Below are 70,467 nucleotides of genomic sequence, written 5' to 3'. Positions count from 1 at the left end.
AAGGGAGCAGTGAAAAATAGAGGATGACGCATCAGAAGGGTGGTGGGAGTAGAGGGAGGAATAGATTGTGTAGAGTCTTGGAGGTAGTAGAGGGAGTAGAGAATCTGGAGGTCTTCCAGTTTCTATTCTGTGAGAAAAGAAAGGCAGCTACTGGACTGGAGGGTTTTGAGGGAAAAGTGATGGGTCTGACATGTTGTAATAGGATCGCTCTGGCTGTCACATTGAAAATAAACTATAGGTGGGCACATCAGTTTCCTAATTTGTGTTAATTCATTAATTTACTTTAACTTATTAATTAAATAATTTATTAATACATATCACTTTATTAATTAATTACCACAAACTTACTAGCTTAAATCAACACAAATTTATTATTCTACAGCTCTGCCGGTCAGAAATCTCACTGGGATAAAATCAAAGGGTCAGGAGGACTATATTCCTTTTGGAGGCTCCAGGAGGTAATCTATTTCTTGCCTTTTCTGGCTTCCAGAAGCCACTTATATTGGTTGGGTCCTAAACCCATTTCCAAATCTCTTTTTTACTCCTTCTCTCTCATCGTTCTTAAACTTGTAAGGATCCTCATAATTACAGCATGTCCATCTAGAAAATCCATGATAATCTCCCTATTTGAAGGTCTTTAATTTAATCACATCTTGCAAGGTCTCTTTTGCCCTGTAATGTAACATGCTCACAGATTTGGGGGTTTAAGACATGGACATTTTTGGGGGTCATTATTTTGTCTATGACAGTCTACTGTCTGGCCCCTCTCCTATATAGAAAATTAATTCATTTACCCAAACATCTCCAGAAATCTCAACTCATTATAGCAGCAACTCAATGTCCAAATGACCTCATCTAAATCTCTAGCTTTAAAGTCCCAGATCTCATAATCTAACCAGTTACGGTGAGGCTCTGGGTTTGATCCATCCTGAGGTATAATTCTTTTCCATCTTAGTACCTATGAAACTCATGAAACAAGTTAACTATTCCCAAAATACAGTTGTGGGACAGGCATAGGATAACAATTATAGACATTCCATTCAAAAAAGGAGAAAATGGAAGGAAAAAGGAATCACCAGTCCCAACCAATTCTGACCCTAGTGGACAAACAACATTATTTCTCAAGTTCTGGAATTAATACTCTGGGATTTGGTTCCACTCTGTGGATTTACAGCTCCACCTTCAAAGTCATCCTTACTTTTCCATGAATGGTGTTGTTTTCAGAGCTCAGTTTTATCAGTCTGTGTTCTGCTTGTAGAATTTTGGGAGTCTGGAAGCCTTCTTTCATTCATTCCCTGTCTCTTTCAGTCAAAACTGGTTCAGCTTGTATAAAATTCTTAAGAATTTTGTGGGCCACACATACATGTTTTGGGATTTATTCCATTAGACACGAGGCCCTTCCATAGGTCTTTCCTAGATAATCCCACCCCTATTCATTGGCTTTTATTGGGCTAGTGGGGAGATTCTATGAATCACATGCTTAATCTTTCCAAAGAATCCCTTTTGTGATAGAATATTCCAACACTTTGACCATTATATCTTGAATCTACACAACATCAAATAGAGGTTTTTGAAAAGTCTTGTAATTTCACATGAATGAATAGGCCATGTGTTTAGACATCCTTCAACTTTTAAAGAGAGTAGGTAGAGAGTTTCTTTTTAAATAATCACCTTAAAAAGTAGGCTTTAGCTGGAAAAAACTCAAAAATGCACTTGGATAAGCCAGGGCTAGGCTAATTTCCACCCACCTATCCACTGACAATCATTGAGTTTTTCCCAAGCAGTGATTGTCAGCTCTGCTCATATCATTGCTGGCTTTGGTTTCCTAATAAGAATAATTGACTCTGGAACTAGGAAGCTACCAAGAAATTTCTTTTTGATGAGACTGTAAGCAAATTGAACCTTAGATTCTTATATTACTTATGATTAAGTATGATTATATTACTTATGGACTTTCTGATGCTAATGATGAGAAACCACGTGTGCTGGGTCTGATAGTATAAAACTGCAAGTAAGAAATTATACATCATGTCATACTCTCCACCTTAAACATTTCACAGATTTCCCAGAGTTGTTTAACACAATGGTGCTATGTGACCCTCATGCCTTCAGAGAGGAAATCATATAGAAAATGACTCTCAGCAGATTGACCGATGATGTGTTAATAATGACAGTGTAACCCATCCTAATGGAAGACTTGTCAGCAGCTTGTCAGAAGGCTGACCACGTGGTGCTGTGGTCTTAGTTACAGTTCTTGGTTTGGTTGGTTGGCAAATACTTGCCAGTTTAAACCGTTTTTGGAAGTATGCAAAAGAAGTATTAAATTCCCTAGAAGAGCTTTCCCTCCTGTTTTTAAATATGATGGGAAACCATCTTTTATTTATTGGGGAGAGTGAAGTTGTGCCAAATAAACAAAGATCTGAGCAGCAAGCTAATCATAATAAAATTTAATTATGATTAACCAAGAGGTGTCTTTTTTATTTTGTATACCTTTTCATTAGTTTTCAGCATGTGTGTGTTTGTCTGTGTATGTGGTATGTGTATGTGTTTCCTGAAGAGCAGCTCTGGAGTTGTGCAAGTTGCTTTCTTTTATGGAAATATTGAATATCAAATAAGGAAGTAGTAGGATATATTTTTCTACTTCAAAGATGTGGGAACTCAAAATGTATTAAGAAAAACATAGTGAATGCTGATTAGTATAGTTGGTATTATATCGTAGGTCTTGAACTTTTACAAAGTTTAAATGCCTGGCTCAGAGTAGGTGATCACTAAATGTTTATTGAATTTAATTGTGGAATAAAGTTGGCTGGTCTACAAATCTATCATCATTAATCAGTTTCTTTTACCAATTCATTTATGAATTAATTCATATCTTCATTACTTTATAGGTGGTACCTGCCATCTATAATGAAGTGTGCTATGTCCCTTGAGGAAATATAGAGTGTGATGTGGGCCTGATTTCAAAGGGTTTATAATTTCAAGTGGGAGATGATAAGAATGCAAGGAACCAGAAAATAAAGTAGAAAATTAGGCAACAGGAAAATGTATTCTGAGTTCCAAGTTTATATGTGCCAACATCACTACTTGGCATCCAGAATGGTGGTAAGACATGTGAATATTTGTTTGCTTATCTTTGTTTATGTGTTACAAACTCTTTAAAATGCTGTAATATAAATTTTTATTTAATAAGACAGCTTAGTTTTCAATTCTACTATTATACAAAGGTTATAGTTCCTAGTGAAATTGACATGAAATCCACAAGTGATTGACTAATGCTGCCTATTGTCTTGTGGTAACTGAGGTCTTCTGAATTAGCTCCAGCTACTTTCTCCAACAGGTAATTTTTATCTTAAAATATTTTGGTATTGGACATTTCAAACATGGTAGTATGTTTTTAATCTTTTTTCTATTCCACAATTTCTCTAAAATTTCATGCTGAAAATTCAACACTTTTCAATATTAAGATGTACAATTAAACAGGTGGTTGTTACTATAATCCAGTAACTTTGTAGCATGTTTCCAAGACTTTGATATAACAGCAACTATAAAAGCAACAATAGCTTCATATTTTGTTGTAAACATTCGATTTCACTATAAAATCTAAAAAGGATCTTATAATAAATATGGCATCTATATGTTTCTATTAATGTTTAGCTTTTGCTATATTGTACTTTAAAACACTACTTGGTTGATTTAATTCTATCAATAGGAAGGCACTGTTGACATTCTCTTCCTTCTGGATTCTCTTACATTTTTACTTAGGAGAAGTTTATACATTGAAACTATAGTACATTGCTTTCCTCTTATTTAGTCCTTTATGTTTAATAGAACTTGCTGTCATGAAGACCTGGGTTTGAATCTTAGGTTGACATTTATAATAAACAAAGATGATACTCAAAATATCTAAAAATCTGGAACTCATGGTCCCCAACCAGTCTTTCTCTCAGCCCTTCTGCTAGTCAGGTATTAGCCTTTTAGTTGTATCATGGGGAGGTCATGGGTCTCAGGGGAGAAGCTGGAGAATGGGGGGTTAGTGGAACTTGGGGTCCTTAGGCAGTGATTCATGTGGAAGAATTTTAATATCTTAACACCTGATAAGAATATACCATTGTATACCCACTGAATATTAGCCCTGACTATGAAATTAATTTTACTTTCCTTATCTGTAAAATAAGTTTAAAAAAATACTCATATACGCTTTGCCTGCTTCATAGAGTTTTTGTGAGATTCAAATAAAATATTTGTGAAATAGTAACAATAACTTTATGTCAAACATCATTATAAATGCTGTAATCACTAGACTATACAATTCTCACAGAAATATTATGAGGTGAGCATTATCGGTCCCATTATAATGACCCTATGAGCTGACATGTATATAATCCATATTTTACAGAAGGAGAAAGTGAATTAAATGAGATTAAGTAAAACACATAGCTAGTTATTTCCTGGATACAGAGAGTATTCAAACACTGATCTTCCCTGAAAACATAAATGTAAAAACTTAATATATGATAGTAAAAACCAGTAAAATCCATTAGTTATATACCTCATATACAGTGGCACAGAAAGTGTGCATCTATAGTTCAAGCCATGAATTATTTTAGTTCTTTTTCAGATGAGTGCTAATAACACTGTATCATCTTGGTCAAAATTTGGCAAATGTAAATGAGAAAATCCAGGGGGTAAAAAGCACAATTGAAACTATTTTAAGTTGGGAAAATGTGTTCAAAGTTTTAGTTTAGTTTGGAACTTAGTGTTACATTGGCAAGAATTCCATCTCTCAAGATGAGGTTTTCAATTTCTTTATTAATAAACACACCATTAGATATTGTCTTGCCTGAGTGGCAAATCCGGTAAAAATGTTCACATATCGTACTTAATGGAGAAACCTTAGAAGCCTTCCCTTTAAGGTCAGTAACAAACAAGGATGCCTGCTCTGACCCTTCCTGCCAGCAAAGGACTGGATGTGCTGGTCAAGGAAATATGAGGAGTAAGAGAAATAAGGCATAAGACTATAAGGGAAGAGACAAAACTGCCAGTATGTGTAGATGATTTAATGATTTACATAGAAAACCCAAGAGAATCAGCAAACTATTAAAGCTAGAAGAAGAATTCAGCATGATTGCTTCAGCACAAATCCCCAAGTAAAGTTCAATAGAATTCTCTTACATCAGCACCCATTATAAAATCTAACAGCCGTAATAGGATGTTCACAAGGGCCAAATGGCAATCTATAAAGTATCGAGGAATTGACTTAAAAATGCAAAAGTTACTATGGCGAATATTTTAAAACATTATTGATGGACATAAAAATAGACATGATTAGTAAAAAAGAATTCTGTCCTTGTGGAGGGAAGATTCAGCTTTGAGAAGATACTAAGTTCTTCCCAAATTAAAGCATACATTTAATGTAGCTAAAAAAAAAAAACGAACAGCAAAAGTGAATTTGGCACACAAAAATCCATACATAACTAAAATAATTCTTAAAAAGAAGAGCAATGTGGGGAAATATCTTACCAGATATTGAGATATGTTAGCAAGCTATAGCAATTGTGCGGTACTGATACTAAAAATGTCAAAAATAAGCGTAGAATAGAATAGAATCTAAACTTAATCCATGTGCATATTGGAACTTGGTGAATTATTGGTAGATCTTTGAGGAAATGGTAGATTATTTAAAAAACAGTATTGTGAAAATTGGCAAAATATTTGGAGAAAAAATAGGCCTAAAACTTACACCACAAATAATACAGAGACAATCTCCCAATGGACTAGAGAATTAAAAGTAAAAGACAAAACTATGAAGCAATTCTAAAAAAATAAGTTGGAGAATATCTTTGCAACAATAGAATGGGAAAGTATTTCTTCAATGAGATGAAAAGCAGCACATAATGAGGAGCATGAGAAGGCAGAAGAGGGCTGTGGTAGACTGTTCCTTCTCCCTCAATATCCATCCTTCCTCTCTCTGCCTCCCTTGATTTTTAGCTGGCTTCATAATTGTCCCTATCAAGAATACATTTTCTAGCTTCCTTTGTGGCTAGGTGGGCCTTCTGATTAGGTTCTGGCCAATGGGAGGAAAGTTAATGCCTTGTGTGTTAACTGGAATGCATAAACATTGGCTGGAGCTTCCGTAGTTATCTTGGACCGTGAGGTGGAAGCCGTATGTTGAGAATAATGTAGACACACGTCAAAGGGAGCCAGATCCTTGATGATTTGTGGAGGCATTATATTAGCTCTGATTTGCTTATGTAGGGTCTTAGTTTTTGCAAAAGACAATTTCTGTTCTGTTTAAGGCACTGTCATTTTGTGTTTGCCTTCACTTGCAGTTGAACTTAACTGTGACTGAACATACATAGATTAGGGTGTGGTGTGGAGGTTAGGGTCAGTTCAGGCAGAAGAAAACCTAATTTACTGAGGCAGGAGAGCAGGGTGGAATAATGGTTGTGAATAAAGATGCTCTGGTGGGTAGATGGTGGGAAGTTTAGAGAGTTGGTGTCTTAAGACATTAATTTTCTCTGTAAAATAAAAGCAGAACGAGTTTGTGGAGAATAACAAAAAGAGAGTTTAGTAGAGCAAGTTTGAAGTGGATCTTGAAGATTTAACAAGGGGGTAGAGTGAGACAAGAGAGAGAGCCGGCAAGTAAGTGGTTGGGAGTAACATCAAGGTTACATAATTATAATAGTCAAGAATTATACGAATTCCTCTTATAGCATTCTGTGGGGTGGAAGAAGGTTCAGAATAGAGGAATCCATGATTAGGCTTTCGCTTTATGGGAATAAAAAACAGACAAGTGGGCTTTGCAGTAACCCTTAGCCACCTTCCGTTGAACTTGCCCTATCTGTTAGATGGGCTGTATGAACATGACGGTGTGAGCAATACAGACTTCGCACCAGCTGTCAAAGGAGCCAGTTTGGGAGGTTCGACCCTTGAAGAAAGCTCCCGACCACAGTGGCAGCGTATGTGGGAGGTGGGTGCCATTTCTGAACAAGTTGAGACGTGAAGAAATGCCACGTCACAGGTTATTCTGTAATCACCATTTTTAAGACAAAGGAAAATAAATCTAAAGCTCACTTGCTGTGCTGCTTCCACTTGGTTATTAGGATTGTTGGGCGACGCAGAGAGAGAGTGCAACAAACATTACTGCAAAGCATTTTTTTTAACTGAAAGAAGTGTTTATTAGACCAAGGTTTTGGTTCGGATTTATCACTGTCCAGATGCTTCCATTTTTTGTCTAAATAACGTTATTTAGACAAAAAATGGAAGCATCTGGACAAAAGTGATATGATCATAATGAAATTTGTGCTACTAGTTTTATGCTCAACAGTTTTCAAGATACATTCTTAATATATGTTCTCATTTAATCTTTAAACAACAACGTAAGGTGGGTATTATTCCGACTACTTCACTTACAAATGGACACTGAAGCTCAGAGAAGTCACAGATTTTTCTAAGACACATAACTAGCAAACATAAGAACTGAGTTTTAACTCTAGGGTCCAGTGGGTGCATTTTGCTGTGTTCATCCTTAATATGATGGTTATTCACAGTAAGGAGTTAAGCTGGACAACTTTACTATGAAGTAGGCAAGGTTTTCATTTCCCATAAAGGTTCTCCAAGAGTCTGATGCTTTTTCAGATTATTATTTAAAACTTTAATTTGTGGTTTGTGGTTGTCAACCTAAAATGGAGCCTCTCTTCTCTTGAATTTGCTCTATTTTCTAAAGTCTATAAATCTTAAACTCCTAAAGATTGTACTTCAAGGCACTGTTGAATAAATAAAATATATCACGTTCATGTTGGCCTCTAGAGGTCACAAATGCAACAGAATCTTGCTCCCTTCCCTTGTCTTCAGGAGTGTTTCTGACAGCCCACAAACCACATTGGTTGATGCTCATGTGTGGTCATAACCCTAATGATTCTAATGATGGCATTACAAGAGTATGTTTGCTTGCAAGTATGTCCAGAACTTTACTTTTTAAACCAGTATCTTCTGGTCTTCATAGCATTGGAGAACAGGATAAAGCAATAGAAAGATATTTTTGGAATCTCTGCAACTTGTTTTTTGAAACTGCAGGAAGTGATCCCATAGTATTCTGAGAATACCATCTGGAATTATGTGCTATCACTTTTGTTTGCGTAAATAATTGTACCACTGATAAATTAAAACACTTATTTTATAGATGTAGGCACTAAGAACCTTAGAAAAATACTTAACTTGTACACAAAAAAATAACTGGAAAAGTATTGTTAGTTTGCTTTATTTACAGGAGTCAAAACATAATTTAAATGGGTTAAAATACTATGAAAACATTTCAGGAAGCAGTACTTTTAATATTTGAATTTTATGGTGTATCCTAATGAAAATCTCTACCACTAACTGGTCATTTATAACCTCTCATTATACTAAGCACTCTTTAAATATATTAACCCATTTATTTTCTCAAAAATCCTTCTGCAGACATTTTGTTAAATTTAAAAATCGATGCTTTTTACTTGCTTGTTTTTCCTTAGGAAATGTTTCCAATTCTATCCTATTATACATTAATCTGGACAAAATAAGGATAACTATTTAAACTTTAAGTGGCTATATTAAACAAAAATATCTGTAAATCAAGCACATATGTTCACATTGAGAGATAATTTAAAAAAAAAAGAATTCCAGGTCAGTATAGGCAGTTAATAAAATATATGGCTATTATCGCTACATCACTACCCTAATTATTGCTTATTTTCCATTCCCTCAAGATTACTTTTAAAGCCACTTCTTCATATATTGCACACTATGAATTACAGTAATGGACAGTAAGTATTTACTGTTAATACTAACTAGGAAACAGTGTTGAAAATTACTCATTATGTCATTATTACAGAAGGAGAGTTAAGACTCAGTGAGAGGTGCAGATATCCTCAGAACTGTCCTCTCCCTTCTGCAGCTGCTGCTTAGTGTGTAAAGAGCACGCCTGGACTTTAAGCAGAGCTGGGTTAAAATTCCGACTTAGTATCTTGGGCAAGTTATTTATCCTGTCTGAGCCACATTTCTGTCTGTGGAAGGGCGTAATTACGTATTCTTAGTGTGAAACTGCCACCATGGTCCACCTCCTTACCTTTCTCTGACAGGCAGTCATTGACTCCTAAGCACTGCAGGAAGAAAGGAAGGAAGCAGCTGTGTGGTGGGGGCTCCTCCCTGCTCTCCGTTATCTTTGCCACTTCCTCCCCAACAGATGAGTTCTATTAACTCTCACCAGTCACTGTTTTTTAATTAGATGATTGGAAAAGGAAGGGGATCATGGTGACTAGGGTCCAGCATCTGGTTTATGTGGCAAGGGTAGTTTGGATTACATACCTTGTGAATAGAGGGTTTTGTACAGTATGCCCTTGCAGCAGGTCAGAGCAAATCTTCAAATATACAAAAGACAGAAAAAGAAGAATACTATTGTAAAGCGGAAAAGCAATAGAGCATAAGGGTTGTGAGAATAGGTTCCAAAGTTGGACCACTAGGGGTTAAACTGAGATTATCTCCTCCCACCAGTCTGAAGGGCCACTATCCAAAAGACAAGAAATAACCTCTGCCACTTGTTAGCTGTGGAACCCTTTGCAAATAACTTAGTTTTCCTGTGTCTCAGTTTCTTTTTATTTATTCATATATTTATTTTTTATTGAAGTATAGTTGATACACAATATTATATTGGTTTCAAGTATACAACACATTGGTTCAACAGTTACACACATTATTAAATCCTCATCCCAATTAGTGCAGTTACTATCTGTCAACATAGAAAGATGTTACAGAATCACTGACTGTATTTTCCATGCTGCACTTCCATCCCTGTGACCAACTTATGTTATCATTGAGATTTTTGTGCCCTTTTATTACCCTCACCCTCCCACTCACCCACCCCCAAACCCTCCCCCATGGTAACCACCAGACGCTTCTCAGTATCTCTGAGTCTACTGCTCAGAGTAAACTTTTCATTTAGTTTTGTTTTTAAATTCCATAAATAAGTGAAATCATATGGTATTTGTCTTTCTTTACCTTGCTAATTTGACTTAACATAATACCCTTTAAATCCATCCATGTTGTCACAAATGGCAGGCTTTCTTTCCTTTTATGGCTGAATAATATTCCATTGTGTATATGTAACACCTCTTTACCCATTCATCTATTGATGGACACTTTGGTCGCTTCCATATTTTGGCTACTGTATATAAGGTGGTGATAAACATAGGGGTGCATATATCTTCTCGAATCTGGGATTTTGTTTTCTTTAGGTAAATTCCTAAGAGTAGAGTCACTAGGATGTATGGTATTTCTATTTTTAGCTTTCCATTGTGGCTGCACCAATTTACTTTCCCACCCACAGTGTAAGAGAGTTCCCTTTTGCCTCCATCCTTGCCAACACTTATTTTTTCTCATCTTTTGGATAGTGGTGGAAGGTGATATCTCATTGCAGTTTTAATTTGCATTTCCCTGATGATTAGTGATGTGGAGCTTCTTTTCATGTGTCTGTTGGCCATCTGTATTCCTTCTTTGGAAAAATGTTTGTTCAGATTGCCTGTCCATTTTTTAATCAGGTTATTTGTTTTTTGGTGTTGAGGCCTATGTATTCTTTATATATTTTGGGTGTTAATACCTTATCAGATAGATTATTTATGAATATATTCTCCCATATTGTAGGTTGCCTTTTTGTTCTGTTGATGGTGTCCTTTTTTGTACAGAAGTTTTTTAGTTTGATGTAGTCCCACTTGTTTATTTGTGCTTTTGTTTCCCTTGCCCAGGGAGATGTGTCCAAAAAAAAATTTCTCATGGTTATATTCAAGATATTTTTCCATGTTCTCTTCTAAGAGTTTTATGATTTCATATCTTATATTTAGGTCTTTGATTCCTTTTGAGTTTACTTTTTTGTATGGGATTAGATAGTATGGGGTTAGACAGATAGTTTTATTTTCTTGCATGTAGTGTCTACTTCCCCCAAACCATTTATTAAAGAATCTGTTTTTTTCCCATTGTATATTCATGGCTCTTTTATCATATTTTAATTGACAAAATATGTGTGGGTTTATATCTAGACTCTATTCTATTCCATTGATCTATGGGTCTGTTCTTGTGCCAGTACCATACTGTTTGGATTACTGTAGCTTTGTAGTGTAGCTTGAAGTCAGGGAGCATAATACTCGTGGGTTTGTACTTTCTCAGGCTTGTTTTGGCTATTCAGGTTTTTCCTGTTTCCATATGAATTTTAGGATTATTTTCTCTAGTTCATTGAAAAATATCATTGGTATTTTGATAGTGATTGCACTGAATCTGTAATTTGCTTTGGGCAGGATGGCCATCTTGACAATATTAATTCTTCCTATCTAAGAGCACCAGATAGATTTCCATTTATTTGTGTCTTCTTTAATTTCTTTCATCATCAGTGTCTTACAGTTTTCAGAGTACAGGTCTTTTACCTCCTTGGTTAGGTTTATTCCTAGATATTTTATTCTTTTTGAAGGAATTATAAATGTAATTGTTTTCCTAATTTCTCTTTCTGCTGGTTTGTTGTTAGTTATAGGAATGCAACAGATTTCTGTATATTGATTTTGTATCCTGAAACTTTGCTGAATCCAGTTATTAGTTCTGATAGTTTTTTAGTGGAATCTTTAGGGTTTTGTACTTATAGTATCATGTCATCTGCAAATAAGAACAGTTTTACTTCTTTCTTACCAATTTGGATACCTTTTATCTCTTTGTGTTGTCTGATTGCTGTGGCTAGGACTTCCAGTACTATGTTGAATAAAAGTAGTGAGAGTGGACATCTTGTTTTGTTCCTGATCTTAGAGGAAAAGTTTTTAGCTTTTTGCCATTGAGTATGATGTTAGCTGTGGGTTTGCCATATATGGCCTTTATTATGTTAAGGTATATTCCCTTTATACCTATTTGGTTGAGACTTCTTATAATGAATGGATGTTGAATTTTGTCAAATGCTTTTTCAACATCTATTGAAATGATCATATGCTTTTTATCCTTCCTTTTTTAAATGTCATGTATCACATTGATTGATTTATGTATATTCTACCAGTCTTGCGTCCTTGGAATAAATCCTACTTGGTTGTGATTGATGATCCTTTTGATGTATTTTTGAATGCAATTTGCTAATATATTGTTGAGGTCTTTGCATCTATGTTTATCATGGATGTTGGTTTGTAATGTTCTTTTTTTTTTGGTAGTGTCTTTGTCTGGTTTCGGTATTAGAGTGATATTGGCCTCAGAATAAGTTTGGAAGTATTCCCCCCTCTTCTACTTTTTGGAATACTTTAAGAAGGCTGAGTATTAATTCTTCTTTAAATGTTTAGTAGAATTCAGCTGTAAAGCCCTCTGGTAGCTAGAGTTTTTTGATTACCAGTTCAATTTTTTTACCAGTAATTGGTCTGTTCAGGCTTTCAGTTTCTTCCTGGTTAATCTTAGAAGGTTGTATTTCTCTAGGAATTTGTCCATTTCTTCTAGGTTGTCCAGTTTATTGGCATATAATTTTTGAAAGAATTCTCTAATAATTCTTTGTATTTCTGTTGCGTAGTTTTTTCATCTTTAACACTACAATTATTTGAGTTTTTATGTCATGGGCTATTGTAAAGGTTGCATGAATTAATTTGTGTAAAGCATTAGAATAGTGCGTAACATGCGAGCACTACACAGATGTTTACTGCTGTTATTAATGTTTACAAATAAAATAGTGCAAACTTGGCTGCCTAAGTTTAGAAAAGCTTAAGTTAGGCTTATTTAAAAATGTTATTAATATAGGCCATTTCCCTCCTCACCTTGAATTTTGATCCTGGTATGTGGGTTTGAATAACCAAAAACTATGTGCAGTTGAAATCAAACTATAAGTTCCAGGAGATGAAATATGGCAGAACCACCACATTTATGGGTTACACACCAAACCTAAAATGAATCCAGATTTGCTTGAAACTGGTACCTTTGTTTTGTTTTGTTTTGTTTTAAAGTGTAGGTGGTCTCTGAAAGGCAGCATGGCTTTTGGTGTTTCAAAATGTATGATGAATATTCAATATTCAAACTGAGATGAAGTCAGTTGATTTTGTTATAAGAAATTAGCTTGATATGCAAAATGCAATTAGAACTTCTGAAAAAGAGGATTTAATTTTGCCAAATCTAGTATCATAAAGACACAATGATATCTACTTTCTTTTGTTTTTTTTTTCTTTCCTTTTTTCCCTCCTGCACACTAATTTAAGAAAACAAGCCTGAAGAGTAAGACCTGAATTCAAAACTGTACTTGCTTGTGGGTAGCTAACTACCCTTATGTGCTAATTTTTATATAGATAGCGGCAGTTATCTCAAACTCAACATACTCTGATGAAAGTTGCATTCACTCTCAAACCCTATCATTTGTGGGGCTTCTCTAATTCCATCAATAGCACCATCACTCACCCAGTTTACCATCTTAGATACCTTTGAGTCATTGTTTTTATCACAGAATCTTATTAAATCTACATCTGAAACATCTGTTAAGTCTGTCTCTTTTATTTCCAGGTCCAACCTCACCTTCAGTCACTCTGTCCAACAGTTTTATGCTTGGCCATGCTGGATACTAAGCACTTCTATTGTTTGGGTCTCAAATGTAAAATTCTGCAACAGATTGTTTTAATATATTCTTTTAGTTATTCTTAGCGTCTCAATTTAGATTAATTATAGAATTCAGCTTCTTCCTCTAGGGACTTGGCAGATCTTCTCTTATCACTGTTTCCTGAATAGTATGTACCCTAGGGCATGGTAGATGCTCTAAGAATGTTTGTTGAATCAATTAACAAGCCTTAAAAGGGTGTTAGTTTATATATGTGTGAAAATGGTTTCACACAAGTTGGTTTCAACTATGATGTAGTTCTAAGAAACAAAATGTCAGCATAATTTATTTGAATTAAGGCTAGGAGGCATTCTAGTTTCAAAAGCACACACGTCTCAGAGAACCTAGGATTTAAAGAGAAGTATTAGTGAAGACCAAGTTTTTCTAATACCCAGAGAGAATCATCAGTTAGATTTGCAATCAGGTACTCTTTTGATGTGTTAGGAAAAAGAGCCAATTTCCCACCAATGCCCCCATAAAATTGCAGGAATGGCCAGCTATCTACCAGAGATTTTTGTTCCACCCTCCACAGTGTCAAGTTCTTTCTGAGAAGCAGCTGCCTGCCAGATGTTGGTGGGGCTATGTCATTAGTTCTCACCAGTGGGTAATAAGGGACATGAGTTACTTCACTTCTGGACTAAGGAGGTGAAGAAGTGCCATGTCTTCTCTATTTTATCTTTTCCCCTTCTCTAGCTGGCATTAGAGAATTGCAAGACTTCCAGCAAGTGGCAGAGAAACAAGGTGGAAAGAGCCTATATCCCTGCAACGTTGTTGAGATTTTGTTAAATTAACATTTGTTAGGTATAATTTGTTAAATAAACATTTTTGTTAGGAATTTGTAGGCAGTAGTAAAGACCACAAAGGAATTGAAATAGAGAAGTTTCGTAGAATTTAATATAATATAGATAAATTAAATAAAAATAAAATCAAGATACTATGATAAGATAAAGAATATAATATAGATAAATAAAATAATACAGAAAAATCTTTATTTTTGCCTTGGCTTTGTAACTATTTAGCTATTTGGTTATGAGTCATAAACTTTTTGGGCTTCAGGTTCCATATGGGTAAGTAAAAGGATTGGAGAGCATAACCACTCAGTTCCTTTTCAGCTCTTAAGTTTTAAGTTTTCTCTTTTTTCTAAGGTGAAGAAAAAGGAATAGGTTGTATCAATGAATTATGATCTCTCATACAGTAATTACAGAAATGGCCCCAATTCTCTACCCTTCCCTGCATCATACCCACTGCAGTGTGACTTTGAATTTCTCCCTGTCGTGAGAGTCTATTTCCCTACTCTGTGCATCTGAGTTGGCCTTATAACTTGCAGAAGTGACACAACACAGCTCTGAGCCAGGCCTCAATAGGCCTTGTAAACCTCACTAAAACTAGCCACTTCTTTGAGAATGATCCTGTTGGAGAAGAGATCTTGTAGAGCAGTGTTGAGTCAATCCAGTTGTTGAAGCCAAAGCTTTAAACACAGCCAAGACAGCTGACACCTGCCTGTAAAAGTGTGAGTGAGTCTACCTGAGGCCAGAAGAACCATCCAGTCACCAGTAGAATATTGACACAAATAATTGCTTATTATTTAGAGCCATGAATTATGTAGCTGTTTGTTATGCAGCATCATTGTGGCAAATTGATAACTGGTACATAATCTTTTAGAACATTTTTGCATATCTTGCATTTGACCTTGCTCTTGAGAATTCAACTAGGTATATTAATTTCTCCTGCCAATTCAATACCTCACCTGAAGGCATTTGGTCCTGTAGGCATTACACGTGCAATGTGGTTATGACTGAAGTCATCATTTCTACCCGTCTCTATCACACCAGAGCTGCCCTTTTTGTATGTTTTACTTTGATAGATACAGTATCACAACTCTCCCTGGTTTTTGCCAGGTTTCTGTCAACCAGAATCAATCCTGAAGACTTACTAAATAGTTCCTTTCTCCACTGCCTCTCTGCACCCTCATCACTGCTGTTGTCTAAGTTTCAGCCTTTGGTGTCTTGCTTCTGAAAAGCATTAAATAGCTTTCTAATTATTCTTAGTGTATAAGCTCTCTCATAAGCTAAGCCAGAGAACCTGAAGGAAACAAGAGCATATGCTAAACTTTTCATAGACAAAAGAAACCTGTTATGGTTGGAAACTTGGTTGAATTACCAAAGGTGCATTAATGAGCTATGTACAATATAAAACATAAATCAACAGTTTTGTTGAATCTGCAATAACAACAATATCTTTAAAATCTCAGCAATAAGAAAAGAAAAACCAACCATGTCCACATCTAAATAATTTACTTTGCTCAAATATTACTACTTTGAGGGAATTGAAATACTTGCTGGGAAATTTAATGAACAAATTCATTAATCATGGCACTGAAATCTCTTATTAAAATGTGGTTATAAAAAAATCAAACATTTTTATTCATCTCTGATTGCCCAGCCCATACAGATCCTCAGGAAATATTTGTTATCATTGTTTGCTTCATTTTAATCATTAGTACTTATCTGTCTGAATTTCACAAGTTTAGTGGAATTTCACATTATTACATTGAATTCCATGCTTAGGTTCTGTAAATGTTTTAAAAAACTGATGTGTGTAATTGAGGCAGGAGATATTTAAACTGACACATAGTTTTTCTTCACTCAAAACTAGAAACAGTCACTTTATTTTGTGGCTTTTTGAAAAGTACACTTTAGTGTGTGAACATCTCCTCTGTTTTCAAAGATTGGAACAGCTACAAAATGAAAGAGGGTCTGTGGTTGGTTGTTAACACAGATGCTGGGCTTACAGTAAGAGTAAATAGGATTTTGTAACTGGCACCTAATTTTTGGTGAAGATCAAAAGGATGAAAAGAAAATCTACCCACTGCTGAGAAAAGGAATCTGGGGCATTTTGAATCATCATTAAAGCATTGACCAGATGCAGCAGCCTTGCTGGGAAGGAGCCCTCTGGGCAGGGTTCCCAAATCTGAAATGTTACCAGGTCCACCTGAACAGTACCCCAGTCAAAACCAACAGATTCCTCAGGCCAGCCCTGCAGTGGGGCCCAGTCATCTATATGCTTTGCAAGCGGACCAGATAATTTCAAATAGTCAGGCATATCTGGGCTTGAATGTAGGATAAGGGAGCTGCAGCCTACAATTTTTTTTTTAGGGCACTGCTAGTTTTCCCACTGCTCATTTTCTGAAGCCTTTAGATTAAAAATATTTGAAGAAAAGAAAAGATGTCATAGTAGTGCTTTAAAAAAAAAGTCAAATAAGAAAAAGGAATGGAAGTCAGGTACATTTTTTTCTCCCCTGAATATTGAGAGTTTTTGGTTGAAAATTAGGTAGGCCTCTTCTTGTGGAATCTAAAATGTTGAACTTGTAGAAATAAAGAGTAGAATAGTGACTGCTAAAGGCTGGGGACAGTGGAGGAAATGGGATTGTTACCAAGGCTGGGTGGTGGAGGAAAAGGGAGATGTGGGTCAAGGGTATAAATTTCCAGGTGTAAGTTGAATAAGTTCTAGAGATCTAATATACAGCATAGTGGATGTAGTTAATAATAAGGTACTGTATACTTGAATGTTGGTAAGATAATAGATCTTAAGTGTCCTCACCACACACCAAAAGCTGATGGTTATATTAATTAGCTTGATAGCGGTAATCATTTCAAAATGTCTATGTATGTCAATTATCATGTTGTACATCCTCAGTAGGTACAATTTTATTTGTACCTCAATAAAGCTGGGAAAAAAATTGAAGAAAACTAAGCAGAAAAAAAGAGAAACTATACAGGTCTTTGTTTATGGCAAACTTTGGTTATAAATATTTAAAACTAACATTTCTCTATTGAACCACAGGAAAAATAATTTATTTTGGGTGATTATAAGCTGATTTCTTTTACTTTGCCACCTGGGCATCTAATGATAGGGGATATTGTGAAAATGCCTTTAAAAATATTATGCTTATCATTTCATAAGGTTTACTTGCCATGTCATGTTGTTTATTTTTGTGCTGAAAGTTAAAAAGTCCCTTTATAGCTTCTAAGCTTCAGCTGTGACAGTCAATTGCAAAAAGGGAGAATTCCTGAAAGAGAAGGGAAGATATGAATCCTTTCTGGGAAAAGTTGGTCTGAAAACAAGTTCTAAAAGCTCAATAATTTCTCTAGGGATGGAGGGTCAAACTTTGTCAAAACATTGGCCGCCTTCATTAAAAAAAAAAATCCACTGCCAAATATCAGTTAAAACCTCTGGGAACTGTCAAGAATCAACCAGATGGCAGTCTACCTGCCTTGATGAAACTGAGAAATTAAAACAACATGTGAGTGGAACACATGGAAAAGCAACAGCTCTTCAATGTGCCTGTTTCTGCTTGGATCCCTTTTTAAAGGAGCAAATACATGCAGGGCCATAGCTTAAGTTTAATGCATCTTTTACTGATGTTTGAACCAAGAATAAGTTTCCCAAAGATAACCCAGTGGATAAATGAAGCATAAAATCCAGAGACTGATTTTTAGTATGAAATAGAAGTGAATTCCAATTATTTAGTACATGCCTCTCTACTGACCCATTACTTGGTACCACACTGACAGGTGTGAAACACTGTACCTAATCCAGAATAGTTCTGTGATCTTTAGAAATTTATTTTTATTCATTTAGTTAATTAACAGACTTAAATACCCACTGTTGCTAGGTGCTAGGGATCCAAGAGGAGGTAATTTTTGCCCTCATGAACCTTTTAGTTTTTGATCAGGATCATCAACTTTGGCTAAAACTGATCTCTCACCTGTTCTTGTAAATAAACTTTTATTGGGGAACTGTCATGTGTATTTGTTCACATACTGATTCGGGCTGCTCTCACAGTACAAGAGCAGAGTGAGTAGTGGTGTCTGAGAGACTATATGGCCATTGCCTAAAATACTTACTATCTGACCCTTTACAGAAAAAGTTTGCTGACCCAGGTCTAGGTTCTTTCTGAAGCACTAAATCTAGGATGCAAAAAGTAAAGGAAGGACACAAAAACATCAAACACTAAAACATATCCCTTTCTGATGCTGGGTTCATAGTGTCCTTTGGGGATAAACTGAGAAAGAAGTGTTGGGGGAGAGTAATGGCATATAGAGAAGAGATGGCTACCAAAATGGAAGCACCTCTAAGATAACTTTTTGCTCAGTGGGGGTGGCTGATGTGACAGCCAGATCACTATGCCCTTGAAAAATGTTTAAGATGAGAAGACTCAAGATTCTCATCTTGTGAGACAAAATTCAGGGACAGGGGTCTAGAGCCACCTGCTAGTTTAAGACCTTTGGAACTTTGAACCACATGGAGAGATCTGCTTCCGACTTTGGGCTGTGAAGTAGAAGGGCCACTGGGAAGGGTGTGGGGTGTTACCCTTATGTGATTTTCCTCTCTGCATGGGATAATAAACCCATTGCCATCTCCAGGATGCTGCCATGACTGCGTATCTGGGACCACCCCCCAATCCTCTTAGTGTGTAGAGGAAGCAACTAACTTTTCACTGAATGTCCAACTAGTAGAGGGACTCAAGTTCTCCCAGTCTGCAAAATTGGGGCTAAAGATCTTCCTACACTCCTTATGTCACAGGATAGTGACTAAGCTTACTGCATATACAAAGTACCCATCAACTAATTTTAAAGCAGTTTGGAAAAATGGCATCAGTGGCAATGCTTTGCGATTGGAGGGAAAGTGACAAAATGAACAACTCTTTGCTTCATTGAATCATCAAAGATCTCATTTTCTTCAACTCAATTAGCTTTGCTTGTCCATAATTTGATTTATGATATCAAACGTCCTGAAACAGATAAATCATCTGGTTTGCGATATAGAGGTGACCAATTCAAGCAAATTACTTCATTTGGTCCAAGAAAAATTAAATCAATACTTAGGAAAAGGCCCAGAGAGAGAGAGAAATAACACCCAGCTGAGTAAATTTACTCACAATAATGATGTTTAGTGATTATTTAGTGATTTGGCAAACTATCTGGTTTCAGGATTTGGCCTGCAGTCTGGGCACTGCGAGCTCACTGCTGTTCCTCTCTAAGCTTCCGGCCTTTTCTTTGTTGGGAGAGTATTATTATTTTTTAACCAAACCAGACATTCCAATTGAGTAAAGGTATAGCTCTTTCCATTTTCTTCTACTTAAGAAAGGAACTGGGATTGGGGAAAATTCAGTTTCTTTCCCAGGGAAAAACCTCCATAATAAAGTCAATGTTACTTACTATTTAGCTAAAAAGTGCAAATATGGACTGATATATAGAAATATGTGGGGTTTTTTTTTCCTTTTCTCTTCTTGTAAAGAAGCTTGTTCTTGTTGATGGCTCTTTCTAGCTCTTATGCCTTCAGCTCTCTGCCCAGTCTGGTTGAGTTGACAATGAGAGTGACCCCAACTTTCCATCCCACCTTGGTTTGGGGAAATGACACTTTCTTTGACTCAATTTTCCTTCTTTTATAAATTTGAGATTATTATAATACTCAGCCAGGTCTTGTGAAAATTAATACAGGGAAACCTCTCTGACAGGTGGCCTGGAGGCCCAGCAGGGGGAGCTGTCACAGCTTACGATAGTATGTTAGCTACTGCCCTACCCATCAGGAGGACAGTCACCACCTCCCACAATGGCCCAGTCAATGAGAGACTGTCACAACTCAGCAGATGAGAAGCCGTGACACTTGAAACACCCAGTTTACTACAACGGAGATTTTTTTTTTTTAAAGTAAGAGCCATTTCCAAGTCCTCCTTTTCCTCTATAGAAGATCATTCCTCTCATTTGCTTGTCCTGAATTGCAATTCTCTTCTATTCCCAAGTAAACACATTTTTGCTGGAAAAATTACTGACAGTTGTATTTTTAACAGTTTGCCATGAGGGGTTAATAATACAATGTATGTAAAACACTTAGCAGAGTGTCTAGTATACAGTAAATGTTAAATAAATATGATTATAATTCACAGTCCAAAATAAAATGTGGCAAACATTTCCCTACCTGAACAGTGATTGTGAATTGAGGGGGTGTGCCTCTTGCTGGAAATGAATTTGTGGATTGAAGTCTCAATATGGGATTTTAAATGTTTAATGCAGGGGAATCAGCCTATTTTTCTGAGCAGAAATAATTTCTGTTCCTCTAAAGCCCCAGATCCCCTGGGTATGGTGGGATTCTTTATCCTGAGTAGAGAGGAAGCCGAGAGCCCTCATCTTCCCAGGAAAGGACATTGTGGCTGCTTAGATGTCTAACCATTCAGAGGGTTTTCTATATTACATCTAGAAGCCACATAAGAGACATGATGATAAGGACCTGCAGGGGCTAGGGAGGGCTTTTGGATTGTAATGTATATAGGTCCTGTGAATCAGAATGGATAATTTGTAAAAGGGGTGTGACACAGTCTGGGAAGGCAAATAATTCACTTACTATAATTTTATTTGCTGACAATGGAGTGATTGGATAAGTGGTACCACCAGGAAGCTTTTTAAACAAGAATGAGGGCATATGGATTCCTTACAATACGTGGAATGCCCACTGCGCTAAGTGCTGTATATAGGTTATCTCAGGTGAGCCTCACTGTGGCTGTTACTACTTCAGTTCACAGATGGTTAAACTGAATCTAGGAGAGGTTCAGCAATTCTCCTGAGACCACATAGTAAGTAAATGGCAGGGCTGGGGTTAAAATTCAGTTCTTGGACTTTAAAATTCATGTCCTTGTATTTTTTAATTCTAAAACACTACCTTCCTTTCAAATAAGATTCACAGACAAAAAGAAGGAAACTATACATAGAGAAAATTTGTATGCTAAATATCTGGGATCATGGGACCCAGAAACAGCCCCAGAGAAAAACCCAAAGGCCCAGGCAAATGAGAGTGGAGGCTGAGCCACCTTAACCAAAGTTGGGATTTGTGATTGGGAATCAGCCAGAGCCACTGTGCCTTTTCCCCATCTTCCTACTGCATCTGACATGCCTCTCGCTTACAATGATGTGGTTGGGAGACAGCACGGTGTAGCGGAGAAAGCCCAGATTTCAGTGATGGATAGACTCGGGTTGAAACCTCAGTTTGGCAATTGCTGGCCCTGTTATGTTAGGCAAACACATAGCCTCTCTTAATCTACTGAATGCGGATAATCTCACATGGAATTGAGATTCCTAGTAAAATTAAAAGATTAATCATTTCTAATCTTGGAAAAACCCTGCTTTTTCACAGCTCAATTCATCCCTTGCATTCCCTGAATTACCTTTTTCCCTAGGGAAATGGACTCTGAGATGGCAGTTTGCACATGGGAGATTTATTTGGGTGTGCGTGTGCTCTGGGGAGCAACCCCTGGGAAGGAAGGAAGGACACCGGCTGGGCAGCCGGAGGAGTTGATCTGTGATGCCTTTGCAACAGAAGTCTCCGCTCATCCCACTTGGTGCTCTGCAGCTGGGATGGCGCTTCAGTGACGTCCTGAACTGGGCCTTTGTACCCTTTGCCTTGGGTCACTGAACGCGCTGCCTCCAGGGATGGGCATGACTTTGGGAGTGACACCTCTCTCTAGCTGGGGGTCACTCCCTGAAAGGGACTCAGCTGTGGGTTGTCAGCAGTCACTGTCCTTGGTGGCTGTGGGAACAGGGGCTCTGGGAAGCACTGCACAGCCTCCACCCCCACCTCTGTTATCTCAGGTAGAGCTAATCATCCACTCACACTCTGCCTATTCCTCCCCTTCGTTCCTTCCTTCTCCTACCTCAGTCCTTCAATTTAGGGGACAGAGCTTTCACATTTATTGAGTATCTTTGATGTGCCTGGCACTGTGGTAGGAAGAGCACATACATAATCTTACTTAACTCTCAAAACAGTGCTAAGAAGAAGGAGGAAACTAAAGCGTACAGAGCCATTTGTCCAAGGTGGCAAGAGCCCAAGCCAGGTTTCCATCACAAAGCACTTTATGGTCAAAGGCCATGCACTTCCCTTAACATTGCCACACCCCGTCCTTGCCCCCATCATTTCCATTCTTTTTAGTTTTCCATATTAATATTTCTAGTATCCCTTCGCAGATATTCCTAAAACATGCCTTATCACGTAGCTTTTTGGAAATGTGTTTCTTTTGTTTTAAAATACCTACATCATCCCTTTTAATATGTTGTATGTATTTGCAGGGAGTTGTACAACTTAAAGTCTGGCCATCATCAAGGTTCTGTAAATATTAAGGTGAAGACAAAATAACTTTGTTATGTTAATCAGGATCTCACTAATTTAATTTTGAATCTCTTTATTAAATACCCTTACAATATAATAAAATATATATCTTTAGATTGAGATCAGTTTTTTAGACCCGCCTAAAGAGTCATTAAATTCTGCCCTCCGTTTACTTGAGGAAGTACTTGGGGACCACCTCTTGAAAGCAATAACATAATCAAACAAGTTCATCTGACTATAGTAAACTGGGAGGTTAATTTTTTTTTAAGTGAGGATAGTAAAGTGATCTCAATATAGTAACAAATTAAAGGTAATTTTTCTCTCCTTGATATTTTTTTTTTGCTGTGAGTTTTCCACAATTGTTCCTAGCCCAAAACAGATCATAGTTTGTTTTATTTGTTTTTTTTTTTTAAAAAGAGGTCCCAAAGGGGGAAAATGTTTCTCAGTCAGATTTTTTTGTGCAGAGCTGTTGACAATTCAATGAATTTCAAACCAATTTCTGGTTCTCTCCTCTGAAATCTTCAAGCTATCTTTGAGAAACTGTTGTGTGTTAGTCCCACAAATTATCTCTAAAATATATTGCTGTGAATTGAATTTTCATACCAGTGGCTCTTCTCCCTGCTGTAAAAAATAATGTGATTCTTTAGAATTCTTTGGCCATTAAGTTTCCAAGTCCCAGAAAGTATTGGTTTTCTAGACCCATCTACTAAGCCAACAAATTCTGCCTGTTACAGAGAGGCCGCTATAGAATGTTGAACAAATCTTATTGCTTCTCTGCCTTCATTGAAGGACCTATATTCTATTTTGTGTATTTCCTTACAAAGAGTGGAGTTAAGAAACAAAACCCACCTTTCAAAGTAAGAATTACCGAGTTCAACCAAGAAACGTGGCAAAGTTCTAAGCAAAATCCATTGCTACTATGCCTCTTTTCTTCCATTCTAGGACAAACAGCAGAAGAGATATTGGTTTCTGACCTCTTATGTGATTTTCTTTGTGGCGTAGTTCACACTTAGGCTTCACACTTGGAGCTAAATTTCTGGGCAGTCTCTCCCAAAGACCTTTCTATGCAAGAGTTCTACGGGTTTAATTCATACAGACTGGCCACCCAGCGCTATTGCAATTTAACTTCTGGAAGACTTCTTTGTTTCTTGAGTGCCATCCCCTTCTCCATTCTCTTATTTCATTTAAAACCAAGAGTATTTTTCTCAGTATCTTACTAGTTAAGCATTTCCCATCAGTACCTCAAAAAACGAGAATGTGTTTTTGAGTTTTGACTACCCTGATTAGTAAAAACATTGAAGCACAAAATGATTTAAAGTTTGTATGCTCTAAAGATCAAGTAATTAGAAATACCCTTTGTTCTTAGTTTATGTGTAGGAAAATGTTGAGGTTAATTCACTGACCATGTGGGATAATTTGACTCTCAATCAGTAAATTTAAAAGATCTTTCATAACATAAAAAAGATCTAGCCCTGCCAAGGACAAATGACTGGCACTGAAATTCTTCTGTTAGCTTAAGTCATTCACATGTAAAACAAAAGAAAATTCTTTGGCAGAAAACAGAGGAATGTCCAGATGGTTTCTATCTATTTTCTCATTGATTGTATAATTAAAATCTCCTTTAATCATCAGAAAAATTGAGATAGAATGTTTGTAGTAGAAAAGTACTGTGTTTAAAAAAAATACTTCTGTGGTAGGCTCACTAGTAATGAAGTACTGGAAGCAACTATTTTGTGGATTTGTCCTGTGGAGAAAAGATACCCAGATAGTTCACTAGGGGGTGTGACTGCCTATTTGTAGGATTATGCTGTTTGTGCCAGAGGAGATTAAACACTAATCCACTAAAATGAATATTTTATGAAAATTATGAAATTTAGCAATGATCACCTGATTTTTAGGTGGTGTCTCCCTTTACCTGAAGCAGGATTCACACCTGAGGTGCACTAATTCATTTGTGAGGTTATTACTAATGAAAACACCAATAGACTAATTAGTAAACTACTTATAGTTCATGTCAACAGCAATTATAGGATGCAATTTATTTACCCAGGGCCCCCTGCCTAATGTTGCTAACCAATATCCTGTGAAATAATGTGCCTATTGATCAACATGAGTAATGTTGGGCAACAGAACTACATCACCAGATGTTCCTTCTACGTTCCATCCAATGATCACTAGATCGTATATTATTACTCTATAGATAAAGAATGTGTGCATATATGGGTCGTTTCAGTTGGTTGATGAATTTATCTTTTGAGGTTGAGTGACTACTTAGAATCTTATGGTGGCTTTGCATCATGACATTTTATCTATCTATCTATCTATCTATCTATCTATCTATCTATCTATCTATCATCTATCATGTATCATTATCTTCTAGCTCCTTGATGGATAAATGTTGTCAGTAACGGTTTTAAAATGGAAAACAAACAAAAAACCCACAAAAGTTCTAGTGATTTATGGGGTGTAGTTTTTGCTTGATGGTTATTTCAAGGTCTTTACTTTGGTCTAAGGAATGAGACAATATTGTCATGACTTGTAGGATGCTGATGAGACAAAACACAGGAACATAGGATCTCATTCCCAGCAATTCTGGGAAAAGCCTACAGGGGTAAAGTAATGGTGGACCCAGGACTGCAGAGAAAGCCGTGCTATTCTTCTAGTCGTTGGGTTCACATAGAGAAGTGGAGAAGAATGTGGAGAGCATTGCTTCAGTGGCTCTTTGCAAGCCTGTGTGATTCCCGATAGGTGGTAACTTACAACCAAGAAGACTTAAGGCACAGAAGGAGAGGACCGGAAGTGTAGGTCCAAATAACAGCTGTGCTAATTAAGTACTTACTCTAAGCAGTATGCAGTGCAAAGGACTTCACACAGATTATTGCATTTCCCATCTAGCGATGGGTACCATCACTATCCCCATTCCACGAGTGAGGATAGTGAGACCTAGGGAAGGTACGTAATTTTGAGGATCTGCAATTCAAATTCAGGTAATTTGACTTTAGAGGCAACTTCTGTAGGCTATTATATTGTTCTGCCTAGAAGTATAAACACAATCCTCATTGCATAATTGTGAAAATTAATAAAGGGAAACCTCACTAAAATGGAGTAGGCAGGCCAGAAGGGGGAGCTGTCCCACACACTACCAATTGTCCTCAATTACAGAATTCCTAGGAGGGATTATCTTTGAAAATGGATACTACTTTACCACCCCAGCAGGAGGAAGAAAGGTTTCTCTTCCCCTGGCAACAGCCCAGACAAGGAGCGATTGTCACAACTCAACGGATGAAAACCACCATACTTCGAACTCCTAGTTTACTCCATTGGACTTTTTGTTTGTAAGAGCCCTCCCAATTTACCCCTTTCCTCTATAAAAGAGCATTCCTCTCCTTCCTTCTCTGTATGGTTTTGCTGTAGCTTGCTTGTTCTTAACTGCAAGCCTCTGTTATTCCCAAGTAAATGCATTTTGCTAGTAAAATAACTGACAGTTTTACTTTTAAGGTTAACACAAGTTAAGCACTGTTCTACTTAGGACTTCAAGCCAGCCATATCAAGGTCAGAGAGCATTCCTGCAGCAAACATTACAAGAAGAGGAACTATTGTCTGCTGCAGTCTGCTGGTTCTCTTCCTCAGTCTTGGTTGTTCAACAGGGAGTGGTGGCCATAGAAAAGATTGGAAAGGGAGTGGTGGTACTCAGGGCCTGTCTGCCATGACTCGGACAGTTGGAAGAATACCTCAGTATCTGCTCCTTATTTCCAAACCAAGATTTGTTTTTATGTACGTTGGGTATGGTTTTGGTTGAGATGTGACTATTTTTTTAGTTGACTGATAACTTAATAGTCCCACGGTGATTCTGCAGCATGACCCATTATTTAGAACATTGTTTTATTAAATTTTCCGATAATCTAGCCTCCTCCCCGTAATATTTTAACATTGCTAAGTCAGGATGTCTTTTGCAATTGATGGTGTGTGTATGTCTAGTGTTTTATGTATATATATATGTATATACGTCTATGTATTTCTCAGTGGCATACAACATAATAACACAGCTTAAAAATGATCTGTTAAGAAAATCTGTTTTCCTTTTCACCCTGTGCACCACTGGTCTACCTTTTCCAAATTCCCTTGAGTTAAGTTTGGCAGGAAACACAGCTTTGGACAATGGACTATAGGTAGATAACTGGACCTATAGAAAACATTCATTTTTCTTCACTCCTTTTCCCATTTGGCAACTCTGGAAGCCACCTGTTAAATCAGCTGAACTTGTGCCTGTTTGATTCCTGAATGATTATGTGGAATAGAGCTACCTTCCTTTCCCCAGTTTCTCTAGTCTCTGGATGACTTTCCATTAAGGGGAGAGAAATTATATTCTGTCAAGCCAACTGAAAATTTGAGATTAACATGTTGCAAATAGATTCTGTTACCTTAATGAATACACTGCTAGAGCTGGGGTTCAGACCTTGTCATTCTAATTTCAAGACCTACCTTCCTAAAAAGCATTTTTTAAAGTTAACAAGTGCTATACTGTATGAAGGTTTCCATGGTGAAATAAGTTTGGAGAACACTTAGTTGAGCCAATTTCTTGATGTAAGACTTCTTGAAACCATGCCAGTATGCTCTGTGAGTCTCTAAAAAGTATCATAAGCAGTTTTGATACTTCTACATGATGTTGATACAGGATGTTGACATCCTGAGACGGACTTCTTTTAATGACATTGAATTATGTCTATGTAAGAACATGTTACTTTATATAGGCCTCTGTTCTTAATGGAGGTTGGTAAATAAATTTCAAACTATAAAGAAACCTCTCTAACCTTAATGATTTTCTGGTGCTCTGTTTTCCAGCTTACCAGGTAAATTTTGTATGCATTCAAAGGACTTAATTGCCATATAACTTATTTTGCGTAAATAATTAAATGATAATTTTTATTAAAACTCTATTGAGGACAGGGTCTGAGGTTTTTTTTGTTCACCACTGTCCTCATAGCTCTCTGACACAGTGCCTAGGGCATACGAAACCTTCAGAAAATGTATGCTAATTTAATTAAAGAGGTGGCATTGTTTAGTGGCATGAATGTTGAATTAGGTGTTAAAAAGTGTGGATCTGTGAGCCTCAATTTCCTCATTTATAAATGAAGGATGATTGTATTACTCCATTTCCTTAAAAGGATTCTGTAATGTTCAAATGAAATTATATATATATATATATATATATATATATATATATATATATATATATATATACATGAGTGCTTTATAAAACTATAATGTAAGATATTAATACTACTATTAGAATTACTTAGAATTCAGTAGACTGTATTCAAACATGTATTTTCCCACACTTGTTAGGCTTTGGTACAAACTTTATTTACATATAGGAGATAAATGGAATCATATGTCTCTTCCCCTTGGAACCCAAGGAAAGCTGAAATGCAGTGTTTACCCCATTCTGCTTTCTGGGCATAGCAGACAGTCACATGGAAATGTATTCATCAGGTATTTGAAAAAATATATATAAATAATTCCAGGAGGACCAGAAAAAGTAGAAACCACCTAAGGAATAATCTGTTAGATTATTTATTTGGGAAATACAATTCAAGTTTGGAAGGCTTTTCTCTTCCTTTCTGAATGGTGCCATGTCTGCTTGCCTTAGAATGAGCAACGCATTAATAATCAAAAACAGATTAGTGTTTGAGCCAGTGTCCTTCACATCAACCCCTGATTTCCCTTTGGTTCTATATACGAAAGGGTTCATTACTTTCATTGGCATAAGTTTCTCATTTTGAAAAGTACTTGGACACAATGTGTCTTGTGGTACTGATACTCTCCCTGTTCATGTACCTCCTATACTGGCTGTGTTGTGGAATTTATTTGAATCTTCTTTAAGTGTTAGCAGTGAAATTATCTTAGATTGCTTTCTTTCAAACATCAATCTTTTGTCACTGTTGAATCAGATGTTTTTATTGCCAAATGACAGAGCCACATGTGTGGGGTATTTTCAAGCAGCAATATATGGTGCTGCAGCAAGGGAAGGAAATAAAGCCTTCAGTTTTGGTAGTGTACTGAATGACTTACTCCTTTTTCCAAGAAACAATTCCAGAAACAAAATGTTTTCTCCTGAGTTTAAATGAAAAGCAGATACAACAAAGGCTTTAAACTGAGAAATAATAGATTCACTGGCATCAGGTACTGAAGGAATTGCACATTATTTAGACTTTTCAAAAAATTGGCTATGCTCCTTAGCTGGGGGTCCAAAAATTCTTTGGAAATTATTGTCTATGTTGACCATAAAGCTACTAAACAGTTTATTATTGTCAAATTCACTTAAAATGGATAACCTTGATCTCTTAAGTAATTCCCTTTAGGGAATCGCCTGTGGTAAGAATATATTTTAGAAGTCCATTGTTAAGCATTTCAATAAATCAATATGATTGAGGAAAATATGATATTCCTATGGAAATTTCCATACTTTCTTTGCTCTTTCCACATTATTAAGACTAGTGATTCCTATGCTAAAGAATTTAGGACTAACATTTTCTCAGTTTAAAGCATAGTTTACGAATACTGATGGAAAGAATGTTATGTGGAAATTCATTTGTTTTCCTTAGCTTGCATTATCTATCTTTTTACTTTCCAAGTCAACCTAAATTACTTCTGCTATCCGATCACAGATAATTGCCTATATATTTATCATGAGGAGGATGCAGGCCCCAAATATTTGTTTAACCTAGTTTTCTTATGAAGAGTTATAAAAGTTGTTATTGAGATCATATAGAGCTTCTAGAATTTTAGCTGTAGTCAGAAAACCATCCCCGTTTGCCCAGGCCTGAGGGTTTCCTGGGACATGGGACGGCTCTCTCTGCAAGCTGGGACAGTTAGACATCATAGTGCATTAAAAATTTACTTTAAAAAATTATATGAAAAATACTTAAACAGCAGTATAACATTAATTACGAAATAAATAACCATGGCAGGTCTTCAGTTTTTTAGGGATTGCCATTAATAGTGAATTCATTCTTTGAAATACTACTTATTTAATTACTGATCATTTTAACAAAGAGATAATTGGACACTTCTGACTCTTAAAAATATAATTCATCTATTATGTATTTGGCCTTGATAGATTTTAGTATGTTCAAAATACAGAATTTGTTACCTTCCTATATTCTTCCTTAATTTTATTTCAATAAGACGTGTGAAACTGCAGATGAAGAACTTCATTAAGAAATATTTTTTAATGGTTTATTTTCCAGTTGCTTATTTTTTGATGTTGAGAAATTTACTTTTAGAGGTCATGAAACGTATTTCTACTCCTCTGTAAATTAGAGCCGAGTAATGATAAAGTTCCTATATACTATGTACTGTTTTTGCTGAGAATCAGACACTCCAGGTTTACCTGGCTGAAAAATAGGTCTCTGACAACACTCCTTGCTCCTGTTTTCCCAAAGTTCTGGTTTGTAAAGCACACCTGAAGTGTGTTGGCTTTCTCTTATAGATGACCCCACACCTCCTCATGAAATGCAAATTCAAAACTCCACAGAGCTAAAAACTATCCCAATATTGGATGCTTTAAGATTTGTTCTAGTGAGACAGCATATGGAGCAAAGAATACCTATCAAATTTCTGGAGACTTTGAGTTTGGAGGAAGAATCTTAGTAAAATGACCCTCCTTTCTTAAATTTTAATCTGAAGTGCTTTCCTTCTTTCAAAGTTGCCAAGAATCAATTTTATCCTAGGGGAGTAAAATGGGTCATAATAGTGAACATGACATAAAAGCACACAAATTCACTCTGATTATAGCTAACAGTTGCATTGTATGGACATATCTAACTGGTTCATTTACTCCTGCTGATGGGATGTGGAATGACAAATGTGTCAAATGCCCATTTCATTCCTGAAAGAAGTGAGAGCAAATAGAAAGTCTGTCTGATCCCACTCTCTGGGAACTTACAGGAATCAATGGTCTAATGTTATGTGGCAGGCGATGCTAACAGGTGGCTATATAAAATAATAGAATTTGTTGTACCTGTTTTTCCTTTCCTTGTGTAGTTCATGGGATGTTTTGCCAAACTGCATGTTATCAGGGCCTCAGATGCCATCTGTGGGCATCTACTCCTGTTCATTCTTCAACAGTGCGCAAACCCTTGCATAAAAAAGGGCCAAGAGTTGATTTGAATGTTCTGTTTAGTATCCGGTAAAATTCTGCTTCCAGGAAGAATGAGTACCATTTCCTTTGTGGGTCCTTTATGGAATCTGTCTATCTAAATCATTTAATTATATTTTTGATATTTTAGTATTTAACTATTATTTGATTATATTAAAATATTAGTGCTTTTTTGGTTTTTAGTATATTTGGTATTTTTAGTATTCATTTTTTATTTAGGTATGTTTTCCACTGGAAAAAGACACATTTTAATTATATCACAAATACCTCTTCATGACATTAATTTCTATTTTCAGATCTGGCTATCAGTCTATTCCTTGAATCTGAAACTGATGGATAGATAGTATCTATGTGAAACAGACAGATCATCTTCTGTGAGGGCGGGAAGCTGGGTAGTGCATGCTGCCTTCCCCTGCCTAAATAATTCAGTTGTCTAACCAAGCTTCATACCTGACAGCTCCATGAGAAATGTTATTTATTTTTGACTTTTGAAGAGTGAATTTATGTTTTTCTCTTTGGATGATAGTGGGAAAACCAGGGAATGTGAATTTTAATCCCTAATGACCATCCTTAAGATTTTACTCTGGGCCATTTTGTTTTTGGATGGTTAGTAGTTTTCCCTACAGTCCTACACAATGTCGAGCAAGTTATCTACCCCTAACAAGTGTAAAGCACATATTGTTTTAGTTCAGGATTAGAACATCTTCTGGGTTTTTCTATCTCCAGCAAACCGTGCCTTAGCCACATGTGCTAAATTATTTATTCCCACCTGTTAACTGTTTAGCAAATGGAACCATGGAGGGGCCCCTGAGTGGCCAATCGTTAGCTGTTCTCCTGGACAACCATGAATATATAGTATGTGCAACGGAGTACCCATGCCCAGGTCCCAGTGCTGGGAGAAGCTGGGGGTCAGGGCTGTGCATCAGTAAGGTCTAAAAAAAACAATAAATTAGCTTGCCTCTTTCTCTGAAGGCATCTTTTTCCATGAATACCATTTCAAAGGACAGGGCCATAGTCCTTCACCAGACTTTACTACTGAAGCAAATTAATCATCTGCATTTGAGCAGCCCAGAGGCAAGGATTCTGAGTCATCTTCTTATTTTGTTAGATAAATGAATTAGATCAGAAAGGTCCCTTTTTCTGATAATTGGTATTGGGGAAGAAAATCTGAGGAATTTGACATATTAGTGAGAGGAGAGCTAACAAAGTACAAGAAGGCCAAGCTGGAGGAAGTGGTACCAACAGGGCACTATGCCACCTGATGTGTTCTGAGTCCTTTAGGTCTCCTTGTCTTCTTTTTGAGGCTGTGCAAGAACGTGCTGTCCCTCCCTTCACCCCCACCCACCACCAGCTTCAGTGAGGGAAGATTGTCAAATAAAAGCTGCATATATTTAGGTTTTTTAACAGGGTTTTTATAATCTGTACGATGTGATGATTTAATATATGTATATATGGTGAAATAAATGCCACAATCAAAATAACACATCCATTACCGCGCAGAGTTACCTTGTGTGTGTGTGTTAGAACACTTAAGATCTCTCTCTTAGCATATTTCAAGTATACCATATAATATTGTTAAATATAGTCACCTATGGAATGGGAGAAAATATTTGGAAAACATGTATCTGCTAAGGTGTTAGATTTAAAATATATAAGGAGCTCATACAACTCAGCAGCAAAAATCCCCCAACACCTAGATTAAAAAATGGTCAAAGAATATAAATAGATATTTTTCCAAAGAAGACATACATGGCCAACAGGTACATGAAAAGGTGCTCAACATCACTAGTCATCAGGGAAAGGCAAATCAAAATCACAATGAGCTGTCACCTCACAGATGTGTTGATGAGGATGTGGAGAAAAGGGAGCCCTCCTACACTGCTGGTGGGAATGTCAGTTGGTGCAGCTACTATGGAAAGCAGTATGGAGGCTCCTGACAAAAATTAAACTCAGAGCTACTGTAGGAATGCAGAATTCCACTTCTGGGGATGTATCCAATGGAAATGGACTTTCTATTCTTTGAATGTGCCAATATCCCGTGCTAAGCTTCAAGGACTTTGCATTTGCTGATCTCTCTGCCAGGAATGCTCCTTCCCCAAATTCCGGTCTGGATCATGCACTCTCTTCATTCCTGTCCCAGATCAAATGTCTTCTCAGAGAGAGAGGTCTTGTCTTGCAGGCCACACTGTCTGCTTTACTGTTTTCACTAGGGCACTAGAGCCTCTAGAGAGTAGAGTCTGAGACTGCACATCTGTATCCATCCATTCATTCCTACTTTGTCTCTGCGGCTAGAATGTGAGTTCCTTGTGGGTAGGGGCTTTGTCCTGCTTATGATCACATGCACAGCTGTATGCACATTCAAGTGCGCCATGCATGCTTGACGGAGAATGAATGGTTGAATTGAGAGTAAAGCCAACAATGTTATATAGCTTTACTATAAGAAGGAATATTTATTTTTCAATTCAGAAGCACAAAGAATCTAGTTCTGGCTTTAACATATACTAAGATCAGGTGAGAAATTGCAAATTGCTTATAATAGACACCTGATGGTGAATTGTACTAGAACAAAGGCCCAACTGGGGGAAAAAAAATGAATCTCTTCCTAAATTCCTAAGATCTAAATCAGAAGCAGATCCTGGATGTAATGCTTCCTATGCAGGCAATTGATGTCATCATCATCACCCAAACACATGTTTATTGAACAGTGAAACTCTACCTCTCTTCTGAGGATACCTACAGGCAACAGAGAGGAAGCGGGTGGTGTCTGTGAATGAAAGCAAGGGCGAGACATTGCATAAAGCTTACCGGGACATCTCGGGTCTATGTTTCTTCTCCGTCTTGAGTATACAGCACTGATCACTCACTATTTCTTGAAAATACTCCTCCCTTCTATGTAGTATTCTATTAAAATACTACAGTTTCTTGATGTCTCCTGCCCTGTTTACTTAACTAGCATCTCTTCCTTAGTCTTCCCCTTCAAAATCAGTGTTCACTAGAATCCTACCCTCTCTCTTCTTCCTCAAATTCCACCTAGGGGAGGCTGCTCTGATTCTGCTGATCCTTAATATAATGCTTCTCACATCGACCTTTCTTTCAATTCCCAGACTGTAGTTTCCAACAGTTACTAGATACCTTTGCATGGATTTTCCTTTAGGCACCTCAAAATTATTATGTCTCAAACCACATCTGTTACATTGTTTCTTCTCCTGCATTTCTCATCTTTTAGTTTCCAGGCATCTAAGGAGCTGTCTTCTTATCACCGCATCTCACTAGCTGTCTTGTTATTCTCCTCCTTATTTTTCCTCAGTCATCGCGCAGTTCAGACTGTCATCATTTCCCATGCTGGCTATCGCAACACAGGCAAGGCTTCTCTCTGTATGTCTCTGATGGCATCACTTGATTTCCCTTTCTGTAAACTCATTTTTTTCTCCAAAATTGCCAATTTCTTTATGAAGGTATAGAAATTCTCCTGGAGTCTGGCCTCAAAATATCTTTCTAGCTGCATTTGTCTCTACAGTGTCTATACACCCAGCCTATTGGACAGTTTGTGTCCCTTGGACCCTTGCTGCACCTCTTTCATCTGTGCCTTTAATCATGCTCTGCTCTCAGTCTGCGTCCCTGTCCTTGATTCTTCAATTAAGAAATCTCATTCACACTTTGAGATCCCACTTAAAGATCTAGTATGAAGCTTCCCTCTGCACTTTGAGGATGCATGCCTCTTTCTCCATTTATTTACTTCTATCTCGTGTTAGGGTGGCTTTCTCTGTCACTGGACTACATACCCCATTGAGATCAGCTGACTTACTTGTCCCTCTTTAGAGCCTTCCTTAGCATCTTCTACTATAGTGTCTTGACTATAAAAGATACTCAATAAATGTTCCTTAAGATGGCATATGTTGTGTATATTGGGTTCAGAGTAAAGTGTTCATTCTAAATGATAGATGATAAACAATTGGAGGTTCACAATTCTTGCTTGTATTTACAGGATGTCATCCATAAGTCTTCATGTTTAGCAAAGTGGTTAAGACATGGGCTATGGAATTAAGTAGATTCAGGTTTGAGTTCTGGCTTTGCCAAAAACAAGTTATGAAATCTTGGGCAAGTTTATATATAAATTGGGGCATGATATTTCTTATCTAATCTAGAGTGGTTGTGAGGACTGATGAACTATGAATATAAAGTGCTTAGCACAATGTCTAGTGCTTAGTAGGTTTTCAAAAAAAGCTACTTATTGTTGTTGTAATTCCAAGCCTCTAATGAATCATGATATCTTCATATCAAATATTAGCTGGAAAGCAAGCTTTCTGTGTAATTCTTTTATGTCTTTGGAAATAGACACACCTCATGATACAAAGTCTAGGTTATATAATTTCTCAATATGCCTGTTGTCACTCTTGCCATTTGTCTTTGATCTTTTGAAAAGGGAAGACAAATAAGAACAAACATCAATCATGGCATAAATAATGCTCATTAAAATATAAAAATGAGATGATTGTAACCTGATGTATATAATACAAGATAACATAATAAAGTTACCAATATCATCCTCTCTACTTTCCTTTAGAACAACCATTTAAAGCTAAATTAATTTAGATTGCTGAAATATAATCTTGGCTATGGTTTCTGGCATCTTAAAGCCAAAATTAAAATTGCAGTTTAATTGGTGTTCCTGACTTTGGCAACAAATAGTATAATAGATTTTACTTGGGAAATATTGACATTTTCAAAAGAATTGTGATTTGTTTTTTAACAGTATCTAAAAGAGTATATTTAAAAACCTAGGAAGCGGGTGGGGAAGAGAGAGAGAGAGAGAAAGAATGGGAAAGAGAGAGGGAGAGAAGTATATATTCTGGCTCTGGAAGAGTATCATTTTTGGCTGAAAAACTGGACTGAGGTGCTGTTTGTGAGGCAATTTAAGCTAATGAAAGAAAACTGGTGTGACAAACACAGCATTATTATCTTCATATGTGACTATGTGGCACCTATCAACATGCTGTAAAAAATTTAAAGAGAGATATTAAATAGATGTTATTGAACACGAAGGGCATTAGATTAACACTCTGGGGAACACTGTATCCTGGAGTTCCTAAGGAACCCACAGAGTCATCTAGCCAAGTCTTCTCCTCTGCCCAGATACCAAGTCTACAAGGAGATTGCTTATTTGGGTTCACTTAAAGGCTTTCCACTGATAGAAATTGTTGGTTTATTTCAATAAAGAATAATCTTTTCTGGAAAACTGCTTCCACTTCCTGAACATCTGAGCTCTCTTTTCGTCATCATTGGTATCTAGCTGTTATTTTGGGGCCTCTCTTATCTAAGCGCCACTGTCTTCTCTGTGTACATTTAACAATTGCTATTAAAAGTAACTCGATTTATTATGACCATTTCACAATATATACATATAGCAAATCAGTGTTTTATACCAGAAACTCATATAATGTTATATGTCAATTATATATATATATATATATATATATATATATATATATATATAAAAGGAATGTATGCACATGCAAATAGGTAAGGTGATCTAGATATGTAAATATGGGAATGGGGAGTTTTTCCTTTCCACACCTCATCTTACCCCTCAGAGAAAACCTTTTGGTCTCAGGACCCTTTCAGGCTCTCAGAAGTTATTGAAGACCCCAAAGAGCTTTTGCTAATCTATGAATATTTATATTAGAAATTTAAACTGAGAAAAATGGTAACATTTATTAATTCATTCAAAAACAACAATAATTAACTCATTACATGTTGGTATTTAAAAATGCTATTTAAAATATTGAAAAAGCTTTTCCATGGTAGTGAGAGGAGTGGTATTTTCCTGTGTTTTTGTAGAATTTTTTAATGTCTGGATTAATACAAGACTGGAGGAGTCTCATCTCTGCTTCTGTGTTCAGTCTGTCACAGCTAACCTTACCTGAGCCTCAATTTATATGTAAACAAATTATATTAAAAATGGTATTTTTTCCAGAGAGAACTTGTGCCTTAAAAAAGAAACCCTATATGCCTAAGATAATTCAGTTTCTTAATTATATTCTTTGTTAGGTGCATGAATATGTGTCCCAGGCTTGCTGCAGAGGCACCGTTCTGGGCTCTCCTGGATTTTAATGGCTTTTTTTTGGTTTCATTTTTAATTTAGTTATAGTGCATCAAATAATTTTTTCTTTTACAGAAAGGGAATACACTTACTTATTATCTGTGTGCACAAAAGTGTCTTTATAACTTCTTCACATTTTGATTGACAATTTGACTAGGTACCATATTCTAACTTGAAAATGATTCCCTGAAAATTATTCTATCTATGAAGGCATTGTTTTATTAGCTTTCAACATCCAGAGTGGCTGATGAGAAATGTGATACTATTTTCGTTTTTTGCTTCTTAGTAGGTAACTTTTTGTTTCCATGGCTTTTAATTAATTTTCTTTGTCTCATTTTTCTGAAGTTTTGTATGTGCCCAGGTGTGGATGTGAGTTAATTTATCCCCCTTTCCTACCAGTGAAATGTTTTCATTTGAAACTTCTATTTTCACTTCTTAGCAAATTTTATTCTAGTATTTCTTACTACTTCCTTCTCTCAATTTTATTTTCTGTTTCTGCAACTCTTATTAAGAGGAAATTGGAGGAAATCCTTAATTGATTCTCTATCTTTTGTCATTTTTCTCTCATATTTTTAGTAATTAACTTTTTTTTTCTTTACTTGCACATTACTTTCACTTTTTCTTCTGACTTTTTACTGAAAATTAATTTTGGCTGTCAGGTTATTCTTTCCTAAGAGCTCCTTCTTTCTCTTTTTCCTTTTCAAACCTTTTCTTTATGTGTTACTAAAATCTTCCTTAGTATCTTTGATGATATTAATAAAAAATTTCCTTGATTGGATCTGAATCATTTCTCTTTCTTCTGGGATCAGTTCTATTTGTTCAGCTGTATCCTTTTCTTTAGTGTTGCTAGTCTTCCTCACATATCTGATGACCTTGGTTTACTATTCATATTTGTGAATGAAGAATTGATATGACTCAGACTGATAGGTTCTGACTTTACCAGGCTGTGTCGTGAATGAGAGGGTGGGCTAAGTGCTGTGTAGCAAAACAGCTTGTTGACTGCTAGATCTCATTCTAACTTGTATAGGCTTGGGACACAAAGGCAGAAGTCTCCATCTCCAGTCCCATAAGATTCCCCTACACAATGAAAACCCATTATGTGGCCCCAGTCCCCTACTTCCTTTAAGGCAGATAGCTCAATTTCTTCATGGCATAATTTTCTTTTCTTTTTAAACAGAATCTAGGGTAAATTTATTTTGTTCACCTTTAGCATTTATATACATACACATACCCACCGCTTACCAAATTGCACCAAAAGTGAAAGATGACAGTGCAGAGCTGCATATTAATGTATTTGCACATAATGTTAGCATACTCTGAAAACATGGGTTTGGGTTGTTGATAAAGCATGATTGGTCTAAGAAATATTAATAATGTTACAGATAGCTTCATGTTAATGTCTAAAAGTATTTCTGCATCTCATTTTCATAGGGAAAAGAAAGGTGTAACAATTTAGGGTCTAATGGACAAATTATTCTTCTGTTACTTGAATGATGTTGTCATCTGTACACCATGATTATGCCAATGGATCTTTCCAGTTTTGTCAGCCCCTTCTTCACAGTATAATTTTCTGCTTTAGTTTGGGTGCAAATGACCTGCTGCAGATGAAGGAATGGAAAAGTCAGCTAATGCAAGTATTCCGCAAACATTTTTTCAACCAGTCACCCTACTTTCACTCTTCTTTTCCCCGGCTCTCACTCTGTTTATTCCTACTTCTGCTTTCCCTCTATCAGCTGTCTGGGTGGACATAGGGCTGGAAAGAGAGCTCAGCAATGAGGTAATCCTTCCACTCCACTGATGTCTTTTCTTGTGGACCCCCAGGGTTATAATGATCAATGTTCTTTAGTACTTACTCATACTAGTTAAACAAGATGGTCATTAGGTTACTTTTTAGCCTGGCGCAAATAAATAGCAGGTTTGGTCAGTTCTCATTCTCTAGCTGTAGCTGGAAAAGACAGCTTTGGACTCTCATGACACACAGATGGGAAAGTAGGCAAGCATGTCTAACTGACAAATTAATTGGCGAAACATCCTGCTGACGAATTCTTAAGTGTCCTGCCCTTTATGTTTCAAGCATTATCTGAGGAAACCTGGTACACTGACCTGTAACTTCGGCTCAGTTTGAAAGAGCTGTGGAGTCACATAGAGGCATGGGGAAGCTCCAAAAGCAGGCCTTGGGAGCATAAACTGTGCTTTAGGGCAGAGAGAAGAATTCTGCCTATTAATCAAAATGAAATAACTTGGTTCAGTGAATGCATGTGCTTACATGTTTACAGCAGCTTCCTAAAATGACCCGCTCAATGAAGCACGTACGCCTTTATGAACACAACATGAAAGTTTGCCAAACGTTATTTTTAGGAAGCATTTAATGAGTGCCAGTGTGCCTACAGGACACTGAGAAGAGATAACAAATGCAGCCTTTTATTGATGTCAGCAATAGCTTGTAAACCTCAAACGTGACTTCACACCCAGAGATTTCTTCCCTGCCCAGAAGAAAAGCTTTTTTTCAAGGGAACTCCCGGCCTCACTTTTAAGAGTATTTTGTGCATGACCATACTATGGGGCTGCGTGTGAAGAGCAGCGAAGCGGCAGCTGGTGAGTCCGTAAGCCTCTCGCCTCTGGAGGTCTCAGTTCATAACTTAGCCTTGCTTTGGCCACAAGAGAAATTTACTTGGTTCGTTCTCTCCCTGCTTGGCCTCATTAGAAAACCACCACAGCATTTGGCTTGCTTGCGCTAACTGGCATGTCTGCTGAAGAGGAGGCCAGGGGTTGAGTAAACAGGGCCCAGCTGAGGTGCGCCGGCTCCGCCGATGGAATCCTGCCGGCCACCTGCCTGGCCGAGAGCTTTCTGCAGGCCAAGCACATTAATCCTTCTCTGTCGTGAACGTTAAATCCACGTTAAACTTTTTTGTTTTATTTTAAAACTAATTCATTAGGTATTTGCTCTTCGAAGTTGGAATTGGTAAAGATTTAAAACAGGAGGCTGATCAGTAAGTACAACTGCTGACTGGGATGGGGTCTGACTTTTAAAAACATTTCATTTTCATCTCATGAGGGTATTCACAGACTCGTTGACCATTTGTGTGTTACTGTTATTTTTTTGTGGCTTGGAAGTAAGGTGTGAATGTTTAAGGTTTCCCATCTGAGACTTTCAAGGTAATGGGAAAAGTGGAAGGCTTTTGAAACAGCTTTAAGGGGAAAATAGAATGATAAATTCTATAAGACTGAGGGATATTGGTAAATTCTATTCTTTCTGTACCATGAATCCTTAGGAGCTTTCTTATCTAATAACAACATGCATCTAGCAAGGTTTTATACTTGAGACAGAAAATCTCTCTCTTCCCTAGTAGGCTTTTCTGCTGTCCCACACCAGAGCCTCTGCCCAAGGCCAAGCCAGGCCCTCACTTTCTGTCCCTCCTGTTTGTGGGACAGAAACTACCGACCATGCCATTCTCTCTTGCCTCTGCCTAACTTGGCTGCCTCTCTCTAACATAAGCACACTGGCTCTTTCAGTTTTAAAAGGGTCCCCATATTTGCCTCAAACTTCCTAAAGCCTTCATCAGAGTTTAAAGCCTTTCTCTGACAGTACTGTAGTCAATTACACATTGTCATGAAGTCAGACCAAACAACCATCAGGTTTTTTAAACTTGGGGGGCAAAAAAGATTCAGAAAAAAATTAATTTCAGCATTTTAAAGTAGCATGACCTGCTTGTCCCTTGACAGACAGCTTTTAAGGTGAGATATAAATGACAGTGTGCTTCGTTGCTCCCACTCTGCCATTTGCGGGGGGAGAGCAGAAACGGTTAAGAAGCTGAGGTTAAAGAGAAGCAAAATCACACACGTTCTCACTTAGAGGAAACAGAATCTTTGAGGCGACATTCTGTGACCCAAAGGAAGCAAAGAAGTAAATATGGAAGGCATGTTTCCACTAGAAAGCTAAAAGACAAAAGTGCTTTTGGAGAGGCTTTTGCCCTGAATGATACTTTCAAATTCTCAGCCCGAGTAGAGGGGAGACTGCTGGGAGCGATAAGGTTCACCTTAAATCCCACTTCTTTCATGAAAACTTTTGTCACAAGGGGGCCCCCAGAAATTGTTGCCCCCATTTTTTAAATTTAGGTCTCTACTTGACACTGACTCAAAACGTATTTATTGCGCACCATCTGTTTACCAGGTACTGGTCTAAGTGCTGGGAACACAGTGATGAATACAGTAAACGTGGTCTCAGCTTGCAAGGAGCTTACATGTCCATAGAAGAGACAGCCTGTGTGTTCTGAGTATCACCCTACTTGCAAGCAGGCTAGTCTGCCACAGTCTCTTGAACGCTACTAGAGGAGATGAGACCTGTGGGTCAGAGATAGCTCATTATTCATAATAATAACACTTACCAGAGGGGCAGCATTTATATGCAAGTTCCCTCAACTCCAGTTCCCACAGGATGAGTGTGCAGAGGGTCCGATATGTACGGCATATGCAGAAGAGGAATTCTCCTGTTTAGTTTAGCAGCCAGAGTCTGTATGGTTGGTAAGCATATCTGCCATTTTGTTTTGGAGAGAGACGTTGTCCCTCTTAATACTGGATAGGAGACATGCCTGCCTTTTCTCCCCAAGGAAGTCCCTATTTCTGTCTTCCAAGGTCATTCACTACACAAACATCTTTGAAAAAGTGGTCTGGACAAAGAGCAGTCAGGGCCTCATTTGCAAGACGTGTAGAAACAGGAAAAACTGTGGAGAATTCTTTTCCAACAGTTCAAAGCAATGGCCTGATTTGTTAGAGTAGAGGCAGCTCTACCTACACAGGTGAGAAGTAATTTTTTCATCTACTGCCTTTGGGGGCTAATGGATGTGAGCACAGTACTAAAAGGGACATATCTTTGGGTGGGGCAGAGGGGAAGCAGAGCTGAGCCAAAGAAATTTCTGATGTAACAGTTCACCTGGCAGCCCCAGAAAACTTTCCAGTCCTAAGACAACATGAAACATTAGCTATGCATCTTATGGTTACAAGTGTTGGGCTACCCGTGTTCAGCCAGGCCAGCCACCAGGGTGACAGGGTATCTACTCAGGAAGGGGCCTGAGGGACTTGGAGGAGAGATGAGAGCCAATTATGGGATAATTGCATTAGAAAAAACTTGTTTTTGATGTGAATTAGCCCAAATAAGTGTCTCATGTTGGCCAGGAATTATTTTATTTAAGCATGATGCACAGGAATTGAGAAACAGCCATATGGGTTTTCTTGAAGGTTGGTAAAAACAAAATGTGCTTCTAAGTTGTCTGCCAGGTTTCAGCCTTAGTTAATTTTTATGGATGAGTTTTAAACTCCTAAAAAGCAAATGTATAATAGAAGTGCTGACATAGACACAGACTTAACTGTAAAAACATGCAGTGGAAGCTGAGAAAGAAATGGAATTTTTCAGGAAGAATTTGATAAAGGTGCATTTGGTATGATAATAAATTTGAGACAGTAGTAAAATGAAATAAAAATAAAATAATTACTACTGGTGGGGAGGATGTATAAAATGAATTAAAATGTCTCTTAATCAGAACTCCAAGAATACAGAGTATATCCTTCCTGAAATGCATATCTGTTTGGAGTAAAAAATAAACCTAATGCAAATTATCTTTGAATTTTTGTATCCCCCTGTCTGAATTCTTTCTCACTAATAGTGTTAATAAAATAGCAGCTGTATGACTAATTTTCTAGGCTGCTACCAAAGAAGCTACTGTGAATTCGATTAGTTTTATTTGATTTTTTAAAAATTTAAAATTTCTTTCCTCTGCAATCCCTGTGCCAAAGCTTGTCATATGTATTCTGGCAAAGTGTATTTGTATTAACATTTTTAAAAAACATTTACAAAGTGCTTTTGCATACAGTGTTGTGTTGACACCATTTGGTCCCATGAATTACACTTTACCTAGAGGAGTTATGATTTCCTTTCTACAAATGAAGAAACTGAGACAGGTAGAACTTCATGATTGCCTAGAGCCATACAGCCACTAAAAGTACAAAACAATGGACTGTCAAAAAATACTCCAATTTGATTCCTTGTGAAACATCATATGTAAACAGCTTATTTACTTAGTAGGATGGCAATTTCTAGTTTAGTTTACCATTACAATGGAGCTATCTCCATTTAAAAAAGTAATAAAAATATGTAAAGACACAATGACACACAAAGTGTTTTCTGTGGTTCAGTTTTGTAAAAGGAGGAATTAGACTAGTTCTGCCAATGCTCCAAAAATGAAGGAAGAGAGAAAATTAAAGAAAAAATGTTTGCTAGGCAATGTCTGATATTCTTTTTGGACCTTAACTTCTGGCTTATGAAAACCTCAGGAATAGGGGCAGAAATTCTGGAAGATCTGGAATTCAGGTGGTGACTTTCTATTTTAAGAAATTACATATCTTATTTTGCTGGTGAAGAAGCCTTCACCATTAAATAGATAGTGAATTCAGCAGTAATTTAGCAAATAGAATTAGAAAACTTTATCTGTATTAATGTAATCATGACTTTTTAAATCATGTAAAGAAAGTTGAAGTCAAAAGGGATATAACTACTATAACTCTTCTTATACACATAGAATAACAACTGTCATAAAATGCAAAATAATATGACACTATGGGGATCTATTCACTTCTGTTTCTGACAGTGACCAAGCCATACATTAGCTAAATCCATCGTTTTCTACAGTGGCTCTGGTAAACTATTATGTGGAAATGTCAGTTGCCATTATATGTAGTAATAAACCAGCCCTAAAATTGATCTCCTTATTAAAAACATTTGCTTTCTTAAAATATTTATTAAGTAAATGAACTTTTAAAGTTTTTCCCCTAAAGAGCCCTTAAAGAAATAAACTGATGGATGACTAAAGGAAACAACTCTATTTTTCTATATGTAGAATTATATCACAAAAAAGTCAAATGATAAATTCAGGGAAAATATTTTCCATTCTAATGACAAATAAAGGGTTTTTATTACAAAAATTTAGAGTATTGCTACACATTGATAAACAAAAAGACAAAAAAACCTAATAAAGAAAGAATAATAAAGTCAAATGTCCAATAAATATTTGAAAATCTGTTCAACCTTCCTAGTAGACAAGAAAATGCATGATCAAGTAATAAATAGAGTTTTTCACTTACAGTGGAAAACATTAAAGAGCTTGATAACATCAGCATTCACACATACCTGGAGTGAGCTCATTTAATTCTTCAGGAAGGTTATTTGACAGCAAATTCTTCTTCTGGAACTATGACCTGGAGAAATACTTGTATAAGTGCTTAAGGAAAGATATATATGGATGTTTGTAGCAGAAACCCCTTGAAAAAAATCTGAATATCCATCCATTTAGAGAATTACTGAAAATATTTTTCTTAATAAATCTACTTTGTGGAAGACATCAAAACAGAATGTCATACATATAATTATATATTCACCTACAGGAATGTCCAAGATACATTTTTAAATGAAATAAAACAATTACAGAGTAACATATAAAAAATTATCTGAATTAAAAAAAATGAAATAAACAAAAATCAATATAAGGATATATATATGTTGGACTATGCCTTGATGAGTTCAGAGACTGGTATGGAAGATGAGCTATACAGGAAAACATTGGTAATCTCTTGAGATGGGATTTACTGGGTGTCAAAGGAGATTATAAATTTTTCTTTTCTGCACCTCTCTGCTGTTTAATAACTAGTCTATACACTCATGGCCAACATGAATTAGTATTAAAAAATGAATAAGCAGCGGGCAAGCAAGGACCTTGAAGGCAGACTCTTCAAGATTTATCTAATGGTAGGGATCGGAAAGAGTCAGTCCTGGATGCTTGCATCAAAAACACAACCTTCTGTGCTCTAGGTTGTCATCCAGTTTTGATCTCTATATAAAGACAAGGCATCGGAGTATTCTCTGAATCACCAGAACTGAACCAAAATAATTATGAGACGTTAGCAATGAGGAAATTGTGACTCAGAAGGTTCCAACTTGCCAAAATTCAGGTGAGTCAGTGGTGAAGTTAAGGGCCCCAGACAACCAACCGAATTCAGTAGAATTCTCCCTCTCCTTCTAAATTTTGGGTACTAAGATTAGCTCTTGTAAGATTATGCCTTTCCCCCTAGAAAACCATAAATAATGCTGTTTTAAAGTAAAAATGAATGCGCAGGACTATGCTTGTTTGATTTTTAAAATAGTTAAAGATTGTCTCATTATTCATAGTTTTGATTTTCAGTTTGCTTTCTACAGCCAATGTATAAACTGACTAGGTTAGCAAAGATTTAAATCTCACAGATATCCTCTTCCTGTGTTTTCCTGTGTTGACATTTTACAGGAGACAGAGCCAGAGATAACAGAAATGCAATATAAATAACAAGGTGGATGCTTATCTGAACTCTGTAAACATATATAGTTAATTCACTTAGATTCTGTGCATGAGTTTAAAATGAATAACAACAAAAAAATTTAGGTTCCCTCAGGAAGATCCTGAGGGGTACTTGATTACCCTTATATTCATGGAATAACCATTGATTTTTTTCCAAGAAGTAATCACTTAGAAGAAGAAATGTTTGCATCTAAGGGAATATATCTCTTAAAAGAGTATATTCTTCTACTTTCATTCACAATAAAGACTCTCATGTCTCTCTGCAGGCATATCAGGTCAACTACTAGAGATTGAAAACTAGAATAATGTTTCCATTTGTATGTATGCAAAAAAAAAAATTAGGTGCTTTGGAGAGATGGCTTTAAGGTCAGTCCTACTGGAAATAATTGGAAGCAGCGTTGCATGAAAAAATTCACAGCTGCTTGTGGCATGAACTAGACTCTAGGACAGACAGCCTGTGTTTGTGTGACCCATGAGCTAAGACTAGTTTTTACACTTTTAAATGGTTGAAAAGTATTCTAAAAAGAGCATTTTATGACAAATGAAAGTGAAATTAAAATTTCAGTGTCCATCAATCACTCATACATGTTGACTCATTTTTACATTGTCTATAGCTGCTTTCTTGCTACAGTGTCAAAGTTGAGTATGTATGACAGGAACTTTATGTCCCTCAAAGTTTAAAATATTTACTATATGGCTCTTTACAGAAAAGTTTGCTGGCTCTTGGATTAGAAAATCCGTGAGTGGAAATGCAAATCAAAACCACGGTGAGATATCACATCACACTAGTTGGAATGACCCCTATCCAAAAGACAAGAAATAACAAGTTGTTGAAGAGGGTGTAGAGAAAAGGGGACTCTCCTACACTGTTGGTGGGAATGTAAATTGGTCCAGCCACTGTGGAAAGCAGTATGGAGGTTCCTCAAAAAACTAAAAATAGAAATACCATATGACCCAGTAACTCCACTTAAAGGAATTTACTCAAAGGAAAAATAAAAATCTCTGATTCAAAAAGATAAATACACCTCTGTGTTTATGCTGCATTATTTATAATAGCCAAGATCTGGAAGCAACCAAAATGTCCATCAATAGATGAATGGATAAAGAAGAGGTGGTACATATACCCAATGGAATATTATTCAGCCATAAAAGAAAAGAAATCCTGCCATTTGCAACAACATGGATTGATTTAGAGGGTATGCTCAGTGAAATAAGCCAGGTGGAGAAAGAATACCATATGATTTCACTTACATATAGAATCTAAAAACAAAATGAAAAAATAGCAGTAGACTCAGAGACACTGAGAAGTGACTGGTGGTTACCATGGGGGAGGGGTTGGGGTGGGTGGGTGAAATAGGTGAAGGGGATAAAGAGACACAGAATCTCAATTATAATATAAATTTGTCATGCAGATGAAAATACAGCACAGAGAATATAGTCAATAGTTCTGTAACATCTTTCCATGTTGACAGTAACTACACTAGTTGGGGTGAGCATTTAATAATGTATATAACTGTTGAAATTGCTGTGCTGTATATTTGAAACCAATATAATATTATATATCAACTATGCTTCAATTTTAAAAAAAAGGAAATCCTTGAGTATATTTGCTGTGAGGATTGTTATGTGATGACTCCTTTATGGTAGGCTGAATTACAGTAATTAATTAATTATTAATTTATTCATCCTTTTATTCTTTCATTCTATAAAACATTTCTTGAGTATTGCCACTGATCTATTAGAGATAGAGAGATGTGTAGGACAAGTTGTTTGTCCCATAAGTGATTATATGAAATGATTGCATGTTATTAAGACAGCCATGCTAAGAATTTTTATAAAGAAATGCCTTCTTGGGCAGAAGACCACAGTAATTTTAGGCCCACCAAGTTCTTTCCTATGAAGAGCTCCATCCCAAGGTTTGGTGCATGCCTGCAGATTGTGAACTTTTCTCTTTACATTCTACACCAGCATCCTGGACTCCCTTTTTTCTGCCCACTGGTTACATGAGCTCCCTGCTCTCCAGAGATGAGCACTGATTACTTATCATCACAGTTTTAGAGGTCCAGATTAGCAGCCACCATCACTGAGTGTTTTCCAAGTGACAAGTACTGGGTTGGAGGCTTTACTTAAAATGTCATTGGAAACCTCCCACTCTGCAAGGTAGGCATGATCACACCCATTTTGAAAATGAGAAAACAGAATTTCAGAAAGGCCAAATAAACTGTTAGTAAGTGGCAGAGGCAAGGCTTCAAACACAAGGTCACCTGTTTCCAAGCCAATACTTTTCCAAAGTCAAGCCAGTTCATTAAGTTTGCCTTGTTTTTCAGACTCAAGTTCTTTCCCTACATGGCTGTGTTTTGGTTTCTTGAGATGTCAGTAGTTAAGTCTCTTAGGCTATGGCTATGTGACAGCAAATAAATATTTTTCAGGAAACATGCCATTTCCACGTTTGTGGGTAACAGTGTCTTTAAACAAGTACTAGTTCTACCCTGAATCCACTTTGTTTCCTACCTTTGTTTCTAAAACATTTGTGTTTATTAGATTGAAAGGAATTCCAGGCAGTTAGTGACTCACTCTAGGTTACAGCCACAGGGTAGTTGGCAGAAGAAACATGGGTTCAAATTTAGACTATTGTCACTTTCTTGATTTGAGACCCTGTCAATATCACATCAGTCTCTGAGCCAAAGGTTTTCCTCGTTTGTAAAATCATTTGTGGTGGGATATGAAATACTGTCTATTCCCCATCTTTAGAATCAGTTTCCCACTCAATCCTATCAATAGTGATCTCTTTGGTTGGTAGGATCACAGAATCTCAGAGTTGAGAAGAGCAGCATAATGTATAACTTTTGAAGACAGACTGAAGTCATCACTAATTGGGGGATCCAGGGCAAACTGACTTCATTTCCTTGAATCTCAATTTCCCCATATGGGGAACTACAGGACCACCTCAGAGTAATCATAACGTGGAGGCTAACTGTCTGCCAGGCACTGTTCTAACCACTTTATATGAATTAAAGAGTTTAATCCTTATAACAACCCTATGAGGTTGTTACTATATGAGCCCGATTTTGCAGAAAAGGAAATTAAGACACAGAAAAGTCTAGGAAATAGAGAAGCTGGGATCTGAAACTTTGCAGCCTGATTCTTGAGCATAATTATTAATAATTATGCCACAGCTTACACAGAACTATGTTGAGGGTTAATTATGAAAAAATATATAAAGCCCTTAACACAAAGTGGACTTTCAGTAAAAGTTGGTTACTTTCCTTTGAAGAGTGTTTTAAAAAGTGTGGCCTACGCTTGCATGTGTTAGAATCACCTGGGACTATGGGATGGATTTGTCAGAAATGCCAATTCTTGGACTCCAACCTGGACCTACAAGATTCTGGGAATTCTACATTTTAAAAAAATGTACTTCCTGGCTGATTTTTGATACACCAAAACTTGGGAGACTCTACCTTAGAATCAATTCAAGCTAGTTTGGTAACAATATAGAAATCCTTTCATAGCACTGTTTTTTTTCAGGCTAGGCTTCTTGGGTGTTTCTGCTATTGGTGAGCTTCCTCTTTCACAAGGCAGCTCATCTTGTTTTTAAGAAGCTTGGGTTATTAGAAACCTTTCCTATGTAAATGAAATGAAAAACAAGCAAACCAACTCCACCTTATTTTTTCTCCCTATGACCTGTCCAGCCTTCTCAGTCACACAGATTTTAAGTGCAGGAAGACAACAGGAAAGCACTTGTACAAGCAGGTGAGAACTGGAGAGTAGATGTGTTTATGAGCCTGGCAGGTGGCACCGTCTCCAGGGTCAACCATTACCTATGGAGGAGGTCCTCCAGGTGATGTCTATTCCAGCACAGTGACAGGGAGTCTGTGAATGAAATAAACACAGGTGTCCTGGTAGGAAGGCAGCCAGGTGAGAACATCATCAAGAAGATGAGCAAAGCATGCAGAATAAGCAAGGACTCAGATGTTGAAATGGGGAATGGGTTAGAGTTTGCTCCCGGGGATAGGAGTCCATACAGTCAGCATGGGCTCACCAATTTCGCTTGGCCACGAGACAGCTGAGTTCCTAAATCAGGGCTCTTTAAGTTTGCCCTTGGTAGGGACAGGGTTCATGTTTTCACGTGTTGCACAGTAGAGATACTTACTGAGTTAATAAAAATGGTGCCCAGGTGGCCCTAGCAGAGGAGATTGCAAGGCAGGGAACAGGGCGCAATTTCCTCACCCGATCTTCAAAATATTCAAGGAAAGCCTTTCCTTTTCCAGTTTAAAAAACTTGAGAATTTTTTCCACTGCCCAGCGTAGTAGCATAAAATCTGGTTTCTGGAGCTTTTTCCAACTGGCAGTCATCTTGAGACAGTTGGGTTTGTCAATATCCCTTTTAAAATGTGGCCCTCAGAGCCGAACAGAGGACGACTGATGTGGCCTGGCCACACTGCATGCGGCGGGCCCTCTCCGTCTCTTGCTCTATGTGTTACACTGCTGCGAATGGCCACACCGAACTGTTTCCTCATTAAATGGGCTGCATATTGTAAATAATGCATAGGCTCACTTCTGCTAAGGCAGCCTAAGATTGCTCTAGCTTTTCTAGCAGCCAAAGCATGGACTTGGCTTATATTAAAATTTCTGTCAGTGAAATCCCTGAAGTTCTTTGTCACATAAAGTACTACTAAACTAAGACAAATTTGGCTTGTATTTGTATAATTGAGTGCTTGAACGTAAGTGTAGGATTTACATTTAAGTCTGTTAAATCGCATCTTGTTAGTTTTGGCCCAGTCATCATGCCTGTGGAGATATTTTTAAAATTCTATTTCTGTCATTCAACATATTTAGCTAACCAACCTTTCTGTCCTTGTGCCATTTAAAGAAATGACCAGGCATCCTATACCCTCATCCAAGTCATTAATAAAAAATATTTAACAGTAATAGGCTTGTTGCATTTCCCTAGGATCTTCCTTCGTGATGACATTACTTCATTTGCCAATGTTCTCCTAAGCATCCATTGTGTGCCAAATGCCATATTATATCCCGGGGATAAAAATATGAATATGGCCTAGTCCCTACTCTCAAGAGATTCATAACCTAATGAAGAAGACTAACAAATTAGTAGACACATGCAATTCTATGTGATGAGGGACACAAAAGAGGTAGCATAGTGGTAGAATCAGGACATTGGTAGAATAATCACAGAATGATGAAAATCCATTTGGGGTGCAGCAGACCTACATAGTTTAGAAACACTCATCTCATGTAGGTCCAAGCTTGCAAACTCTTTTTATCACTCTTATTCTACACTTTAAAAATTACCTGTGTTTTTATTAACCATCAAGTTGAAGGCCCTTCAATGGTCCGGCTCTGTTAACTCTATCTTGTCTGGTTGTTCTTACCAGCTAGATGGGAACAACCACTTACTGCCCTCCTGTGAAGAATAGTTTTGACCCTTTTCTTTTTACATAACTTATCTGTGCTCCCTTCATGGCCCAGGTCTGCCCCATGCCCACGGCTAAGGAGGTTTCACTTAGTCACAGATGGCAGCAATTAGCTCTGTTTCCACTTCAAATTACGGTTGTGTTTGTGTGTGTACCATTTAAATGATAGTGGCTCTAGCAGTCCCACCCTACTATCTTGTTTAGCCTAAGTTAGGTTACAGTGCCAAAGCTGGTTTAGAGTAGTTCTAATTGGATCTCGCACACAAAGCAAAATAGTTGGAGGAACCGTTAGCCTGCTGCTCCCCACCCATTCATCTTCATTCAGGCCAAAAACTTTGCTTCAAGATTCCATGGAAAATGTTAGTTATTTTTATATAGACAAGTCAGCTCTGAACTGGTTTAGAAACAGTTTTTTCTTTTTTAAACCATTAAGTGAATCTAGAGAGATTTGGAGCACCACCCAGATGGAAATTGCACTAATTCAGGATATGCACTGGGGGCCATTTCTAGTCTTTCCCATGTGTTAAAAAAGGAGGCTGGGCTCCTCATGGTTGAGCACGGGTATGGGGGGGAGGCGGTAAAAGAGCTGATGCAGTATGATTTAGTCTCATCCAGCATATCATTAAAAAAATCTTATTCTTATTTTGGGAACTGCCTGTAAGTTTTCTCCTCTGGTTTCTATTTCTGTTGCTATTTCAGGGGTGCTTTGTGGGTTGAGGGCTTGCATCTGAGTCAGATGGGCTTGGGTCTGCATCCCACAGCTGTGTGGTTGTGTAACCTGGGCACATCACAGCCTCCCTATGCCTCAGTTTTTCCTGGTTGTAAAATGGTAACAATCAACAGTTTATTCCTCATTGAACTGTTGGGAGGATATGAACAGTGTGTGAAAATGCTTAGGATAGCACTCTCTCCAGCAAGGGTGAGCTGTTTTGTTGTTGAAGTTAAGATAATGCGTTGAGGATTTGGATGATGTAGCTTTTGGCAAAAATGAAAGTGAAACTAATGGATTCCCATGATTGCAGTAAAACAGCTCTAGAATATTTCTAACAGTGTCTCGGGATGTTGTTCTCTGAACTATTGATATTTCGGGCCAGATGACTTTCCCTCATCTTGTTTTGTTTCCCTTTGATGGGTGGTGGCTCTGCATTGTGCACTGTAGGTCATTGGGCAACATTCCTAGATGCCAGCCACTAAATGGCAGTTGTACCCCTTCTACTCCCAGTTGTGATGCAAAAAATGTCTTTGCCAAATGTCCCATGGGGGACAAATAGCCCCTGGTTGAGAAGCACTGTTCTAGGCAAAGAATGATCGTAAGTCACTCTCTTCTGCTCAAGGGTCACACAGTTCCCTGCGTCTTTCCTGAGAGCTGTGAAACCGAGTTTAAAGGAATCCCCTTGGCTTTAATGGACTAGACCCCTGCAACCTCTAAGTGGGTGTGTTCTTTAGAAATGAGATTAATGTTTTCACATTGCTGACAATGTGCCTATGCTGACAAATGCAGCCCTTCAGTGGGTCCCCTGGTATAATCTGGAGTGGAGGATTAATGACACATTGCATCTGCGTATTATTTCACTTGCTACTTTTGATCCAGCACTGAATTCTGCAGGAGGAAAGAAGGAATTTTCATTAACAGTAAGTGCCATTCTCAATAAATATTTTTAGGGCTCATTAAAAGCAAAACCTTGAACTAGGGAAAACAAATGGTAGAAAAATGTTATTCCCATAAAATAAATGGGCTAATTGGCAAGAGTGGTTCCAAAGGACTTCTTTGCTGTCCAGACACTTTGAACTTTGCCCATTTTTCCTTGGCAGTGCAATGTAAAAATGGTTTCTTTGAGCCTCTTGATGACATTTTGTTGGATTATAAGACATATTGCTTTTAGATTTGTGATCTGCAAGAATTCCATCTGCACCATTCACAGGAGACAGTGCCACTGAGGATTCCAAATGGTCTATTCCTATTATTTGTTTACCTGGTTAATAAGAGCAAATTTCACTGAAAAAACACTTTGATTTGGAGAATTCAGTCAGTTACTTTATTTCTTGGAATGGCTTGTATGGGAAAAAAATGGCCCTATACGTTTTATATAAGGGCAGTTAGTTTTTTTCCTCCCACGGTACATACACATCAGAGATTTGTAAAGAAACCACTATCAAAGGATCTTCTTTCCAGGTGAGTGCTGGGGTCAATAGTAAAATTAAGTCCATGATTACTTTAAATCAACTTTCATCCCATCCCAAGTGGATAGCGTCACTGAATTTCATGAGTTAACATCATACCATGTTTTCTCTGCTGTGGTTCTTTCAGACACAGCCCCAGTGAGAATGAAACACAAGTTACTGGCTCAACCCTAGGGGACCAATTATGTAGCTTCAGCTGACAGCTATTGTCATGGCCACTTAAGTGTCAAGACTTTTGATGTCCATTTGTAAACATAACCTTTCATTTAAAAATACTACTACTTTCTTTGGCAGCCATCCTAACCTAATTAGGAACTAACGCAGACCTGTACAGTTTCTTGTAAACACATCAGCATAACAGAGGATCTGGCCAGGGCCAGAACACGACGTGCTCCTGACTGAGGGGTTTATCTCGCTCCTCCTCCTGTGATGCACTCACAGGTCTAGATTACACTCAGCAAAGCTGCTTTTCCTTTCATTTCCCAGTTTTGACGTTTTAAATGGATTTACTTCTCTTGCTGTTGTTCTCTTGCTCTTACTCCTCCCTGGCGTTTTTTTTCTTCCTCCTGCTACTTCGTTTTGCCCCCTCCCCCTTCTTTGACTGTTACAACTTTATTATTGAAACATTTACAGACGAACTAGTCTGACAGTTTCTAGGCAGTATGGAACCCAATTTAATGATGACATAAGAGACCATCATGTTTTCAGTAAATGTGTATTACAAGTCTCATTTTTTAGAACTTCTTCTGAGAGTAGGGGCTGCTTCATTTCCTGCATGGCTCTACTGGTAGTCGGGCTATCAGATAAGCACACAGAGGGAGATACCAGGCTTGATGAAAGCTGTGGCAGTACTTACAAGTGGTCAGGGGCATATAGTTCTGCCCTAGAGACGAGCTGTGGCAGAGCATGCATTTTAGACTTTGTCAATCACCAGTGATATGAACATAATCACCAATTTTGGCTGTAAAATGTCATAGTAATATTAACAGCTAATTTTAAGTGTCTACTATGTGCCAGGTTCTATACTGAGTACTTGACCTATTCTTTTAATCTTCGCAACAACCCTGTGGAGATGAAACTTAGTTTCAAGGAAGTTAAGTAGTATTCACGCAATCGTGTAGCTTGTGAGTCTGATTCCAAAACCTGTATTAGTAGTCACTACATTTGACTGTCTTCCTGCTAATCAGAATATAAATCTTTTTATAATCCTCTAGAAAATGAGTATGAAAAATTGTACTGAATATGATAGAGATGAGCAAGCGCTGCTCCTGGTAACTGTCTATGGGGCTAAGAAAAATCTTGTTGGGTATTAGTATCTTCTGTGCCTCGTATTACTCCTTGGGTGTATACGAAGGGATTCTAATGAATGATAAGGGGCTGATACAGCTTTTCTTCTAAGATTTGGTCCATTTCATTCAACCTATTCTTTAAAACTAGCCCTTCCACCAGATTTGAGAACAAAATTCTGTTCAGCACAGAAATGAACAAAACATGCAAATAAGACCTTTCCCTGAGGCCCTTAGTTTTGGCAGTTAAATTCCAAAGGCAGGATTCCTGAGATAACAAGCGAACGCCAAACTGCCTTCCATGGAGTGCTACCATTTTTGGACTCCTCCAGCGTGCATGACTGTTCTTTAACTCACTGTATTCATACTGATGACAGCAAACACTTAATGAGCGCTTACTATTTGCCACATATTGTTCTAAGAACTCTAAGTGCCTTGTTGTATCCGATCTGCCCTGTGATATAGTGCTGTTTTCTCCACTGTTCACATAAGGAAAATGAGACACAGAGAAATAAGTAACTGCACAATATCAAAGATATGCAAGTGGTAGAACCAATATTCAAACTCTCGTAGCCTGACTTCTGAACCTGCATTCTACTGTCACAACCTGCTCCTCCCCGCAGCTGGGCAGGTCACCAATGGCTTTCTTGTTTCCAAAAACAATTCCCAGCCCTCATCCTCAGCTTTTTCGCCCTCATGCTTGCATTCAGTGTAGGGGCTATAGTCTTTGAGGAGCCACTCCTGAATTACTCCTCATTACACATAGTTTAGACGTTTAGTACAAGCAAGAGACAGAAAAAAAGATGTTATTTTCAAAATTATTTGGGAATAAAAATACCATGTAGTATATCAGTTAGGATTTGACCAAAAGGCTCCTGACTAAAGATGAAAGGGTTAACAAGAGATCTTGAAAATTTTCTAGTATTTAATAATGTTAGAAATTTGTAAAAGTCTCTAGTAAAGCTAATGATTTTAAAATTTGGAAATATGTTATTTTATGGCATATTTAATTGGAGGAAATTTTCTATGGCATTCTTAAATATTTATATTTTATTGCTTATGTAATTACTTAAGCAATACTTATTTGTAAGAGTAAAATCTTTGATATTATATACCAAGTTTTTGATCTGGCCTTGAGAATTCTAGGTAATAAATAAGACAAAAAAACACACTCTCTCTGACACTGATTTAATCTTAACAGATAAAAGAGAATATGTGAATAAATAAAGCGCATAGTGATATTTTTTAGTTTCATGATCAGGTGGAAGGTAGAGGAAAGTATAAAACCTAGTTATCAATGAAATATATGTTAACTAGTAATTGTAAGTTACTCAAAATCACAAATCATCAGGGAAATGCAAATGAAAACCACAATCAGATACCACCTCACACCAGTTAGGATGGCTATCAGCAAAAAGACAAGTGATAGGGTGAATGTTGAAACCACTGTGTTGTTTATGTGAAACCATCACAAGATCGTGTATTAATGATACTTCAAAAAAAAAGACAAGTGATAAAAGTGTTGGCCAGGGTGTGGAGAAAAGGGAACCCGAGTATACTGTTAGTGGGAATGTTAAATGGTGCAGCCACTATGGAAAACAGTATGGAGGTTCTTCAAAAATTGAAAATTGAACTAGTTTATAATCCAGCAGTCCCTTCTGGGTATATAGCCAAAGAAAATGAAATCAGAATCTCAGAGAGATCTGCACCCCCATGCTCACTGTAGCATTGCTCACCATAACCATGATATGGAAACAACTTAGTGTCCATCAACAGATGAATGGATAAAGATGATGTGGTGCATATATGCAGTGGACTATTACTCAGCTATGACAAGGAAGATCTCTTATTTGCAACAATATGTATGGAGCTTGAAGGCATTATGTTAAATGAGGTAATGTTAAATGAGGTAAGTCAGAAAAAGACTGTGTGGTGTCACTAATATGTGGAATCTAAAAAAGAAACTCAGATAAACAGAGTGTAGAGTGGTGGTTACCAGGGTTTGGGGGTGGAGGAAATATGGAGATACAGGTCACAGGGTACAAATTTCCAGTTGTAAGATTAACAAGTTTGGGGAGCTAATGTACAATATTGTGATTATAGCTAACTACATTATTAAATGCTCACCCCAACTAGTATAGCTACTATCTGTCAACATAGAAAGATGTTACAAAACCACCGGTTATATTCTCTATGCTGTACTTTCATCCCCATAACTGATTTATATTAATTTATGTTATGATTGAGATTTTTGTGCCTCTTTATCCCCTTTACCTATTTACCCACCCACCCCAACCCCTCTCCCCACAGTAACCACCAGTCACTTCTCAGTGTCTCTGATTCTATTGCTGTTCTGTTTGGTTTGTTTTTAGATTCCACATGTAAGTGAAGTCATATGTTTGTCTTTCTCTGCCTGACTTATTTCATTCAGCATAATACCCTCCAGGTCCATCCATGTTGTTGCAAATGGCAAGATTTTTCTTTTTATGGCTGCATAATATCAGTGTGCATATATACCACATTTCTTTATCCTTTCATCTACTGATGGACACTTTGGTTGTTTCTGTATCTTGGATTTTGTAAATAGGCATAATGTGAACTTTTGGAAAGCGGGGTATACCTGTATCTACATGTATGCATATATGTATTTCTGGGAGAAGAAACCTAAAAATTAGTTTTGAGCTAATTGTTCTTTTGTTACTGAGAAGGCAAACGAACATATGAAAGTGTAAAATATGCTTTAGTTAGTTGCGGAGAGTATCTGATCTCTCTGTTCTACCCCTGCCCTTCTCTATCCTCCTTTCCACATGTGGGGCTGAAAGCCTGCAAACTACTCTCCCCAGAGTCCCTTGCCAGTTGCTTTCCTGTTAAGTTCCACCAGTGGGAGACATGGGCAAGTGATTAGGAATTGGGATGAGGGCAGAAGCCATTTTTCCCTCCTGTCTTCTGACAGGAGCATCTGGTAGCAGAGGCCACTGGCCAGAGTGAGCTCCGGATTCTCACTCAGGCCACAAGGCTCTGATGACAGTGGCAGTGAGTGTTCAAGCAGGCCCTGGTGCCAGAGGCCCCAGAAGCAGCATTGGCAGAAGGGGGTCCTCAGCAGCCTCAGAGGCCTACACTGTCGGTTCTGGGTGATATTGTTTCCCCCTTCACGCCTCTGGTCCTAGGCATGGTAGTGATCCCCTGCAGTTACTGGTCTTTGGGTGAACTTACCACTACTGGCTCATGTAGATCTTCCAACATCTTTGTAACTCATTTCCTGTACTAAATTCCCTCTGTTTGAAATGCCTGAGCTGGTCTCTGTTATCCTGACTGGACACTGACTAATATAATTTATGGAAGTTTTTCTCTGATCCATAACTAGAGCTTATTTTCTTTCAGATGATGGTACCCAGACAGGATGGCGTCACATTTTTATGACAACGGAGATATTTATGGTATAACTGACAAGCCAAAGCCAGTGACTGTAACATTAAGATGAGAAGAATTAGTCTTCTTGTGCTGTTCCTGTAGGTATGCCAGTGTCCCCCTTCCATCAGGATATTCTTGGGTTGAACCTCCAGTAGTTAGGAAAACCTTTGATACTGCACAAATATGGACTCTTTTTTCTCTTATCTGAGGGTGATGAAGTTGAAGGGAAAAAGGCCCATGGAGAGCCATATTAATTTCTACCTTTTGTGACCACATGTCTTATTATAGGAGTTCATCAAAAGTATTGTATAAAATGTTTGTCAACCACTTTGTAAATGTCTATGTATACACAAGAAGTTATTGATGAACTTTTAAGGTAGATATTTGTCTCACTCTTTTCATTTTTGTTGTGTTTTTTAAAATAAGTGGTCCAATCCTGGTCTAAAAACTGTTCCAGGTCCATTAGAAGGTAAGACATGTATGTCAAAATGTCAATCAACTACATCATTAAACACATAGACTTAGTTCATCAGTTACTGTTATTATTATTTTTGTAACAAGACTTTCTTGGTGAAGGAAGCAGTATACCATTCGTGTGGTTGAAGAACTGTTCTAAAAGATTTTAATAAATTCAAATTCAGTGCTCCTTTCTTCAAAATTTCATATCATTTTGCATAAACTGTGATATAGAATTTAAGAACAATATATAATAATATGATAATACAAATAAGAATTAATTAATGGTGATTCTGTTTTCTTCATTGATTGTGACATCTTTGAAGATAACCTGTGGTCTGATGATAACAATAACCATTTTTTTCTAATCATTTACCTTTAGGCAACTGGCTAGCATATTATAAATATTTGTTATATAAATGAATACATGAATATATAAAGAAACATTAGATTCTTATTGTTTTTGAAGGTAAACAAAACTAAGGTATAAAATATCTAAAGATAGGAGAATAAAACTAGTGACAGATATAAGGGACAACTCCAGATTTTATTTAAATAATGGGCAATTTACAAGGAATAGTGTAGGAGCAAAGGACTACTACTAGCTCAAGTCTCATCACTCATAGGCACAAAGGGATGAAGCAGAGATCAGTAATTGGTACTAGAAGGAACCAGAAGGGAGAGAATTGTCTTGAGTTGTGTAGAGCAGGGCAATGAAGTTTGGTGGAAGAGCAGGCTAAGTTAAAGCAATCTAGTGGAAGGAAAACAAAGGGATAATATCTTGACCTCACTTTCTCCCTTTCATCTGACTTCCTGTAGGTTCACCATTGGCTGAATCCAACCGGAACCCAAAGGGTGTGGAAATCCTGTTGAGGCAGTTGGTACAGGTCAGACTTCCAAGGCACAGAGCAGGGTGCAGAAGTACGGGGAATAAGATGGAAGATGCATTACATGCAATGATAGCTTTCCTTCCAACAGATTTTTCTTTTGCTCCACTGAAGGAAATGATTTCTAAAAGGCATACATGAAAAGAGAGATACAGGGTTTTTATTTGAATGGAAGTCTCAATACAACATTGCCATTTATTCTGAGGCATTTAATCACTTAATGATTTTTCATTTTAAGAAATATTTCAGACATATATAAGATGGTTTACCTAGGGAGAACAGTCATGTACCTATCACCCAGCCTAATAACTAAAACATTATGAAAAACAGATTGAAGGCCCTCAGTAGTCTCCCCATTCACATTCCCTTCTTCCTCTGCAGAAGTAGCCAACATGTGGAATCTGGTGGCTGTCATTCTCATTCATTTCTTTGAAATGTTACTATATATCTTTTCCCACTCAAACAATATTTATAATTGTTCAAATGGTAAATGTATCAGTTTTGCAAGATGAGTAAGTTCTAGAGATCTGTATAGCATAGAGCCTATAGTATTGTCCACTTAGACGTTTGTTATGAGGGTAAATATCCTGCTGTGCTCTCACCACAAAGGAGAAAGGAAGAAAGAAGGAAAGAAATAAAGGACTTAAAGTTTGGGAGGTCATGGACATTATCTATTACTTTGAATTGTAGTGGTGGTTTCACAGGTGTATGTGTATGTCCAAACTCACTAAAATGTGTACATTAAATTATACCTCAATAAAGCTGTCAAAAAAACATATATAAATGATATCACACAGCATGCATTTTTCTGCACCTTGATATATTTTATGCAACATTTTTATTTTGGGGGTTGTATGCAGGTTGATTCATTTGGCACAATTTTTTTTTCATTCACTTTCATTGCTCTACAGTATTCTATGACTTGATGCAAATCCTCTCACTGTGTTCAACATTAGAATCCTATGATTTTAAAAATCAGGTTGTTTACTGCAGCTATGTTTTTTTTGAATTGGTTAATTTCTTCACCAGGTTGTGTTGTGCGGTAGTGGAGATCAGTGAAACCCAGTTCTTGTTTTTTTTTTAGTTACCCCAGAACAGAATTTTATCTTCTTCCACCCTTATCCTCACCTAGGCAAAGTGCTTGGAAGGGAACCTAGCACAGGGTAAGTATTAAAAAGCCTCCTCTGAGGGCAGGGGGGCCTTCGGGCAAGGGACCAGAATGCCTGAGTTTTTATCTCAGCTGTGCTACTTAGTTCCTCTGGGACTTTGCACAAGTTAGTCGGCTCTTCTGTGCCTCAGGATCCACATCTGTGAAATGGAGTATAAAAACGGGCCCCACCTCATAGGGGCTTTTGAGGATTAAGAGTGAATGAGAATACTCAGAGAACATAGGACAGACCCAGCCAGTGGCACGGTACTGTGTTTGTTTTGCCGGGTTCCTGCGCCCTTGCTCCAGGCTCACGCTGTCTGGACTATGTATCTCCACAGTCTTGGCCCTTGGACACACCAGATCTGGTCCGGGCACGAGTGAGCTGATGAGTCACCCCTTTCAGTGGCAGTTTCCCGTACCACTGTCCTGCTGAATGAGCCTGACTTACATCCGGAGGCTGGGCACATTTTTGTGGCACGGCCCAGTTGCCACTGCACTCGTATTTCCAGTCTAGGTGAGACCGTACTCCTTCACTTTCCCTCGTAAGCGTTTTAACATAGAGACTGTCAAATATTATGCTGCTTTTCTTTTTCCAAGCATATACATTTTTGTTGAATAAGGTGTTAGGAGCTGAACTGGTGACATGACCCGAACTTCTAAAGCTATCCTCCTTTTCTCTCGGTTTGATGCTTCTTACTCATACAACCTACATTTCTTCCAGCTGGAGGTGGTGTGGGGTGGGGACCAGCACTCTGTGCAGTGTGTGGTAGGAAAGCCAGTCTTTTTCACCTCATCAGGTTTTCACCAAGAAGGCCAGGAGGGTCTCACACCTAGAGCTGCTGCCTCCCCATCTGACACTCCCTACTCTTCATCTGCCATTCCACGAGCCCTTTGTTCTGTGAGCATCCCTTACCTGCTGCCATCCTCACTACCCACTTGCTGTTAGCCCTCGGACCCCCCGACCCCCTCCTCCAGGCACGGACCCCATGATTGGATGTAGTGCCTGGAGCTGGGCTTCCTTGCTGCATGCTCTGCAAGCTGGGCCGGGCATTGCTTCCACTTGGGCACTTTTTCTTTCAGTGCTCACTTTCCTTCTTCCAGTCTGGTGTCTTTCATGGAAAATCAGTCCCATATAATGGGCACACCCCAAGTTTTGGCCGGTTTAAGTTCTTTCCTTCAGAGTTCCTGGGCTGTGTGCTGATTAGGGTCTCTGGATGTTCCATGTCACGGAAAGAACCTGGATTGCTCAGAGCACACAGAGGCCTTAGGGGCGGCGTGGCCCAACTCTTCAAGTCACCGGAAGCTCTACACCTTCTACCTAAGTTAGCAGCAACTGCTTAAGTTTCCATGTTGGTAGGGCAGTCATTTTGGAAGCAGAAAGCCCAGAATCTATATATCTCTTAAAATGACAATTATATGAGTATTTAACTAAGAGTGTTCTTGAGAAACTATGTGAATGAGAAATACCAGAGATGTAAAAAATTTTAATCATTATTTTATAAAAATCTGTTCTGTCTTTAAGGTGTGAAAGGAATATTGGAGTCTTTATGATGTACTAATGCCTAAAAAGACCAATATAGGCTCTTCCCTTCAGAAGGTGGCATATTAATTAAGTATTCTTCTGTCCTGCAAGTGTTACTCAGACCAGCCTGACAGTCTCGGGCACTGTTCTATAAGCTGGGGTTTGATGAGGAACAAAGGGACACTCCATGCTCTCATGCAGCTTATGTTCCAGTAGTTTTAGGGTTTGATTAGACTACATGCTAGGATTTGGGGGAGTCTAGTTACTTCACATCCAGAAAAGGTGGATATTCCTAGTGTGGAAGCACATATTATGAGTCAACTATCTGTTTGAGAACACGGGGCAAAAAGAAGTCCAGAATCTAGTGGGGAAGTTAGATGTGGGTATAACTAAAAGATACCATAAAAAATGCTGTGATAGAGAGCTTAGAACAACAGAATACATAATATATAACATAATAAAATATAATATAAAAATGCTATGAAGAGAGCTTAGAACATTGGGCTTTAATCAGGTTTCACAAGAGGGTAAACTTAAGCTATAATAAAAAGCTAGTAAATGAGTTTCAGAAAACAGCACAAGACTGGACCAGACTAGAGATTTCCAAGGCTGAGAATCAAAGAGACATCCAGGAGGTAATTACAGGATAGATGAGGATGATGGAAATTAGGAAAGGATTCTCAGGCACGAGCTGTGGGAGGACCTTCCTCCCCCAGGGTCAGTGATGAAGGCAGGTCATCTAGGGGTGATAATATCTGGGGGAAGGGTAGAACCAACAAATAATGGTGGAGCCCTTATTATTTATCTAAAATAATAAAAATAACCAGAAGCTCAGGTTTATAGCCTGAGAACTCTGTTGTCTGGTTGGACTTTGTGCCATTGCAAAATGAAATGAGAAAGTTATTAAAATAATGCAAATTCTTACTAAAAGTAAGCATTATTTATAACAGAAACTTCTTGTAATTCAAGGTTTATTATGTGAAAATTATCCAATAATTGGTAGGATTTGGAGGGTAATACATTGTTCCTTTTTCAATTCCCATGTAAGAAAAGGAAAAGACTTTAGTCAAGCTGGATAGGATCAGAATAAGACAGGAAAACTTCATTCATCTCCAGAATACTCTTGATTTAGTTGTAATTTTGTCTTTCATATATGATGATGGAACTACTGAACCACCATTAGGGGGAATATCTTTTGGTTCCTCTAGTCAGCCCCTCAAAGGTGAGTTAATTGTATAAATGGCTTCACCTGATCGCTCAATAGCTAACATATTGGCTACCAAATATAAGTGTGGAAGATCAGGAATATAAAGAGTCATAAGATGTGGTGTACGGTCCCAATCTTCATAGAACTTAAAATCTCAATAGAAGGGCATAGGATAAGAAAAAGCAATACTACATAGACTAGAGTTAAAGTATAGACTCAAGTCTTGGATCAGAGACCAGCCCATACACTAACCCAGAACCTCGAGAGAATATGTAAGCAGCAGAAGCTAGACATTTCTACAGACTCGAAGCAGCTCGATTCACTGAAATCAATTCCCAAAAGGTCAATTTGTCAAAACTGATGAATTATGGAAGATTTTTTTGAAAGTTTTATGTGCACTATAGCCTTTTCACCTCAGCCACTTTATTAAGGATTTACCCATTCAGTTTAGCTGGATGCTAATTTCATGCATATTTTACAATTTGGATGCCTCGTATTTCTCAGATGCTAATGATTTATCTGTGACTGGGTGGTCTTTTTCTTGAACCCAGTTTATAGCCTTCTCCATGTTGGTGGGCTTGTGTCCACTCTTGAAACTGTCCTCCTACAGTTGCAACAAAGCTTCCTGCAACCTCAGGATACGGAGCTGACATGTTCCTCCAGATGGTCTTTTGCTGGGTATGCCATCATGGTGCAATGCTTTGAATAAACTGACTTTCAGCAAATTAACCCAAATCAGGTTAAATTAATGTCAAGCACTCCAGACTACCTCTGAACTTGTGTTTCTTTCACCAAAGTCTTTGTATCTCTGAGTTATAAAATTAGAAACCACCTTACTATTTTTAGTGACTTTTAATAACTTTTCTATTTTATATCCTCCTAACAGAGATAATATTAGCAAAAATAATCTTCACTCTACTTTTTAAAATCTTACCTTTTACTCTCCTCAAAGAATAAAGTCCTGAATGTAGCATGATCTAAACAAACCACTAATTGGTATTAGGAGCTTAGATTCTAGTTCTAAACACTTACATGAACTCCTTAACACTCAAATATTTATTTCTATGAAATAGAGATAAATCATCAGTCTCTACCTTCCATGTAAATAAAATAGTAAAGGAATTTGAGGTGATAAAGTAGCTACTATGATCATTGAGGAGGAAGAGAATAGAGTAATTGAGCTTCACTAATAGGCTCCAATATTTACCTAGCACTGTTGACTCAAGGCATTGTATTGTATACCATGGATAATTTTTTGAAAAGTGACTATAGCCATACATATGTAATGAGATGGGACAAAGGGCAAACTCTTCAGCATGCCATAGAGGTTCCTTCTGAATTGGCTCTTGTCCTCTTAGCTGCGTCTCCAGCCATTGTCCCAAACTTGTCTCTGTAACTGTATGGAACCATGCACATCACTCCATTCACTCCATGAAACCCCGTACTCCTTTTGCTGTGCCATCTGCCTGGAGCACGGTGCTCCCTTTCTGTTCTGGCCTGCTGATTTCTACTAGTCCTCCTCTTTCCACTCTCTTCTCCCTCTATCCTCTTATACTGATGTAGGAATTTTCTTTTATAATTCCATACTTACAGATTTTATCATCTATGTTGTAACCTACTGTTTTCTTATTTTTCTTTCTCCTTCCAGACTATGAGCTGAGGGGAGCTGGGACCACTTGACTGAGCCACTGGTGTAGTGAGTGACACTGAATAGGTGCTCAATAAATGCTAGATGAATGTACTAATGAGTTTAATACAGTGCCTCAAGCACTTATTCATAGTTGCATTCCCAGCATTGTATAGGCAGGAAGCATGGTGCAAAAGGGGAACTGGCCGGTTAACTGGGGAGCCAGAGCCATTAACTGCCCCCTCTTCCCACCCCACACACACCTACAGCAACATCACTATAGCACAGCAGAGCAGCTTGCTCTATCACTGAGATATGGACGCTGGAGGACTTCAAAACAGAGGGCTGGCTGGTGCTGCCGTTAGTTAGGGGGTGCTTCATATCCACTAAACCAAAACAGAAGAGGGGGAATTAATGAAGAAAGAGAACAAGGAAAGAATAGGGTCAGTAATGGGCAAAGCAGACAGTTTAATGGTTATCTGTTACTGGGATATGAGGGCTTCTTTTCTTTTCAGATCCCCCCTTCTGTTCTTCCTGAGATCTAAGTGCAGAAAGGGAAGGATGACATGGGAAGGGAAAACCTATGTGAAGCCATGAAACACAGACATCACAGAATTGTTTCAGCAATGTTTTATTGTCAGAAAAAGATTCAAAAGATAAATCAGCACTGGTTGCCTGGGGATTATGTTATGGGAATTTTGATTATCAAATAACTAAGAGTTACTCCATTGGGCAAATTTGTAGTCATTCCTTGCTAGGGATGAAAGAGAATGATGTAAGCTTCAAGAGTAATGTGTGATATGTTTTGGAAGAAATAACTGGAAAAAAATAACAAGAACTTCTGGCTTTATGTTCCAGGAACACAGCTAAGCAGGCCAAGATTTTATTAAAAGAAAAAAGTGCATATTACAGAATGAGAAGACAATGCTGTGTGGATAAAAAAGGCACTGGGATGTGCTAAGTTGGCTGAATAACATAGAATATGGCAATGGAAATATGAATAAGAGGCATAGAAATGGGGGCTAGAAAAAAACAAATGTAGCTTTACAAGTGAATTTGTGAATTTTGAGGAATTGAGGATGACTCAATTCCTCAAGATGCTCATATAGTGAGCATCTTGGGAAATTGCATCTAATTCAATTCTTAAAATCTTAATCTTGAGGAGGAGCATATTAATTCTAGATTTTAACATATTTGAAAAGGAAACATATTAAAGAGAACAGGGAAAAACCAGAGGTATCCAAATTTGATCCTGCCTTTATTTTGCAGAAGCAGATAAAAGCTCTCTTAAAGGAAAAAAAAAATTAACTGAAGAGAGAACAATTATTTAGAGGGATCAGAGAATATTAGGTATGGGAAAATAATCCTGGTATGATACATCATACATCAACCTGAGTTTTATTTTGTAACCCTAACTTGCTAGGAAGTACTGTCTGTCTTAACCTGCCTTTTATTTTGTTTTTGAAAACCGAAAGGGTATTGCTTAACTCAATCTTGCTGGCAACATTATGTTGGGACATAGATTCCAAGAACTGTGTTATATATAGCAGGGGCAGGATTCCATGAGGGTAAGATAAGATATGAAAAGAATAGAGAAATAATGAAAATGGACACCTTTACTATGTTTGGAAGAGGACAAGGGAAGTTAAAGTGGAGCACTGGAAAAAGTACTCTGGCTGAGGCCTGGATTGTCAGAGAAAGGCTTTAGAAAACCAGAGTCAAAGAGAATGATGGGCTAAGTCCTGTTTGATAGCCCGATGAGTACTGGTCCAGGGGACAGGAAAAATTTAAACATCTTTATTTTTAGACAGAAGATCCTAGATCAGGTCCCCATTGTCTAACTACCTTTGGTTTCAGATGAGTCCTTTTGTCCCTTGTAATATTATCTGGGACTCCAGGTCAGTAGGTCACACATTCTGTAAGCACTTAAATAATAGGGCTGGCTGAGGTCCTGCAGGCAAGAAAGGCATACCTGGGAAAATGTGTCAGTCAAGATAAATGACTGCATTTTCCAGGATGAAAGGAGTCCATGTGGTCAGCTTGGCACCAAATTGGTCTGGAGAGTTGGTGCCACAATGGGGACCGAACACTGGTCTCTATTACTGGCAGATGTGGACTTTTTGACAGAAACAGCATTTAAACCAGCCGTGGTGAGCGGGAACCCATGCCTTCGGGCTCCCGCCTCCATCCTGACACAGTGGCTTCCTGTTCATGTGCCTGCTGTGCCAGGACTGGGGTAGTCAAGCTGCTGATGTCCAGTGATGGTTGTTCCATCTCCTCCTTTGTTATTTTCTCTGACGTACATGCTCTCTGATAGATAACATGCCGTGCCTTTTTCCCACAGCTTTTTCCCATTCCCACAGGTTGGTCCCAGACCTCTATGTCTTCAACCTTATTGTATACACTTTATGCCATATTTATTCATTGCTCAAGCCCCTTCTCTTCTCACAGAAAATGGATGACCAGGTGGACTACCTGAATCACTGTCTGTTGGGAGAAATTCCTTCCCCACTTCTTTATAGGGTCACTCTGAGGGGGCTGTTGAGTGGCACTATCCATTTTTGGCCTGCACTCACATATTGAGTGGATCAGTCTGTGAAACAAGCTTGACCATTTTCTTCTTCCATTAGTTAATTGTAATGGGCTCTCCATGGAGCCATAGGTATGAGGTGAGGTAGAGAAACTGGAGTGGGAGTGGAGGTAACGTGAGGGCCTGGGGCACCTAATCTCAGATGTACCATTTCCATGTTATGGAATTGTGGCTGGGCCCACCCAGCCTTATGATTTGGTGGTTCTGATAGAACTCTGCTTGTGATAGACACGTAAGTCCTGTGCAGTTATCTCACATCTTTTCTGTGACAGAAGAATCCTCTCATTCACTTAAGTTTCTATAGTCATGTCTTTGACATTAGCTGCTGAATATAATTTCTAACTGACAAAAACTTTATATCTTACAATATACTACTCAATTCATGTTATGTCATCTACTGTCAGTACACAAACTTTGCTACAGTTACAAGAAAATCAGAAGCTTACACCAGAATATAGACCAATTTCTTCCCTAAACACACTATTTAAGTCAATGGACTTTTAAAATTTTGGTTGTGAGATGTTCTCAATGAAGGAAGCAGTATGTTGATTTGCATTCTGTAAGCTCTTTATCTCACAATGCGGAAGCACTTCATGCAGTGGCACCTTCAGTGACACTGATTTAAGACATATATCCCCCAAAGTGTACTTTTGAGACAAATGAACTTGGAGGTAAATAAAAATTCCTTTATTTAACTGTTGATTACATTCTGAAATTTAAACCTGTGATTATTGACTGGGGCTATTGAGAAGTCCTCTTTTGAGTAATCCCTTAACCACATCACTATCTTAGTCTTAGAATCAGGACAGCAGAAAATTATTACAGAACATTTGGTTTCAAAGGCTTTTGTGACCCCAGCCATGTCTGACCTATTGTTTACTTCAAAACTGACTAAAAACCGTCTATTATGTGCTTTCTTGTATGCTGTTTGTCTGACACTACGCTTCACTGTACCATAAAGCAACTGTTTTGCACATAGATCTGCTTCAGTTTCAGATTGGAGATTGAATTCAATGGTTTACCCATACATAGAGTAAGTGCTAAATATACAGTGGCAATTATTACTTCTTGTCTTTGGACTTGTTCATCATTATTCAACTTCTTCCATTATTCTTCCCACCTCAAGTCACAATGTATCTATCAGAACATGTTTAAAAAGACAGAGATGCGTAGACCTGTAAGAACAGCTTTGATTTATGCACAATTTCTCAGTTAAGCTCCAACTTGAACCACTGTAGCTCTATCTGTATCTGCAGGAAATCTGTACTTGCTGCTCTAGATCCCATAATTCTTTAAACTTCTGAGTGAGGGTAAAAATGCTCTACATCAAGATCATATTATTCTTGGAGAGCACTTTATTCTCAGTGTGTGCACAGCTTTTCTTACTATGTGAATTCAGTTGGCATTAATCCATTAGAAATTCTGGGGTAGAACCCTTTCCTCTGTTGAATGATTGAATGGTACAATTCTCCTTTTAATCTAGGAGGACAGCCTTATGGGTATGGCAAGGATAATGCTTTTTTAACTTCGGAACTTGATATCCTTTCAAGAAAATGTACTTTTTGAAGGAATTTTGTGGCTGGTAAAGTAGAATTCATTTCTAGCTAAATCATCTGCAGATAGTGGAGGATGCCCAGATAAAGAGGGATAGTAGCTAGAATTTCCACTTTTGGATGAAAACAGTCTGTGACAACTGGGCAGCTACGACAAGGTTAGCATCTTAAGTTCCTGTAAGGTTAGAAAAGGTAGAAAGTAAGGAACAAATTTCTCAAAAGAGACTGGACCTGAAAGAAAATAGGGAAAAGAGAAGGTCTGAGGGGTCAGAGAGGGTGGAACAGAGGAAAGCCTCAGCAGAGCCCAGGTTTCTTTCTTCTTTCATATCCATCCTTGAAGGCTTTTTCCTGTCTTGCCCTTCTCCTCCCTTTTCTTATTCTAAGGACTAAATGTATTTGCATTTAATTCAATTTGTAGTTGAAGAAATCATTTCACCTGTCAATGCTTTAATTACTGATAGGCACATCTAATATTAAAAATATTTATTCGTGGTGTGGCATGGGCACTGGCTAATCAGAAAAAAACATTACAATCAATCAAAATGATCATGAGCCACAAATAAAGTGGCCATATAATTAATTTTCCACAACAGGACACTACTGAGAGTTAAATGAGACACCCTCAATAGTTACACTAGAATGAGAGCCATTAACCAGGATCATCCCAAGCAAATTGGAATGTATGGTTACTCTAGCCATAAATAAACAAGACGCTACCACTGTGTACTGGTTAGAATAAAATTATGTTTGGCTTGGGGTCTTTTTCAAGTCTGTAACATTTTATGTATCTATTGAACATATTTACTTTTAAGGGTATTCCATAAATTTACCTAGAACTGGTTTCTAGAGCACATTTCGGAGAGAACACAGCCCTACCTGAGGGAGCAGCTTCTAGGCAACCTAGAAAGACACATAGATCCAGATCCAGATATAAACACAGATGTAGATTTCCAAAACTATTGTAATATTTCTTGAGTGTTTACTATAAGCCTGGCTCTTTCAACTTTACAGATGACAAAATTGAGGTGTCAGGACAGGCACATGGCTGGTATGTGATGAGATGAGCTTCTTTTTTTTAATGCTACGTGATAGCACCTCCCAATACCTATGTCTTCCTAACTGCTGACACTTTGCTGTCCTTCTTTCCTTCTTAGAGTTTTATAGGCAGGGAACAAATAAATCTACCAATTATAATTTCATGTAAAAGTTGATGTGAAACATGTAGAGTAGAAATAACTGAACCATTTGGGAAAAGGAGAACTTCCTGGAGGAGGGTGGCTCAAGGTGAATTTTTAAGGCTGGATAGGAACCCAGTACAGAATTCTGTGTGAAATGATTCAGGAATTAGAAGTATTTTGGGATAGTTGGAGGTGAGGTGATGGACTTTGTGCTGAGGTAATAAAGGTGATAACATTCCACGCATCTTTGGGAGTCATTTCGAAGGACTTACAGTATAGTAATAATATAACCATGTGATTTATTTGCATTTTAGGAAGATCTTTCTGGCAGAGGTGTGGTGGACAGTTTAATAAGGGGCCAGGTTAATGGCAGAGGAAACAATTAACAATTAAAAGAATTTAGATGAAAAGAGATTGTCTTGAAAAACTACCCACTACCCTCTTCCCTACTTCCAAGGCACTAAGAGTCAGTTAGCAAAGAATGAAAAAAGCAGAAAAACAAGAATGGCGTCCTAAGGAATTAGGATCCCAAGTGAAGGAGAGACATTTCGAAAGCTTCAAAGAAGACC

At 37.7% G+C, this 70,467-nt stretch overlaps 1 long non-coding RNA gene across 1 annotated transcript; it reads left to right on the top strand.

The window, feature by feature from the left end:
- Nucleotides 1–39,403: 39,403 nt before the first annotated feature.
- On the top strand, nt 39,404–60,121 carry LOC108402382 (uncharacterized). Its single transcript, XR_001854416.3, has 3 exons — nt 39,404–39,636; nt 57,699–57,830; nt 59,004–60,121. It is a non-coding gene; the product is annotated as an uncharacterized lncRNA (long non-coding RNA).
- Nucleotides 60,122–70,467: the final 10,346 nt, after the last annotated feature.

This window comes from Manis javanica, chromosome 10 (assembly GCF_040802235.1).
Source record: "Manis javanica isolate MJ-LG chromosome 10, MJ_LKY, whole genome shotgun sequence".
Classification (NCBI taxonomy): domain Eukaryota; kingdom Metazoa; phylum Chordata; class Mammalia; order Pholidota; family Manidae; genus Manis; species Manis javanica.
This window is presented reverse-complemented; position numbering and strand designations above follow the sequence as displayed.